This window comes from Phacochoerus africanus, chromosome 15, assembly GCF_016906955.1.
Source record: "Phacochoerus africanus isolate WHEZ1 chromosome 15, ROS_Pafr_v1, whole genome shotgun sequence".
In the NCBI taxonomy this organism is placed as follows: Eukaryota; Metazoa; Chordata; class Mammalia; order Artiodactyla; family Suidae; genus Phacochoerus; species Phacochoerus africanus.
This window is the reverse complement of record NC_062558.1, coordinates 139357263-139428791: the sequence shown is the minus strand read 5'-3', so window position 1 is coordinate 139428791 and position 71529 is coordinate 139357263. Positions and strand designations below refer to the sequence as shown.

The window sequence follows — 71529 nt, the reverse complement described above, 5'->3', positions numbered from 1 at the left end:
ACAGTGGCGAGAATGCACTTAATGCCGCGGGATGGCACACTTAAACATGGTTAACACAGGAGTTCCCGTCGTGGCTCAGTGTCTAACAAACCTGACCAGGAACCATGAGGACGCGGGTTCGACCCCTGGCCTTGCTCATTGGCTCGTGTGGCTGTGGTGGAGGTCGGCAGCTACAGCTGATTGGACCGCTCGTCTGGGAAGCTCCCTGAGCCGCAGGTGCAGCCCTAAAAAGACAAAAGACCAAAAAAAAGTGGTTAAAATGTTTTAAACAATTAAATGTCATGTTATATATATTTCACCATAATTTTTGCAAAAGAAAAAGAAAACACAGGTGAGGAGAAGGAGAAGCAGAGGAAGATGAGGGGCAACAGGAGGCCAGAGAAGCCACGGAGTCGGGGTAGGGGCGGGGAGGTGAACGGGAGCGAGCTCAGCAGCGGGGGCTCGAAGGGACCCCAAAGGCGCCCCAGGAGAAGGGCGGTGCTGGACCCCAGGGGCACAAGGGCGCTCGAGGCCAGGCGGGAGCGCCCCGCTCCGCCAAGCCCACCCCAGGGCGGCAGGGGCTACAGGACACTCATCCGGGCGGCGTCTCGGTCCCCGCCCTCCACCAGCACAAAACAGCTGCAGAGGAGGCGCCTGCCTGTGCCCACCCCTGGCACCCGCGCCCAGCTCCCCAGCACACAGGGGATGGACCCGCCTACGACCACAGGTTCTTTTTGCATTACACCTTTTAAAACCTGCATTTTTATTATGGAAAATTTTAAAACACAGAAGAAAATTGAAGGTATTCGTAACCCTGCCACCCAGAACCGACCGCTCTCACGATCTGGCACAGGACACACATCTTCGGACTGAAGGAAGCGGCAGTGTCACCTCAAATAGGCTGCTTCACACACTGATGCACTGATTCCTTCGAATCCAAGGCACTTAAGACACATGGGGGGGAGAGGGACACTGGCACCCCCCCACCCCCCCCACCCCGGCCCAAAGCCGGGGGCAAAGCGCCCCCACCCTCCTCCGCAGCACCAAGAACACGGGACACGGTCTCGACCCCAGAGCCGGGGCGCAGCGCCAGAGGTCCGCACACACAACCGCAGCCACCTGACCCGCCTGCTAGCGGCATCCTCCCTCCCGCGCCTGCTCCACACCCTGCATCCTGTGGGCTCCTGGCAAGCTCAGTCCTTTACCTAAAAGGTGTGAAAACGCCCAGCCCTGCTCACCCCGTAACGTCCTTCTCCTGTGAAGGCGCATCATGCATTTGGGAAAATTCGGTAACATTTTCTGCTGTTCATTATCTTATAGCCGTTGCATTTTTAGGTCCAGCCAGAGACTCAAACTGGGCGAAGGAAAATTCTTCCTCCCGTACAAGACAGACAGACACACATACACACCCAGAGTCACACACAGTCTCACACACACACATCCCTGAGGACTCCGCACACGTGCGCAGACACACGTTCAGGTATGTGGTGTTTATTTTCTCATCTTCAACCAAAATAAGACTGACTTTATCTACTCTTTTAATGCCTTTAAAAATGTTATCAGGGAGTTCTCTGCTGGCCTAGCGGGTTGAGGCTCCTGTGTGCTCACCCTGTGGCTCTGGTTGCTGCTGTGCGGCGGAGGTTCAATCCCTGGCCCAGGGATTCCCACATACTGCCTGTGCAGCAAAAAAAAGAAACTAAAAATACAAAAAAAAAGAGAGAGAGCGAGCGAGAGCGAGAGAACCTGAAATAAACGTTTTAACTCATTTAAAAAAAATGTTATCAATATGACAATATTTCCCCACATGATGAACCCTTGGATTTGGACGTTGCATTTAATGGCTGTGCGACATGCCACCATACGGCTCGACCATACCTCCTCTGAGCTGGCGGCTGCCTGCCTGCCTGCCTGCCCTCGGTGCCGTGAGCAGCCACAGCCCGCTCCGCGCGGAGGACGAGCTCGGGCAGGGGCGAGCACGTGCTGGCAGATGAGCTCTCTCTTCCAGAAAAGCCACCCGTTCACACTCCACCATGGGGTGTGACGACATCTGGAAGGAAATCGACTCCGACTCGATTCCGTTTGCGAAACAAACACGCAGGAAACAAGGGCACCATCGGGCAACTCAGATGGGACGTGACAACGCAAGGCCTTCGGGGAGTCTAAGCCCGTCTGCCCCAAAGCTGAGCGGCTTGTGCTGAAAACACAGGGCCACGTTCAGGGTAGATGCCCTGCCCCAGACCAGGGAACCAAGCTTCCAGGGAGGCGTCTCCCCACCTGCAGAGACACCCCCAGCCCAGCCCAGGCCACGCCAGAGAGGATGCTCAGGGCGCAGCCCCTCCCAAGCCCCTTGGGCCCACCGAGGAGGGGGTCTGCACAGAGCTGCGGTGTGCAGAGCAGGCCACGTGGTCAGCCCTCAGGGGCACATCAAAGCCCCCACCCTGGCTGCTCCTGCTGATGTTCACAGCATTGATTTTGTGTCAGAAGTTAGCGGGATCCTGTTTTAATTGGTGATCTTGCAGTGACCCTGGACTGAATTATTCATGACCGCCACGTCTCCACTGTCTGCTCCAGCCCCTGCAGGGCAGTGAGCATCCTGTGGGCCCTGCCTCGGAGGACCAGGAGCCTGGCAGGACCCAGGAGGCGGGGGAGGCAGGCGTAAACCTGGGGGTCTTAGCCCCGTCCTGTCCATCCTAAAAGGGAGTCCTGAGGTCCTCCTTGGGGCCCCCACAGCTGAATCTGTGAGCGTGGGGGATGCTCAGGGCCGGCCCTGCACAGCCCCTTTGTGGCTGCCACCGCCTGACGTGAGTGCCATCACCGGGCCTCTGGCACCAGAGCCCCAGGGTGTGTGTCTAAATGCTCGCCCAGGCCCCACCCGACACCAGGCCTGGGCAGTGGTTCCAGGGTGGGGCCCAGAACCTACATTTTCAACACACGCTCGGGGCGGGGGGCGGCAGGTGACCGCGGAGTTGGGGCTGTGTCATCGCTCAGAGAGGGGGAAGCTGCTGAGGCCCCAGATGCTTCTCTTTTCCTTTCTTCCTCTTTTTTAAACTCAGCTGTGGCCAAAAGACATCCGGGTTTCATGGATCTACAGACACAGGGGCCAGTGGCGACAGCACTGTTACCTGCCAGATGCCCGGGCCCCCAGAGCCTCTGGGAATGGGCCTGGAGGTGGGCATTTTTCAGCTATTCCATGATTCGGATGCTTGGCCCGTTTGGAAACTGGGTTTAGAAGGAAAGCGTGTGGCGATACAAATTCATAAGACACGGCTCCCGGGAGCCAGCCTAGCACATCCAGGCCCTGAGACCGCCAACGCGGCCACGGCCTCATCTCAGGATCCACAGGGCAAGGCCGACCCCCTGAGAACCGCCACCTCCCGTCGGGCAGAACCGGGTCTGAACGGCACCACTGCCTTCCAATCCTTCTGGGCCCACCCAGGAAAAGGACCCACCTCGAAGGTGACCATCCAGGGCCTGCTCACCTGCTTCTCGCCCCCATCACAGGAAAACCCCCAACAGGACGTTCCCTCTGCAGCTCCCCGGGGGCAACAGCTGTTCTCAGAGGGACCAGACACCGAGTTGGGGCCCGTCCCTGGACCCCCGAGGACCCTGCGGAGCAGGCACTCCAGGAGCTCTGCCCGGCGCTTAGAGTGTGAAGCAAAAAGACCCCGACAAATAGGTCCTCGTGGTTTTTCTTTTTTAATCCTCATGGTATTCCTTCCCCCTGGGGTCAATCCAGGATTCTCCAGGGTACACAGACCTACAAACTTAGGAGGGACCCCAACAGCACCGCGGATTCCCACCTGCCGTTCAGGGCAACAACTGTCCCTACGAGGGTCCGAGGGCTGGGAGGCGGCCTCCATATGCACATGTCAGCATGGCGGGGCTGCGAGCGGGCTCCTGGGGGACCCCCGGGGCTCCTCTTGGCCATCACCCCTCACTTGTACTCTCACCACCATGTCCATGATGGGGGGGGGGGGGTTCCTCCCAAACTTAGGCTGTCACTTGATGCCCAGGGTCAGAGGGCAGCTCTTGACTGTTTAGTTCCCTCTCCTGCCACTAACCTCGAGCCCCCCTTCCCGAGAGTCATCACCCCTCGTGGCACCAACGAAGTCCCACCCAGGGAAGGACGCCCCCCACCCCTGCCCCTGCTGCATCCCCCGACGCTGGGACGGTGCCAGCTGCCCCAGCAGGACTGGCCCGTGTTAATCCATCAGCAAATATTTACGGTACGTTCTTAAGTAGGTGTCCTTAATTTCGCCAATTAAGTTCCCAGCTGCCACGGTAATGGGCAATGCAAAAGCCTAGAGTAATAAAAGCCATGAGACTCACGAGCGCCCTGAAACCCCAAGTGGGCCCCTGAACCGCTGGGGTCAGGAGTCATTCTGACGTCTGTTTACTCCGAAGTACAGTGTGTTCTCACAGCGTCTCCCGAGGCAAAGAAACATGAGCAAAAGTACACAGATGGGACTTCCTCAAACTTAAAGCTCTCGCACAGCGAAGGAGACCATCAACAAAACGAAAAGACAACCCACAGGATGGGAGAAAATACATGCAAACCATGTAACTAATAAAGGGTTACTATCCAAGATACACAAGCAGCTCATACGGCTCAATATCCAAAAAAAAAAAGGTCCGAAGACCTAAACAAATGTTTCTCCAAAGAAGACATACGGAGGGTCAACAGGCACATGAAAAAATGCTCAGCATCCCTGATTAGTAGAGAAATGCAAATCAAAACCACAATGAGGTCCCACCTCACAACTGTCAGAATGGCCATCATTCCTAAGTCCACAAATAACAAGTGCTGGAGGGGGTGTGGAGAAAAGGGAACCCTCCTGCACTGTTGGTGGGAATGTAAGCTGGTACCACCACTATGGAGAGCAGAATGCAGGTACCTTACAAAACTAAATATAGAACTACCATAGGATCCAGCAATTCTACTCCTGGACCTACATCCAAAAAAGACAAACACTCTAATTTGTAAAGACACATGCACCCCAGTGTTCATTGCAGCACTATTTACAAGAGCCAAGACACAGAAGCAACTGTCCATCAACAGATGAGTGGATAAAGAAGATGTGGTATACATATACAAAGGAATTTTTTTTTTGTCTTTTTTACGGAAGTTCCCAGGCTAGGGGTTGAATCAGAGCTGCAGCTGCCAGTCTACACCGCAGCCACAGCAACAGGGGATCGAAGCTGCATCTTCGACCTACACCACAGCTCATGGCAATGCCAGATTCCTTAACTCGCTGAGTGAGGCCAGAGATCAAACCCATATCTCACGGTTACTAGTTGGGTTTGTTACCACTGAGCCACAACGGGAACTCCTACAATGGAATATTAATCAGCCATAAAAAAGAATGAAATAATACCATTTGCAGCAACATGGATGGACCACACTAAGTAAGCCAGACACAGACAAATATCATACATCACTTATATGTGGAATCTAAATAATGATACAAATGAACTTATCTGTGAAACAAATAGAAACACAGAAAACAAACTCTGAGTTACCAAAGAGAAGGGGAAGAAGAGGGACAAATTAGGAATATGGGATTAAAAGATACAAAACTATTACACATAAAATAGATGAGCAACCGGAACAAGGAACTATATTCAATATCTTATAATGACCTATAATGGAAAATAATCTGAAAAAAATATACATACATATAAAAACTGTGCCACTTTGCTGTCCACCTGAAACCAACACAATATTGTCAATCAACTGTACTTGAAGTTTTTCTTAAAAAGTTCAGTGTTTTGCTGGGTCCTGCCGTGTGGGGACAGTGACCATGAGCGCTGCGCTGTCACTGAATCGGAGATCCCAGGGGGGCCACGGGAGGCGCGAGGCCCTGGGCAGGAGGGGAGGTGCCAGGTCACCGTCGGCCACAGCGGGCTTGGACCAGGGCCCACGGAAACACTTCGTTTGCCCCAATAGGAGCATTCATCATATCTGCATCCTGTTTTTCTTTATGCCAGTGGAGTCATAAAACATAATTTCCATATGTTTTTCTGGAGGAAGGGCCCACAAAGGCCCGGGGATGCCCTAATGCAGCCTCGCAGAAGCAAGGCGGGGAGGGGGCTGGGAATGGGGTGGGGGTGGGGACGAGCATCCCCCGACCAGGCGCTCCCGAGAGAGGCGGGGGCGCAGGGCGAAGGGAGCCGCTCCGGGGTGGGGTGGGGGGTGAGAACCGTCAGAGCAGCCTCCACGGGACCTCCAGGCACCTCGCTCTCACCAGGCATGGCCCCCACCCCACCCTCCTGCCATCAGACCCCCACGCTGGGTCAGCAGCCAGCAGCCCCCAGGAGCCACAGAAAAGCCCCTTCAGCTCCGCCACGTGCAGAAAGTAAAGGGAGGAAACTGGCCACGTGGAAGCTTTGTGGGCACCCCCCCCCCCAAGGGCAATGCAGAGTCCAGCCCAGCCCATCGGGGACCCCACCAGGCCGAGCTCTGGAAGGCCGGCCCGCCACCTCCGCCTCCACCTCGCCCAGGGGAAGGCTGTCAAATCTGATGCCCAAGGACCCCAAGGACCCCGCAGCCACAAGGACGTCCTGTCCCCGCCCACCGACCCTCTCTCTCCAACGCCTCCTCCCGCCTCCCTGGGCCGGGGCAGGACACCCCCTTGGCATGAATCCCTGCGTTTTCACGATCAGCCCAAGGGCCCTTCCCAGCCTGAGAAAGCCCACCCTACCCCATCGTCATCCTTCGACCATGAGACCACTGGGAGAAGCAGGTGTGCACGCGGCCCACAGTGTCATGTGCCTCTCGGGTGCTGCAGAGATGACACTCGGCCTCAAAATGTGGCTGCGTCCCAACCCCCAACACCTGTGAGTTCAACCTTATTTGGAAACCCTTTTTGCAGGTGTATAAGCTGAGGACCACGGGACAGACCATCCTGGATTATCCTGGTGGGCCCCAAATCCAATGACGAGTGTCTTTTTTTTTTCCAGTGGCACCCGAGGCGCATGGAAGTTGCCAGGGATTCCATGTTGATCCTTTAACCCACTGCAGCTACGACACCGCTGGATCCTTTAACCCACTGTGCCAGGCCAGGGAGTGAACCCGCACCTCCACGGGACCTGAGCTGCTGCAATTGGATTCTTAACCCACTGCACCACAGAGGGAACGCTGACAAGTGTCCTTTGAAGAGACAGAAGAGGAGACAACGCAGGAAACAGCCTTGTGAAGACAGGCGGAGACGGGAGGCGAGGCCACAAACCAAGGAAAACCTGGAGCTGCCAGATGCAGAAAAGGAAAGGGTGTCCCCCAAGCCTCTGGGGGGGACCGTGGCCCCGCCGGCCCCTTGATCTCAGGCTCCTGGCCTCCGGACGGAGGGAGAATGAACTCCTGGTGTCTTAAGCCGCCCAGTCTGTGGTCATTTGTTAGCAGCCCCAGGAGAGTGACATGGTTGACAGCGAGCAGTGTGGCCAGCGGGGAGGCAAACAGCAGCTGCTCTGGGCCTGCCTGACAGCGCACCCGGGATGAGAACTACACAGAAGGAGAAAGAGCTGGAAACCTGTTTCCAGTGCGCCACCAACTCTGGAGGAGCCCTCGAGCAGGCCTGGGCAAAGAAGGAGTCCTGGGCACAGAGGGACCCGGCACTCAGACTGCAACCTAGCAGGACCCGCTAGGGCCCTCCTGTCCTCTGCCTGCCGTCTGTCTGTAGAAAACATGCAGCCTCCTGGGCCCTCCCGGAGTGCCAAAGAATCAGCTTAAGCAGAGGGGTGAGAAAATGCAGAAACAAAGGAAAGCAGTCATCAAGACAAAATAACAGGCGAGCCATTCAACTAAGTCAACGACCTTTGCTTCCTCCTCAAAGGCTGCAGGGGTGAGGCTGCCCTGAGCCTCGTCCTGTGAGCTGCTCTGCAGACACTGTAACCCCTTCACCCCAGGGTGGGAGACATTAATGGCACACTGCCCACCAGCACAAAGACCCCAGATCAGGTGGAGCTGGAAGGTGCATGAACGCTGACTCCCAGTGACCTCGCCACCAGCCAATGAGAGGTGGCCACGAGCTGACTGCACAACCCACAAAACCCCTCTCTCACCTTGTCTTTAAAAACCCTTCCCTTGGAGTTCCCGTTGTGGCGCAGTGGTTAACGAATCCGACTAGGAACCATGAGGTTGCGGGTTCGGTCCCTGCCCTTGCTCAGTGGGTTAACGATCCGGAGCTGCCGTGAGCTGTGGTGTAGGTCGCAGACGCGGCTCGGATCCCGCGTTGCTGTGGCTCTGGCGTAGGCCGGTGGCTACAGCTCCGATTCAACCCCTAGCCTGGGAACCTCCATATGCCGCGGGAGCGGCCCAAGAAATAGCAACAACAACAACAACAACAACAACAAAAGACAAAAAAAAAAACAAAAAAAAACCCTTCCCTGAAAGCTGTGGCGGTGCTTTGAGTCTTTTCAGCACCAGCTGCCTGGACTCCTTGCTGGGCGCCTGCAGTAAAGCAGCAAAGGCTGCCCTTTCCTCCCCCAGAGCCCGGGGTCAGAAGATTGGCTTTACTGCACTTGGGTGAGTGGACCTGAGTTTGGTTTGGTTATGAGACCCCTGTGGGTAAAATGCCAGAGCCTCTTCTCAAGGCTGACACCGAATATTCTGAATCATTTATGCCAAGTAAGGGTTTCCACATCCAAAGGCAAGGCTGTTACAGGCACCCAGTCACAGAGCAGCAAGCACTTAAAACAACCTGAAATCACAAAATATGCGTGGAGTTTTCTGGAAGCCAGACCAAGGGGAGGAGGGGCAGGGGTCAGACTGCACAAGGATCCTGCCCTCTGTGACGCCCCCTGCTGGCCAGAGTCCACAGGGCATTTCAACGTCAGCGACGGCCGGGCAGCACCTCCACCTGGAACCCTCTCTGCAAAACACACAGTCTTCTGTGACTCCAGTGGGTTTCAAGCTCTATTACCTTTTCACAGCCACAAATATCTATTTTTTTAAACTGTGAACGATTTCCAACAACAGCAATGATGAAATATACATGAACATTATCGTCCACGGCTTTTTAGCTAGAAAAATTTCCACATAGTTAGAATAACTGCTTCAAAGGGTTGTATGGCTGGGAGCCCTCTGATTAGGTTATAACACAAGAGGAACAGCATTTGCATAAAGCGCAAATCTGATCACTACGTCTGGACCAGGAAAAGCATGACATTAATCAACAAAGAAAGGAAACATCTGGGCCCTAGACACCTCCCTGAAGCCACAAAAATGTCCACAAAATGAGGAGACAGCATTGCTGTGCCAAGACCCGGCCTGAGCCCCGGGCCTGCCCTGGCCAGGGGTACGGATGCCCCCTGCCTCCCGGGGGACAATTGTGAGAGCCACCCAAGCCCCAGGGCTCCCTGTGGGCTTGTCTGTGGCCTCTCACGTGGCTGCATTGGCATAGCTCCTCCCTCTTCTCCATCTTCCCATGCAGCCTTATAGGCATTGCTGAGAGCCCCTGAGATAAAGGCCCTACACAAGCCCTCACCTCAGAGTCCACTCCCCCTGGGACCAGTCCTGGTTCATACCTCCTGTCCCCATTTCAAGGATTCCGTTCCCTCCTCAGTCTCCACGAGAATTCGGAACCCTCCCGCCTTCAAGTTGTCTTCAGACTCCGCTGTTATTTCTACTTCCCCAGGTGGGCAGTCTCCCGTGTGCTATCTCCTGGCCACTTCTTGAATCTCTTCTGTGGTTCATCATTTTCTTTGCATCTTGTACCATGGACATTTTCCCTTTTTTTTTTTTTTTTTGCCTTTTTAGGGCCATGCCTGAGGCATATGGAGGTTCTCAGGCTAGGGGTCCAATCAGAGCTGCAGCTGCCAGCCTACACCACAGCCACAGCAACGCAGGATCCGAGCTGTGTCTGTGACCTATGGCAGAGCTCACGTCAACACCGGATCCTTAATCCACTGAGCAAGGTCAGGGATCGAACCCGCATCCTCATGGACTAGCTGGATTCGCTTCTGCTGCACCACAACGGGAACTCCAACATTTTCCCTCTTATCTGATTTTGCAATTGCCTCAGCCCGGCCTGCAGGTTGTGCCGTTACAAGCAGACCTTACGGTAAGTGCTGGGCGTGTGAAAAGCCTGGGCCCTAGAATGCACTGCCCCAGCCTCTGCTCACCCCTGGGCCTTCTCTCCACTCCTGGGCCTGAGGGCTTCCCTCTTCCTTTTGAAATGACTTTTTTTTGTTTTTTTAATAGTTTACTTATCACGCACTTGAGTCGGGAGCTGAGAAGAGAGGAGTATGCATGGATCCACTCCTGCCCCATTCTGGCTCGGAAGTCCAGCCCGCTTCTTCAGCAGACAAATCTTCATGTTCAAAGGTCTTTCTGCATTTTGAGTCACATAGAAAAGGTATCGTTCTTCTTCTGCATGATGTCCTTCCAATCAGTGGTCTCTGATGGTGGTCCTAGATGCTAGTCCTGATGGTGGTCGCTGATGGTCCCTGATGCTGGTCCCTGACAATGGTCCTGACACTGGTCCCTGACTCTGGTCCCTGACGCTGGTCCCTGACAGTGGTCCCTGACAATGGTCCCTGATGCTGGTCCTGATGCTGGTCCTGATGCTGGTCCTGATGCTGGTCCTTGATGATGGTCCTTGATGCTGGTCCTTGATGATGGTCCTTGATGCTGGTCCTTGATGCTGGTCCTTGATGCTGGTCCTGATGCTGGTCCTTGATGATGGTCCTTGATGATGGTCCTTGATGCTGGTCCTGATGCTGGTCCCTGATGATGGTCCCTGATGCTGGTCCTGATGCTGGTCCTTGATGCTGGTCCTTGATGATGGTCCTTGATGATGGTCCTTGATGCTGGTCCCTGATGATGGTCCCTGATGCTGGTCCTGATGCTGGTCCCTGATGATGGTCCCTGATGCTGGTCCCTGTTGCTGGTCCCTGATGCTGGTCCCTGATGCTGGTCCCTGATGCTGGTCCTGATGCTGGTCCTGATGCTGGCCCTTGATGATGGTCCCTGATGATGGTCCTTGATGCTGGTCCCTGATGATGGTCCCTGATGCTGGTCCTGATGCTGGTCCCTGATGCTGGTCCTGATGATGGTCCCTGATGCTGGTCCTGATGATGGTCCTGATGCTGGTCCCTGATGACGGTCCTGATGCTGGTCCTTGATGATGGTCCCTGATGCTGGTCCCTGTTGCTGGTCCCTGTTGCTGGTCCCTGATGCTCGTCCCTGATGCTGGTCCTGATGCTGGTCCCTGTTGCTGGTCCCTGATGCTGGTCCCTGTTGCTGGTCCCTGATGCTGGTCCCTGATGCTGGTCCCTGATGATGGTCCTGATGCTGGTCCTTGATGATGGTCCTTGATACTGGTCCCTGATGCTGGTCCCTGTTGCTGGTCCCTGATGGTCCCTGATGATGGTCCTTGATGCTGGTCACCATGCTTTTTCAGACTGAACATCCCTGCTGCCTAAAATACAGTTTTGAAATTTTTTGCCTGCCCGAAAATCTTTCCCTGGATGCACTCCCATTTGTCAATAAATATTTAATTCTCTCAACATAATTTTCTTAATATAATTCTCACCATTTTGTTTTGCCATTGACAAGTCTATTTAGTCTCCTAATATCACTGCCAAGATTGTTCCAAGAGCAAAGAGCTATGGGCCCACAGCCCAGAACACCCTCTAGGACGCCCCTAACAGACGGCCAGCCTGCCCCCATTGGGGTATCCCAGAGAGGGAGCACTGACTCCCCAGGGCAGACAAGAACGTGTTGGTTTTTCTTTCATTGAATCCAAACCTTCCTCCAAATGAAAGATGAACTTACGGGGATGTCTGATGCGACATTCTTTCCAATTGAAAAGTGGGGAGTTGGGGGTGGGGAGGAAGCAGGCCAGACCCCTGCATGTCCATCAGGTAAGGGATTGGCCTACACCTAAGGGAGCTTATAGCATGGGAAAACCAAATCTGCAAATGCTGACCCTGTATGTCTCAGGACTCAAGCATGGCCAGGACAGGCTGCTACGCGTTAATATAATGAGCACAGAGGGAGTTCAATGACCTAAATCCATATGGAGGACCCATCTTTGTAAACACCCAGGAAAAAACATCTGGGCAGTTAACCTGCCCACAGCTGATAGTGGTCCCCCCTCCGGGGGGTGCAGGCAAAGCATCAAGCAGGTTTGCCGTTCGCTTTACAGCTAAATACTTTTACCCTGCTGGGTCTTCTAAGTGAGCATGCACTACTCCTGTAATTAATAAAGGAAAAGGGGACACATTCTCCAAAACCATGTGCAGATGAGTAAGAGCTCCAACGGCCCACACGAGCCCACACCTACTGAGCCTCAGAGCAGCCACCACCACCCCCTCCTGTAACACATGCAAAGGCAGAAGCACAGAGAGGTCAAGCAATTTGTGCAGGCCACACAGGAAGAGCAGTGCTGAGCCAGAACACACACCTGGTCCAACCCAGAGCCGCAGAGCCCACTCACACCCGCCCTGCCCTGCCGAGGGCTTCTGCAGCCTGAACTTGTGCAGAGGCTTCTGTCGAGTGTCCAGAGCAGCGGTCCTCCCTCGTGGATCCCATCCCCAGGCCCCAGCTGGCACACGTCTACCCTGGTCCTACAGGGCCTGAGGGCCGGGGCAACTGGGCCACGTCCACCTTTGCTCCCCAAACCACATGGTGCCCGACACTAGAAAACACTCAATAAACTCACATTCTAGAACATTCTAGGAGTTCCCGCTGTGGAGTAGTGGGTTAAGAACCCAATGGCAGTAGCTCACATCTCTGCAGAGGCTCGGGTTCGATCACCAGCTCAGCAGAGTGGGTTAAAGGATCCAACACAGGTCTCAGCTGCAGTTCGGATTTAATCTCTGGCCCAGGAACTTCCATACGTCTTGGTGCAGCCATAAAATAAATAAAATACAAACCAGAATGTTCTAAAATGCATCCCAAATGTATACACTCATATACATCCTACGTCAAGCCCAGTATTGAGACGTTCTGTCTATTAGTTATATGGCTTGGATAAACATTCTTAAATTCATCACGTGTCAGTTTTCTCATCTTTCAAATAAGAATAATACCTCACAGGGTTGTTCCAAGGATTAAATGAGAATTAAATGTATTAGACAGAGCACAGTGGTGGCTAGACAGAAGCACTTAAATATTCAACCTAAGTGTTCATGTATTTGTTACAGTTACACCTTTATTGCCTGGGTTGGGGTGTTAGGTGCCCACCTCGGCAGAAGCACTGCCATTTGGTGACAAATCAGGCCCCGAAACCCCACGTCCCCAAAACAGCCCTGGCGGCAGGAGCACAGGGCTGAGCTCGTGACCCATCTGTGCTGACCGCTACGCCACGACTTCTCTGTCCCAGTGATGTACCCTCTAGAAGCTTCCTCTTGCTGGTGAACATCTGCCAGATCTGCTCTGCCCACCCTATAGCAAGTCAAGGGTGCCCCTGCCTAGAAACCCTGGCTTCTGCCCGCCAGGCTCGGGACCCTCCGGGGGCCCTTCCTGACCGCCTCCCCTCGAAATTCCACATGCCCACCTGCAGCAAAGCACTTTCTCAGGTGAGCAGGGCTTCTGCAGAGAACATTCCTGGTGCCTTTTATAAATGCCGCATCTGGCTGGCTGAGTTAATTAACAGAAAGAAAATAGCGGCACAAGCAAAACAAGCTAAAGCCACTCACCATGGCAGCAGCAAGAGGAAAATAAAGCCCCTCAAAATTCTGGGTAAGACAGAGCCAGCCCGTTTATCAGCGTCTGATTAAACAGCCAGCTCCTTTGGAAAATAAAGTCCCATCATTCTCTCCTCAACTAGACCAATAAACTGTTACTGTAGTGCTTTTGGCTTACAAGTTCTCCTAATTCCTCACTCTCCACCCTTGAAACCAAATGTCTACACTGGGCAGCTTGACTAGGCAGAGACAGAGCTTTTAACTGCAGTGTCCTGGCCCCTTTCCACGAACCCCCCCCCCCCCAACCACCAGCCGGCCCCTGCCCACCTGCCCAACGCCCTCCTCTGTCCATGGTGCTGGAGGGGGCCTGATGGACGAGGACTGGGGGTGAGGCCCAGCTCCTGCGCTGACCAGCTGGGGACCAGAGGTGGCCCTGGACCGGGCGTCCCCAGCCGGGAGAGGAGAACAAACAAATACTCCGACACTTTGCTTTCTGACTGTTCCTGGGGCTCCTGTGTCCCTCAGGCTCAGGGAGGCCTGCGGTTGAAGGGGAACCGTTGAGGTCTCCTGCCCCTCTCCTTACCACTCTGAACCTGCTTCCCGCCTGCACAGCAGAGGCAGGGGTAGCATTCGGTTTTGCTGGGAGGGTGAGCACCTGTCCGGGGCTTGGCTCGGAGCCCCTCCCGCATCTGTGCAGCCCGAGGAGCAGACACTCATCTCAGGGGCGCAAGTGCAGAAGAGGCGTGTCCCCCGGGCAGACTCGAGCCACGTCCTGGGTGCAGCCCTACCCTTGGCTGTCGACGCAGAAAGATGGAGTAACTGGAAGATGACGTGCATGCTTCCTTAACGGCCACCGTCGAGGCATCTTTCCAACGTACGAAAACCCTAATGAAGACACATACTAGACGAACGGATGCAATCAGAAAAAGGGGCTTTTTGTTTCATCCAGTACAGCATCAGCTTTTTATTGCACAATTTATACCAGCTTCACATTTTCCAAGTCAAGGAACACAGAAGGAGGACCTCAGCACGCCAGAGTGTGTCCCACGTAATTATCTTTGGAGAAAAATGAGCACGAAAGTATGAGGTGAATCTCATGGCCTGTTGAGTAGTGAAAACCCACAGGAAACAGCAAAACGTCCGAAAGTGTGTGTTCATCACAAGAGCCTCTCCAAGTTGGCTTCATAAACCCTCTGTGACCTTCAGGACTCTGGCAAGGTCTCCTGGGCCAGCATTTTCGACGTGAACTCACAGTATTCAGGAATCTGTAGTGTTAGCGTCTCAGCAGGCTTTCCTAACATCGGCCACCGAGGTCAGGACAGGTAGCCAGGAGCACTGCACCCGAGGGCGGCTGGGGCAGGACCCGTGCATATGCCCAGTCAGGGGTCTGCAGGCACCCAGAATGTGTGCCCACGACCATGAGGGCGCCTCCTGCCCTGGCCGCTGTCCCCCACCTGATGCTTCCATGAATGAAGCCATGTTCAGAAGACCACCTGAACCCCAGGCCAAACCCAAACCCCTGCCGTTGGACAAAGCTCCTTTACGAGACGCCACCACTGAGACCAACCTGTAGGCCCCAGCCATCGAGACCAGGCGCTGCGACCCAAGCAGGGGTCTGCCCCGGCCTCCTGGTGAGCACCCACCAACCAGCGCTCAGACCACAGCGGGCATTTGGGGACCTGCCACTCAGAGCACTGGGCACTGGAAACAGGGCATCACGTGGAAGAGCCACCGAGTTATCAGCCTGCCCCTGCAAGCCCTGAGCCATCGGGTGGGACGTGGGGCGGGGGGAGAAGGGCAGAGGAGTAGGAGGAGCCGGAGAGGGCGGGCGGGCAGGGCTCTCCACGGCCGACACAACATCAGGGCTTAGAGGAGAAGAAGCACATCCAGCGGCTGACTATGCCTCGTGCAACTCCTGGAATAAGGGCGTTAGAATAATGGGCGGGAATTGCTTGGTTTCAGGAAGCCTCCGACGAGGCTGGGACCTCCTCCGGGGAGGCTGCAGGAAGATTCTTTCCTGTACTAAGAACCGACTGAGACCTGGGAACGAACGGTCGCGCTCTCTCACCTGGAAAGAGGTTAGTGGTGGAGACCCGGAGGAGCCAGGAGGAGGGTGGGTGCTCTTCCTACGACCAGCAAGGGCTGGCCGAGGCCGGCAGCAAAGTGGGACAGCTAATTTCCACACCCGAGGTTTGGGGGCTTGAGAAGGACTCGGGGCGAAGCTTCCCTCGCTCCTCAGGCCAGCCTCTGCCCCCCCACCGGCAGTGCTCATCCATCCTGGCCGACCCGGGACTTTCCTGGGTCACCGCCTGTGAGACACGGCCAAGCCCCCTGGGGGGCGACACTGGTGCCTCTCTCTTCGGCCACCAGGCATGGGATCCCCAGCGGAGAGGGACAGACTCGACGCCCCTCAACTGGACAGAGCGTTGGCAGAGGGCATCAGGCCTCTGAGAGCCAGAGATGGTTCTGCAAAGCCTCCAGCTCAGTGAGGCGGGCCCCCAGGGCCTTCCTGCCCTGACCTCGGGCGATGGAGGACGACTCCCAGGGAGGGCGGCTGACAGCGACCTCCCCGCAGCTGGGGCACAAACCAGAGCTGAGGTGCAGCTGGCATCTCCCATCCAGATGGCGCCGTGATGTCACCCACCAAGGAGAGGCCCTGTGGGGGGGCCGGAGGGCCCCCAGTCATCCTGCAGGCGTGAAGTGGGATGGACCAGCCGAGCTGGGACACACCGTCGCCCTCGTATTCGAGGACTAGAACAAAAACGCTGGTCTGATGCAAACCCGCTCAGGCCCCCCGCCCCCCGCCCTCATCCTCCGGCTTCCGTCTTGGTCAGTTGCTGACCCTGTGGTCCCCGTTCGCAGGGGCATCAAGAGGGGGAGGGACTTGCCCACACTCACAGCGTGCCAGCCGACCGGACGTGTGCACAGAAGCTGCGCTCGTCCCCACACACTGCGGCCTCACCTGAGCCCTGTGCCGGCCTAGCACACATGCTGACCGGTGTCCAGGTTTACCGGGGCCTCAAGGGCCCGAGCTAAGGAGAATTTATTTCTGATTTTGTAATTGTGGTAAGTTGCACAGAACCTAAGAGTCACCACGTTTAAGGGCACGGCTCAGATATTCAGGACACACGCAGGGCGGGGTAGCATCTCTGTAATGGGAAGAAGCTCTGTGTCCTGTGCTTTTGCTACAAGTTAATCACTGAGGGATGCTGCCATCAGCTTAAATTGCACAGAACGGAGGAGCCCTGCCTCCTGGAATGAGCCATAAGCTCAAACACCTTCCTTCAGCTCACAGGAAATGCCCACGCAGGCCCCCCTGTGAGTGGCCGCAGGAAAAGAAATTAACCCCTTGTCCCCTCCGGAGTCTGGGGAACCAGGACTTTGTTTTTTTGTCTTTTTAGGGCCGCACCCGCAGCATACGGAAGTTCCCAGGCTAGGGGTCGAATAGGAGATACAGCTGCCGGCCTACAACACGGCCACGGCAAACGCCAGATCCTTAACCCCCTGAGTGAGGCCAGGGATCGAACCTGCGTCCTCATGGATCCTAGTCATGTGCATTCACCACTGAGCCACGACAGGAACTCCAAGCAGGGTTTTTTGTTTTCTTCTGTTGGGTTTTTTTGGTTTGGTTTTTCGTTTGGGGCCACCCGAGGTCTACAGCATACTCAGGTCAGGGTTCAAATCTGAGCAGCAGTTGCACCAACGCCAGATCCTTTAACCCACTGTGCCGGGCCAGGGATCAAACCTGCATCCTGGAGCTGCAGAGATGCCGCCAATCCCGTTGCACCACAGCGGGAACTCCGGAACCAGGACTTTGTAAAGCGTAGTCCCCCTGCCCCTTTGGTATAAAAGCCTGAATCCTAACTCGGGGAAGACGGTTCTTTGGGACACTCTTCCCGCGTCCTCTCGGGCTGCTGGCCTTCTGGGGAAAGTCACTATTTCATGCCCCAACACCTCGTCTCTTGACCGGCCTGTTGAGCAGCTGGCAGCGTGAGCCCGACCTTGGTGACCACAGCACCTTCGACTCCAGAACTTCTCCATCCCGCAAACCTGAGACTCTGTCCCTGTGGAACACTCCACCCCCTCCCCCAGGCCCCAGCACCCACCGTCTGCTCTCTGTTTCTATGAATTTGACTTTTTTTTTTCTTGGTCTTTTTAAGGGGCACACCCGCGGCATATGGAGGTTCCCAGGCTCGGGGTCCAATCAGAGCTGTTGCTGCCGGCCTACACCACAGCCACAGCAACGTGGGATCCGAGCCGCATCTGTGACCTACACCGCAGCTCACGGCAACGCCCAATCCTTAACCCACTTATCGAGGCCAGGGGCCAAACCCGCAACCTCATGGCTCCTGGTCAGATTCGTTTCCTCCGAGCCACGACAGGGACTCCGAATTTGACTATTTTAGATACTTCATAGAAACAGAATCACCTAGTATTTATCCTCTTGGGACGGGCCTACTTCACTGAGCATGACTTCCTCGGGGGTCCTCCCTGTGGTGGCAGATGTCTGAACTTCCTTCCTGCTGACACTGGATAACACCCCACCCGCAGGCGGATGGGTTCAAGAACCAGAGAGCAGAGTCCTGAGCCTCCGAGGCGGCCTCGGGGCCAGAAGCATCTGACGGGAGAGGCCGGTCTGAAGGCTGAGCTGCAGGTCCCAGCGGCCGTGACCGTGACCTTTGGCTGGACTCTCCTCTTCCTGCTTCATCTCTTGCCCTGTCCTCGGAGCCACTGCACACATGGCCCCCAGAGCAGCTTTCAAACCAATAAAAGCAAATGGAGTTTCAGGTCACTCCTAACGAAGTTATGGGACTTCGGAAGTTCACTGGAAGAGGAAGTTAATTCTGAAAGACGGCTCGCCTCTCCGGCATCCTTTCCAGAGGATGTGGCGGCGCTGGGGCCCCGGCCCAGGCGGCACTACCCCTGTGCCCCGCTGGTGGGCTCCCACTGGCGGGCCCTCCTGCCCGCTGCCAGGGACCAGGACCTCCCCCCCGCGGATGCAGCGCCCGTCAGCAGGAGGCAGCGAGACACTCCAACCGAGGGGCCCTGGAGGAACGTGGGCGGCCCGGTGCGGGGAGGGCTCTTCACAGTTTATGTGGTTCCCATAAAGCACGACCCCGTGACCCCCGGGGCAGCGCTGAGCGTGCACCCCCTGCATAAAACATCCACATAAACAACCCGACTCTGAGCTACTCGACAGCTCGGAGCCCTACCCACCCAGCCACCGCCCAGCCCTGGGCGCATTCTTAGTGACAGCGGCTGAGGTCAGCACATGAGGCCTTGCTGCTCATCCGCGTGGAGGGAATGCTCTTGGCCTCGAGAGCACCCGAGCCTCCTGTGGACGGGCCTCGCCGCCTCCGTCCCGCTCCATCACGGCCGCGCTGAACCGGTGATTCTCCGGGAGCGCCGCCCGTGCCCGGGCTCCGGGTCCCGCCCAGCTCCGCCGCCAGCTCCTCTCCTCCCCTGCCCTCCATCCCCCATATGGTCCCCGCCATGCCCAAGCCCCTCTCCTCCGAGCGGCAGGCGCCCCGGCTGGCCCTGTGCACAGGTGGTCCCTTTCCTTCGGGCCAGCCCGGGCCACCGGGCAGCGAGTCTGACCGGGAAGGTGGGCCACACCTTCCTGGGACCCCTTCCCCTCGGCCAGAGGGGGTCTGGGGCTGTGTCCCCTGTCCGGCCAAAGTGCAGGGGGTCCCCAGGCACAGGAACGGGGTTTCCCCTAGCGAAGGTCACAGGGGCTTCTCCGCCCCCCTTCCTGCCTGGGGAATGACGGCCACAGCTCATGGCCTGGTCCCCAGGGATGCGGCGCGGCCCTCGCAGGCGGCAGTGTGGCTGCCCTCACGTCCCAGGCTGTGGACTCATCAGCCCTGGGATTCTGAGGGCCAAATGCCTCCTGTCCAGTGTATCACATGCTTCCCGCTCGACACCCTGGCAATCAGGGGAGCGGCTCCGTGCGGCCGCCCGAGTCTCCCCTGCAGACCGGGCCCTGGGCGGGCAGCCACCAGGGAGGAACGTGCTCTGTCCCGCCGGCACCTGCCCACACCCCTGCCTGCCCAGCACCCTCGGCACCAGCTCCCCTCGCCAGCCAGGTCCCTCCCTTCTGACAGCTCACCTGCAGGGTGGCACCTGCTCCTCCAGGCTGGGAGCCCCCCAAGGCTGGGACCACCCCCCCAGGCTGCTCCCTGTGAATGGCCGCCCCTGCCCCACCCACCAAAGCCCTCTGGCAGCCCCTCTCAGGGGACTGCACCCCTGGCCCCTCTTCCCTCCACCCTGTGGTGCTCACCTGGGAGGCCCCGCCCTGCCCCCACCTCGCTCCGCCTCCCCTCCAGCCTACACCTCCCCCACACCCCAGTGCCCAGCATGCTGCCGCCCTGCACATGACACCCCGGGCACTGGGCCCCGAGAGGCCCACATCACGTGGGGACCTCCACCACACCCTCCCTGCCAGCCCCATTTACAGATGAGCAAACCGAGGCAGGAGGCCGTCCGCGACAACCAGGGTGCCACAGGTAAAGCATCGCCGGCGCAGAGGTGAGGGGTGCGCAGGGCTGCCTTCGCCAGAGGGGACAGGGGCACAGACCCTAGAAACGGCACTGCTTGTCTCTTCTGTGAATCACGGGGACACTGGTTCAGAGGCAGGACAGTCCCCCCATCACTCCTGGGGCCCCCCTGCGGCTTTTGAGGCCCGGGTGTCCGGGGAAGGAGCCCCCAGGGCCTCGGCCCGCTGGGGTCATATCCCCACCTGCCCCAGGAGAGCCTCAGGTCCGGAGTCCAGCTGCTCCCACCTCCTTCCCCACCCCTCCTTGGGGTCCCACCTCCACCCCGGGATCCCAGGGGCTTCTCTCAGCTCCCCTGGCTGGAGAAGGGAAATTTCCTCCTCTCCCCCCCACCCCACCCTCCAACCACGGCCCTTCCTCCCCGCCCCATCCTTAAAGGCCACCTGAGCCCTGGAAGCGCAGACACCCCCCCCACCGCCCCCAGGCCTTTAAAGACAGACACCTGCTGAATGGGGCCTGGATACAGGAGAGCAGAACCGTCTTTAACAGCTCAGAACAGCCAGACGCGCTGAGATGCAAACGCCTTGAAAGCCGACATTCTGAGGCAGAAAGCAACTAAGACACGATTAGAGCAAAGGGCCCCTGGTTTCTCCTTTCCCGACACGGTAAGCCCTTCTGATGGTGCATGTGCCGTTTTTAAAGCTCCAATGGCTCCGTTCCAGGTGAAGGGTGGCCTGAGGAGCAGCGCACTTTACAAAACAAGCTGCAGCAAAGAAGCCACCAGAGCTCCGGAGGGCAAGCAGCCGTCCGAGCCAGGAAGGGCCAGCCAGGGCCACCCAGGCCACATGAGCCAAGACCCCACCTAAAACCCAGTGCTGGGGCAGTGTTGCCTCATTGTCATCTGGGTTTCCAGAAATCAGCAAGTGAAAGTTAAAGGATGCTGGGGGCAGGGGGGGGGCAGGCTTTCGCACTGACGTTTATGCAAAGAGCACAGGGACCTGGGACGCGTCGCTAGCTGGGAAGGACACGCACCTGATGCATCTTGGCTCTGTCTCAACCTGTGATGCATCATCTGCTTCAAAGTGGTGACACTGACCCGCCTTCTCAAGGTTGTGCAACCGGGACCTCGCTGGGAACCGCGAGGCTTTATGGGCGCTTGACACAGGCAGGTGCCTCTGGGAGAGACGCGGTTATAGGAAGTACCCAGGCGGCCCGGGGAGCGCCAGGGGGAGGATGAGACAGACAGCGTTTCTCGGAGATCCAAGGGCTGCTTCTAGTGAGAAAAGAACAAACTTCTACTGCCCCAAACTGTGGTCTGTTGTACATTTTCTAGCTGGAGGGCCCCACGCTAGCCTCCCCCCACCTCTCTCTGCTTGTCTCTCTCCCAGATACTAACTCTTCAACTGCAGCATGACAGCCACCTGCTGCTCTGTCCCTGCCAGTGACCCAGCTACAGGAGAGAGACCCAAGCACCACCTCACGTGACAACTCAGGCCTGCCTCCCTCCAGCACCTGGCTGCTTTCAGGAGGTGCCTCCAGGAGCGCCCCCGGGCCACGCTCGATCCTGGCTAGGATGCCTGCTTCAGAAGGGGAAGCAGAGGAGGAGGAGGAGTCCCAGGGGCTGGCGGAGCACAGGCGTGGAGGGGCAGAAGGGAACACAGGCAGGGTCCCAGACAGAGGCTGGTGGGTCCAGGAGAGGCGGAGGGAGGGAGAGAGGAAATGAGGGGAGAGGGAGAGATGGAGACAGAGGCTCCCAGGAAGCATCCATGGCACAGGCTGTGTGCAGGGGCTGGCCTGAGATGGCTGATAAGGTGGCTGTCCCTGTGTCTGGGGTCAGGACACATGTGGGAAGCGCCAGAGGAAGGGGCCGGCCGGAGAGGGTCCTGCGGGCGGGAGGAGGGGCCGAGGAGACCGGAGGGCGCCCCAGGCAGCCGGCAGGGGAGTCAGGAGCCGCAGCCGTGACCATCACCACGACCCTGTCCGGGGCTGAGCTGTGGGGGGTTGGGGTCAGCAGTGAGGGGAGTGACCTGCCTAGAAAAGATCCCACTGGCCGGGCTCGTGGGGGAAGGGAGGAGGCCGTGGCCCTATGGGGCAGCAGGGAGCCTTGCGGTAACCGGGCTGTCTGTGTCCTGACAGTGGAGGGGAGTACCTGAGTTTACACGTGTGGTAAAGCTGCACGGAACACACAAGCTCACACACACACACACACGCACACACACGCACACATGCACACACGGGGCACACAGACCGGCACGATCTGATGGAAGTCAGTGGATGCTGCTGTCGCTGTCAACGTGCTGGCTGTGACCCCGCCGGACGCTCCCTTGGCGACCAGCCAGGACGCCTCCGTTATCCCCAGTGCAGGGGGACCGACTCATCTCAAGATCGGTGTCAAAGTCCCGCTGGAGAGCACGCGGGTCAGAAGCTAGGAGGAGACTGGAGCCCTTGAGGGCTGAGCAGATGGGTCCGTGGGTGCACGGGAGCCCGCTAGGGGTCAGGGGCTGGAAAAGGGGGCAGCCTGGAGAAGCCAGGACGAGACAGCTGTGGGGTCCTGGAAGGAAAGAGAGAGGGACCAGCTGGCCCAGGCGCTCATCATGCTGGTTCTGGGCTGAACTTCCCCCACAGCAGAGGTTCAGACGGAAATGAACCAAACTTATAACTTTGACAGGTCATTTGAGTTTGGGAACAAGGCTAGTTTGCCAAAATGGTTCTTCCCTCTTTAATTAAAATCCTTTATTAACTGCCAACCTAACACCTTCCCCCAAGACAGACGAGATAATGAGCCCACATCCTTCAGCCCAGGCGGGCAGCCGTCCAAGCAGGGCCTTGGGCACAGGAGCAGCCCCGCCTCCACACATACACACACACGCCTCCCGGGCTGTAGTGGCCCAGATCCGGGCAGGGGTGCCGGGCAGGGGTTCCACGCCGGGGCCAGTCACGGGTCTGACAAAGATCCCTGGACAACCGGCCATGGGTGCCCTCCAGCCCAGGGCTTTGCTGAACAGCACTGCCCCCCACGCGTTGCTCTGTGGGCCAGGGCAGAGCCGTGTCTGTGCCCAGTGGGGGCATCTGAGGGGGTACGCTGGCCTGCTGCATCCCAGACCTGTTCTCAGTCTGTGTCCACTGAGCAAGGACCCCAAGTATGGCAGGTTCTAGATGCCAAGGGACGTTGGGCCTGTGCCCCAGGAGCCCTGGTTGTGACCACGGGTGGGGAGGAGGGGCAGGGACAGCCATCTCTGCCAAGGGGGCACCGTGGGGACAGTGACTGTCCACCAGCCTGGCTCAGGCCCTGGACAACAGCCCTAAGCTCATCTTGTTTTCACTTCATTTGAAACATTCTCGACAGACAAGATTAAGGACATGCATGGGCCACAGCTCCACCCCGGGACTTCAACCAGACTTCCTCCCACTCCTGAAGCAGATACCCATGAGTCCACATGAGGCCACACCGATATAAGAAGTTACTGCAAAAACAAGGAAAAATAAATGGGAAAGAGAGACAAACCTCCCCAAACCCCCAGGGAGAAGACTTCCAGAGGCTTATGAGACGGGCCGGGCAGAATGACCAGCTCCCAAAGAGGACAGCACGGGGTGGGGGGAGGGTGACCTGCAGTGGAGGCACCTGACCGCCCTCGACCAGGTGAGCAAGGTCAGCCTCGGCAGCGCGAGGCCACGTTGAGCATGTCGCCCCCAACTAACCCCTCGACGGACAGAACAAAACCTCAGATGGTCCCAAGGGAGACACGGCTTACAAATGCCTGACCACGGAGCGCCCATTGTGGTGCAGGGGTAATGAACCCAACTACCATCCAGGAGGACATGGGTTCGATCCCTGGACTCACTCAGTGGGTCAAGGATCCAATGCCGCCGTGAGCTGTGGTGTAGGTCACAGATGCGGCTCGGATCTGTCTGGTGTCAAGCCGGCAGCTGCAGCTCTGATTTGACCCCTAGCCGGGGAACTTCCATAGGCCACGGGTGCGGCCCTGAAAAGACAAAATAAACCCAAAAATGCCAGCACCCTTCAAACTGCTGACTTGACAAAAACCAAGGAGCGTCTGAGAAACTGCCCCAGCCCAGAGGCGCCTCTGGGACGTGACCATGAAGTGTCACGAAGGTCCCGAATGGGACACGAGGACGTTAGGGAGAGGACATGAGGTAAAAACCAAGGAAAAATGAAGGCAGTACAGACTGTAGCGAGTAACACATCAGCATTGGTTGTGAATTCCAGCACATCAGGCCACGGAGGTGAGTCAGTGGCAAGAGGAAGCAGGTGCAGGGGGATATGCGAACCCTCTGGGCTTCGGGCCCACTTTTTCTGTAAATCTAAAACGAGTCTAGAAAATCAAGTCTATTAATTAAAAAACACTAACCTCCAGTTGTCCCCAGGGCCCCCCCAAGGTCCCTCAGCTCCCGCCTTTGAGGACACCTAACATTTACTGGCGCTAAAAAGGAGGAGGGGACGCAGACCCGAGGCCTGTGTCTGCCGACACCCTGGACGGCCCCACCCTGCGTCCTGAGGAACCAGGCACTGTCACCTCGGCGCACGTGGCCGCAGCGCGGGGACACCAGTGAGGTGCTCAGGGAGGGCGGGGCTCGACTCCCACCCTGGAGTCCTCAGGATAAACCCGGTGGGCTGCCCAGAGGTGGGACGAAGGCGCTGGCTGGTGCTCCCCGCTGGCAGCCGGGACCAGGAGGGGTGGCAGGTCTCCCGGCGGAACCCAAAGCCCTGGGCAGGGCGGTGATGCGGGGACCCCTGGGAGCGCGGGGCTGGGGGGGAGGTCCCCCAAGGCCCCCGGCAGGGCGGAGAACCCTTGCTGCCCAGACCACAGCGGCCGCCGAGAGCCGGATCACCGAGGGCCCTCGAAAGGCTGTCCGGCCGGGGGGAAGCCGTGGGAGTGGGGGGCGCTCGGAGCCGGGTTCTGGGACCCAGCCCCGCTCCCCAGGCACCGCGGCCGCCGTGTCCTGTGCTGGAAAACGAGGGCCAGGCCCGGGTCCAGGGCGGAACGTAACACAAGCAACGCCCAGGCCGGTTAGGTAAGCGCCAGGCGGCACTGGAACAGGTGCGCCGGACGCTCTCTTGGAAGTTTCCTGCCACGGCTTCTGCTTTGAAGGAGCGCGCGGGGGGGGGGGGGGGGGTGGACCATCCCCCTCCGCGCACGCGCACACGTATCTGCTCCCGCGCGCTCCTCGGTCCTCGCGCGCCCCCTGGCGCCCGGCGGCCGCCCCTGCAGGCGGCGCGGGCCAGCCCCGAGCGCGGTGAGCAGCGCCCTCGCGTGGACACCCGCCGTCTCTACCCGCACCGGAGGTCCACGGCCAGGTGCGAGCGAGAGCACCTGTCTGCGCCGCGTTGCATGCGATGGAACTGAGGCTTGAGAGGTGCTGAAGGACCCCTTTCCGTTTATAACAGTCTGCGCCTTAGCCTGGTCCCTCCGAGGCCATCCCCGGCCTCTGCCAGGCCTTAGGCACTGGAAAGCCCAGCGTCACGCTGGGCCCTGGGCATCGCCTGCTGTCACCCACTAGGGCTGGAGGCAGAGGAGAAGGCCCCTGTAGACACGCCCCCCCCGACGGCGGCACGCAGGGGACAGGGCGTGCGACCCGCTCCGACGTGCCGCATCTGCGCGCTTTCCTCCCGCAGTGCGGCCCCCGCCCAGCTCGGAGGCTGCGCGTCTCCCGGGACGAGGAGACCTCCGAGCCCAGAGCAGATGCGCCCAGGCCAGCCCCTCGGGAAAGCGGGCACCGGGACTTACCTCTTCAGAAGGAGGTGGTGCCCAGATCCGACCTCTCCAGAAGTCGGGTGCACCGGGGTCGTCCCCTCCGGAAAGTTTTGGCGCGCAGGAGCCGAGCCCTCCAGGAAGGGCGCGTCCGGAGGCTGCGCAGCCCCTCCCCGCTCGTGCTCGGCGCCCTCCTGCCCCCAGGGCGCACGCCTGCTCCCGGGGCGGCGGTGGCGGGGCCTGCAGACCCAGCCCCCACGTCGGGGTTGGGGCGCCCGCCCCGTGCACCCAGACCCTTGAGGATGGGGAGAGAGGGGCCGGCCGAGCGGGGCCGTCAGCCGCGACCCTGAACAGCGCTGCACGGGCGATTTCTTGATTCAAATGCGGCTGCCATGCTGAGAGGACAGCACACAGTGTTTTGCTCACTTGATTCAGAACCTCACTGTTTGCACAGAGGATGGGAGGCTTCCTCCGTGACCGTCGGCCTGCTCCCCAGTCTACCCCTGGGTGACAGCGCCCACCCAAGACCCCGGGGCTGGAAATGGGCTCGCCCTAGCAGAGAGGCTGCCCTGCTGAGGGTACCCGCTTAGCCAGCAACGGTAGCCCAAACCCAGCCCGAATACAGCCCTTGCTAAGAATGACCATTCGCAGCGTCCAGCAGGTGCAGGGATCAGGAGCCTGGTTTGAGCCTTGGCTCAACCACTCTCTCAGGTGACTGGCAAATTTCTGAACCTGTTTCCCTCACGACAAAAGAAAACAAACAAACAAACAAACAAAAAAACACCACCAGTGACACCTACTGCGCTGAGTCCTTGGCAGTTTTCACAAAACAGGCACTGTGCTTCCAGCAGAGCCTGGCCTTCAGCAGAGAGGGCAGGTCAGGTGAGGTCGGCTCCCCCCACCTTCCCATGGAAGCAGAGGAAGCTGCCCCCTCCCCCACACCTGCACCAGCCCTCTACCCTCTGGTGCCCTCTGACCACCAGGGGGGACTTGAATGGCCTCCCTCCAAGTCATGGGGTCAGGAGCTGATTCCGTATCTATAGGACAAGGTCTGGAGCCAGGTGACCCACGGCCAAACCCCAGCTCCACCTGGTACCGTGTGACCTGGTTGCTTAACCGCTCTGTGCCTCAGTTTCCCCATCCCTAAAATGGGGTTGAGAACGCCCACCTCATTGTTGTGAAGACTGAGTGATGCACTGTGGCAAATATAGAGGAAGCACAGGTCATCCGCACCAGTGGGCAGGTGCTAAGGCACGAATGCACGCAGACCAGGGGCTCAGAGGACGCTGACCACGCTGAGGGTACCGCATGCAGGTCTCCCTAGTGAACGTTTGCTCAAAGAGAAGACTCGCGAGCAGGACTGCGGTGACACCAAGTGGTCCTTCCACAGAAGCTTTAGGAGAGAACCCGGGTCAGGACCTGACCTCCCCCATCAGGCCCCCTGGGCCCCCCACAGACCAGGCCCCCACTCAGAGGAAACCCAGGCTGTTCAAGGCTCCGCTGTCTCCTTGAAATTCTCCATCGTTGTATCTTTGGGCTCGTGTTTGGTAAGTGAAGTCCAGCAGCACAAGAGTGTGCACATGCGCGGTAAAAGCCCGTGACGTGTGCGTCCACCTGTGTCCCCGGCCACTCCCTGGGCACAGAGCACATTCCGCCTACGACCCAGCAGCAGGGAGCCCGCAGCCCAGAGGCCACGCTTTCCTTTCAAATCACAACTTGCTTCAGACACAGAAAGAAGGTAACAGCGTTCTGGGAGCCACACATGACCAGGAGCCATCTGTCCCTCTGCCCGTTAGCCTCCTGCTGGCCTCATGCTGGTTACGCACACTGAAGGGTCAGGAGGCAAAAAGTCCCATCCCACCCCCTCGCCTCATGCATAAGCTGATGGCAGGGTCAATGTCCACAGGTCAGGAAGGGGAATAAAAGGCTTCGTTTTGTGCCCCTTCCCAACGTTCTAGTGACCAGGCACACATGCACACACGAGCTATGAAAACTGTGTGACCGCAGGCCCTCCGTGTGCAAGTTACAGGCCCTCACAGCTGCACTTAAAGCTGTCGCCGCACGATGCAAAGCCAAGTGGACTCGTGCCCGTCACTTCCATTTATGACTTTCCGTTACCTAGAACATCAAACAGCCACGTTCTAAAACCATGGCATAGAGCACGTGGAAGCAGCAGCTTCAAGTTGCAGCACCTCTGAGGGCCCTTTTTCCTGCTCTTTGAACAGGGGCTGCGTTTTTATCTCGCACTGGGCGCAGCCCTCAGGCCTCACCCGGGAACGCAGGCACCCCTTCCCAGGAGGGGCGTGCCCCTGGGCAGGAGTGTGCAAAGCAGACACACCTAGGGAACGAAGCCTGACCTGGAAAGCCCACCGCCATCCTCACGGGCCACACCCTGCCCAGAACCAATGACTCGGGGCTGAGACCCTCAGGACACACGAAGGCCCAGTGCCCTGGACGGTTCCAAGCCCAGCCAGGGCTCACTGCTGACCCAGAAACAGCTTGGGCCTCCTCCCTGCCTGCACCAGATGCCCGGGAACCTTCCTCCAGAGGGAGAGGAGGGGCTCTCTGAGGGCCTCCAAGCCCCTGCGTCTCACCACGTGCCCCTTCTACACCAGACACAGAGCAATAGCATAAAAACTATTTTAAATCCTATGACAATGCCAAGCTTCTCCTCTTCCCGAGGACTTCCACGCCCAGGTCGAAGGCTGGGCTGGACCTGTGTGCAGCACTGGCTCCTGGAAACACAAACCCTAACCCTAGGCCATGAGGCAGGCATCCCCCAGGCGACCCCAAACAAGGTCAGGCGGGCTCTCCCCCAAGGGATGCCTGTGGGAAACTTGTCACCTACATAAACGGGCTGTTTTAGGAGATTAAATAGGTTAAATATTACGTCTACAAATGATAACCGTTTAGAGGGTGGGGGAGCACGGAGCTCTCTTCGGTGCTGAGTGCCGAGTCCCGGTACTTCCTTCTTAAAAAGCCACGAAAGTCCTGACCAGGATGTAAAAATCCTGTCATTTCAGAAACCTGAGACCCCTAGGGGTGCTCCAGCTGCAGCTGTGTCCCCGAGACGCCCAACCCAGGGCTGGAGTGCGTCCTTCTGGGTCCAAACCCCCAGCTGCCAGCCCTGGGCCCTGCAAGATGGCTTCATGCACCAGAACCTTAGAGGGTGCTGTGGCCTCAGACACTGGCGTGTGGCAAGCCCGGGCACAGGCCCAGCACACACTCTCCCAGGTGGTCCCCGTCTGCCCCTGAAGCCGACTCAACTCCTGTCTCCCAGATCTGAACGTTTGTAAATATGGGACACGGCGCTCTGAAAAAGCCCCTCGGACTCTGAAACCAGAATCCCAACTCATTATAAAGCCCTGCCTTTGAAATTACCCATTTGGTGACTGAGTCAGCAAGTTAGTAATCCAGTGCTAGAACTCATTATCTGAAATGCAGTATAGAAAAATGATCTTCTCTGCAAAGAACCAAATTACTTTAGTAAAAAAAAGAACTTTGCATTTTGTTGGCACCAAGTACCTATGGTCAAGTTTAAGAAAACTGATTTTAATTAAAGATTAAATCAGAAGTCATGTTTCGTATTTCAGGGAGTTCCCACTGTGGCTCAGCTGTAATCAATCAGACTAGTACCCCTGAGGACACGGGTTTGATCCCTGGCCTCACTCAGCGGCTTAAGGATCCGGCGTTGCCGTTGCCGTGAGCTGTGATGCAGGCCGCAGACGCGGTTGGGATCCCACATTGCTGTGGCTGTGGTGTAGGCCAGCAGCTGCAGCTCTGATTCAACCTCTAGCCTGGAAACTTCCCTATGCCGCGGGTGCGGCCCTAAAAAGACACACACACACACAAAATTCTCTTAAATCAAAAAAGAAATTATGCTCCATATTTTATTCTTAAGCTTCTGACCTGATTGTGGAGTGGGCCTTATTTCAGTAATTCCTCCCAATGAGGCAGGTCATGATCTACCTGCGCCAAGTGCTTCAAATGTATTACAGCTGCTTCAGAGGTCAATTAAACTTCTCCGAATACCTGGAATGCAGTTTCCTTTTTTTAAAAGCATTAACGAGATTTTCTAATTCTAAAAATATGCATACTATTTTTAAAAATTAGTCTAGTTCGAACTCATCAGTAGTATTTTTTAAAGTCTAAAAATGGAAAATCATTTTTTTTCCTCCTTCTTGAGCAAGTTGATGATCAGTCGAGATAAACAGGCCTGCAGTTCCTGAGAGAGGCCAAGAGCAGCACAGCTGCTCCACCGGGCTCAGCTGTCCCACGCAATGGCGCAAGCCAGCACAGGGCAAGGCCAGCCCTGGCCACCATCCTCAGCCCTTATCTTCACAAAGGCCTTTACATTATTGCAGCAAATCTCAACGCCTTTTACCTGCTAGGCCTTCACATCAGCCCCTGGCCTACAAGGTAACAGGCCATGAAGAGCTGGTGGCTGGGCCGGGGGCAGGGTGACGCCCTCCCCAGTGCCCAGGAGTGAGAGACTCCAGCCGGAGCCAGAGCCAGGAGTCTCATCACAGGCACAAAGGCCATTTAACCCCACACAAATGCGTTGGGCGGCCTCAGGCTCGGGGGTCATCTGATGCAGGCGGAAATCCTGGCCCAGCCCTGCAGCTGTGCCCCTGAGCTAACAGGTTATTCATCTGTCGGGGCTCCTCACCTGAATTCCTAACTCCTTTCATGGGTTTTATTTTTCCTCCCATTCTGGTGACAAAGCAAAATCAGAGTTTTTAAAAAAAGAAGTCCATTCTTGCAAGCTCCTTCCCCAGGTGGGTGAATCCCCAAGAACCCTCGCCTCGCCTCGCCTCGCCGGCTGGATACGGAGTCCAGAGGGCTGCCCTCCAGTCCCACGAGCAGCGGCTTCCTGGGAAGGCAGTCTAGATGGTGGACGTTTGACTCCCAAGGGTAACAGGAAAGTCCCGATGGCACCAACACCTCACACGCCACCTGCCCCAGTCTGCTCCCACCACAGCTGGGACCTGGGCAACAACCGAGTGACAGCCTGTCAGCCTCCCTGCCGGGAACGACTCTTATCTCTAGGATTTGTGGATCCGAGACAGGATGACAATTCTGACAAAACGGTACAACGGCAGGCCCGATCGTCAGAAAGCGTGACTGGGGATGAACTGTGGAATGTGCAGCTCCGCTGGGCACTCGAGTCACCTGCTTGCTCCTAAAATACACCCAAGAAAACCAGTGAGGAGCGGCTCTCGGTCTACAGCAGGTCTCAGCCTTCCCAATGTGTGGTGCAGACACCTGTAAAACAGAAACACGCCCGCCTGTCACTTGGTGTACCTGGAGCCAACAGAGCCAAAACTGACAGCATTCAGGAGGACAAACTCGTGTTCAACACGGGCACAGCGTCCCGAAGACGCTCAACATTCAACTCAGTGCAAACCATCAGGCCCAGCCCAGGACGACACCATGAGGTGTCCGTCATGCAACAGTCACCCGGGCGAAGGGGAGGCTGGGCTAAGATGCTCGGAGCGTCCTACATCACCAGAGCAACGCCTGTGGCCTGAACGGTGGTCCCCAAACTGAAGATGGGCATCTTTGTTAAAAGTTACACATTTTAGACCAAAAAAAAAAAAGGAGTTCCCGTCGTGGCGCAGTGGTTAATGAATCCGAAAGAACCATGAGGTTGCGGGTTCGGTCCCTGCCCTTGCTCAGTGGGTTAACGATCCGGCGCTGCCGTGAGCTGTGGTGTAGGTTGCAGACGCGGCTCGGATCCCGCGTTGCTGTGGCTCTGGCGTAGGCTGGTGGCTACAGCTCCGATTCGACCCCTAGCCTGGGAACCTCCATATGCCGCGGGAGCGGCCCAAAGAAATAGCAAAAAAAAAAAAGTTACACATTTTATCTGAATAGGCAAGCGGGGAAAAAGCTGGCAAAGATCCTGTTGCTTAGGATGAGGTGAGACGTAGGAAGAAACTAGAGGACAGGCAGCACGGCTGGAGCAGAAACCCTGAAAGCAGTGTGCACGTGATTTCGATCTGGGATAAAGGACACAGGAAAATGAGGGACCCCTCCATGAGTCACGCACATTCCCAAAGCCCATGGCTTAATAAAACTTCAAAACGTCACTTCCCTCTGCATTTTTTCTCCCTCTTAGGACCACACCTGCAGCATATGGAGGTTCCCAGGCTAGAGGCTGAATCAGAGCAGCAGCCGCCGGCCTACACCACAGCCAGAGCAACAGGGGATCCCAGCCGCGTCTGCAACCTACACCACAGCTCACAGCAACACCGGAGCTTTAACCCACTGAGCGAAGCCAGGAATCAAATCCGCATCCTCATGGATACTGGTTGGGTTAGTTTCTGCTGAGTCACAACGGGAACCCTCCATCTGCATTTTAAAAGTGTTGCTTATAGTACTTTCATTTTAAATGGAAAAAGTAGTTCACAGACAAATGCCCAAAAGAGCCCCATCTGATGACCCACAGAGGCAAGAAACCCCACCACGAAGGATGTCCTCTTGGCAGGAGGCAAGGCCACATCCGCCTTTACGACCCTGTGCAGGCGCTCTCGCCACACCACACCCCCTCCCCCCCGCCCCCAGCGCCCAGGTGTCTCCTCTCCACAACCAGACAGACAGCTGGCACTTCCTGACGTTTCTCTTCCCACATTGCTGGCTTTTGTACCCCCTTCCTCACACCACCAGATCATTCCGTGAAGACTTAACCACCCAGATCAACAGGCAGAAAGATTTAATGAAGATACATGTGCCTCGGGTACGAAAAAAGTCTAAGAACCATGGTGGTGAATCCAGCCGTGCACAACAGAGGCCTCAAGGAGCAACTACTTTTTCCCCATGTTAGACTCAGGATCAAAAATACTGTTGAAATTTTCATGGAATTCTGAAGTCTCGACATACTCAAGGGCTAAATCAATACCTTCGATACAACGGTTAAAACGAGTGGTCTGCTCAGCACAGCATGACCTCATTTCCCTGCTCTCTGCCAGGCCACCCCCTCTTCTGCAGTCATGAGACCTTGCTGTGACACAGCCACTGAGAAACCACCTTCCTCAGAAACTTGCGGGCCCCACGCTGGGGGGCTTTCCCAGCTGGGCCCTAAACGCGCACCCAGCCCACGCTGCCGCTGCCGCTGCCATCTCCCCGGCCCCCGGCTCAGACGCGCAACAGAAAGCGCTCTGCAGCTGCATTTCCAGCTGTAAAGAGACCTTCGGCCAGTGAGGGGAGCCGTTGGCTTGGCCTATAAGTTGCTGAAATGCTGCTGAGGATCAGACGCTGCCAAGGTTCTCCACGCTCCAAAGCCGGTCTATTTCGTACCTGCTCCAAGATGCCCACGCAGGATGAAAAAGAAATGAAACGTGGGTTGATTACAGTAACTGTACGCCTAACATCACGGGAGAGACGCTACACAATTATGTTCAATTGAACTGAAGATGTTTATTGCCTTCTCATTTGGGTGGAAAACACGTCGCGTCCGCTCACTTAGCGCAGCCTCGAGAAATACATCAGCATAACCGGGGATAAGCATCTCCTACTCCTCGGCCACCTCAGGGACTGGTCACTCAGCGGAGTGACGGCCTCCTGCAGTAGCTGGGCACCAAGTCCCCCACTGGTTAGTTTTCTCCTTTCAGGATAGGCAGCAGCTCACCGTTTTCTTTTAGTTCCTAAAAATAAAAAAGGAAACAATAATACCATGCATATGAATACATCAACAATGCAAACATCTAAACACTGACAGGTGGCGTCTGTACCAGAGAACCAAAAGAAGCACCTCATTGGATCAAAACTCCACTCCACGAACCCACTCAACCTAAGAATCAAGCCACAAAAGCTGAGCACACTATCACATTACCAAAGTAAAGTTAAAACGGGGAGTTCCTGTTGCACACACAAAAAAAAAAAAAAAAAAAAAGGGAGTTCCCGTCGTGGTTCAGTGGTTAACAAATACAACTAAGAACCATGAGGTTGCAGGTTCAATCCCTGGCCTCGCTCAGTGGGTTAGGGATCCGGCATTGCCATGAGCTGTGGTGTAGGTCGCAAACGTGGCTCGGATCCCGAGTTGCTGTGGCTGTGGTGTAGGCCAGAGGCTACAGCTCCAATTCGACCCCTAGTCTGGGAACCTCCACGCATCGTGGGAGTGGTCCTAGAAAAGGCAAAAAGACAAAAAAAAAAAAAGGTGGAGTTCCCATTGTGGAGGAGTGGGAAATGAATCTGACGAGTATCCATGAGGACACAGGTTCGATCCCTGGCCTCACTCATTGGGTTAAGGATCCAGCGTGGCTGTGGCTGTGGCTATGGCTGTGGCTATGGCTATGGCTATAGCATAGGTCAGCAGCTGCAGCTCCAATCAGACCCCTGGCCTGGGAACCTTCGTGTCACAGACGTAGCCTTAAAAAGACAAAAAAAAAATGTTAAAAGGTGTTCTAAAACCAACAGTTTTGGGAGTCCCCATCGCGGCTCAGCGGAAACAAATGTGTCTATATCCACGAGGATGTGGGTTCGATCCCTGGCCCTGCTCAGTGGGTTAAGGATCTGCGTTGCCATGGGCTGTGGTGTAGGTCACAGACGCGGCTCGGATCCCATGCTGCTGTGCTGTGGTGTAGGCCAGCAGCTGCAGCTCTGATTCGACCCCTAGCCTGGGAACTTCCATATGCCCCAGGTGCTGCCCTAAAAAGCAAAAATAAAACCAACAGGTTTTTTTAGCATTAGCAAACAAAACAATTAGAGTGAAACAATGAAGCCTATCTTAAAAGCGCAATAAAGAGGGAAAAAGAACTTTGGAGCGACTGAAAATTGGAGTACTGTGATATTACAGACCCCTCAGATACCACATAAACGGGCTTCACTATTTCAACCCGGCCTGGAAAAGCCACAGTATCATCATGTAAATGCAAGGACCAGAAACTATCAAAAAGATAAAGTAATGCAGCAAGTTTTTGTGCCCATTTTTCAGATCTAAAATTTGGAACATATTGAAATGAAACATGTTCTAAATTTTGGAGCAAGTTGAAACCTGATGACGTAAGATCAGTAAGACTTGGCAGTTTAAGATAAACAGTTAATTTGATAGAACATTTCGAGTGATTCCAATCAATAAAACCACTGAAATCCACTGGTACTGCTCTCTGGACTAACCCCAAACAGGCCCACCCCCGTCACCCACACAGGGAGTACGGTCTGGGGATCCCCTATCCACTTAACGAGCAGACATCCGGCTGCACTGAAAGGCCAAGCAGGACTCCCCTGAGCACACGGCTGGGCGGCAGCGGGCCTGCAGCGTGGTAGGTGGACCAGACAGCCCCTCAGGTGGAATCCGGACCCGGCGGCCTGCTGGCTGTGAGCAGGCAGACAGCTCCCGCACTTTCTGTGTCTCTTCACCTGCTGGGGGGACACGCGGTGGCCTATGTAAAGCACCAGAGCAGCCTGCCCGCCCGGCACCACACAGGTCCTTCGGAGACGGCTGTGACCGTGAGCCAGCGGGTTAAACGGCACCCGCTCTAAATATCCTGACTCTCTTCAAGGGTCTGAGCCCATGCATTCCGCGGTGGTGACCTGTCACTCTCCAGGGTGACCTGAACTCGCTGTGTACATATTACTTAGTAGGTATTTCTCTCAGAACATCAGACAGGCTGAGTCACTGAGTCACTCATTTATTTAATCACCCATTCAACCAAAAGCGCACCCCCTGCTCCTGCTGCGAGCACCAGGATTAAGGCGCCTGCACACAGCGGAGGTTTTAAGGGACCTGAGGATGAAGAGCCGCACACTCTGCAACAGACCAGAGCTGGCCGCACAGCCGCTGCTCCCAGGCCCCTTCTCCAAGGCCTAGGGCAACAAGAGCGCAGATTTCCAAGTGGCCACGTCCTCAGCAGGTGAACACAAACAGCCATATAACACCCTGTTTGTACCCAAAAAGAAGCTGCCCGTGCAGCTCAGCCTTAGAATTAAATGAGATTTACTGACTATCTTTCCAAGAGTTACCAGTCACTGAGGTACAGGCTACAAAACATTCAGATGAGAACAGGCACCAGAGTATTTAGGGTTTGAAGACTGCTGGTGTCTTACAAAAGTTAAAAATATATATAAGGAGTTCCCCTCATGGCTCGGCAGTTGGCGAGCTCGACTAGCATCCATGAGGACACGGGTTTGATCCCCAGCCTTGCTCAGTGGGTTAAGGATCCAGTGTTGCTGTGAGCTGTGGTGTAGGTTGCAGACGTGGCTCAGATCCCATGTTGCTATGGCTCTGGCCGGTGGCTACAGTTCCGACTGGACCCTTAGCCTGAGAACCTCCATATGCCTCGGGTGCCACCCTAAAGGACAAAAAGACCAAATATACACACACACACACACACATATATACATACATATATATGTGTGTGTATATATACATATATATATATATAAAACATCACAAATGCAGATCTATTTTTGTTGCTTCAGAGTTATTCAAAAGCTACTTGGTGAAACTTTTTTTTCCTCCAGGAACAAGAGTTTATTAGGGAAAATGCCTCACTGGTTTGCTCAAGAAGTGTGACGTCAAATCTGAAACCTGGCAGGAGACAAGACTTGCACGATGAAATGGAAACCACGGGGTCAGCGGTCCAAGGCGCAGCCCTATGCTTAGGAAGCCTGAGGCCCGCCGGCTGACGTCGCTCAGCGCTGGCCCAGGCGGTACAACGGCATGAGCCAAACGCTTTATCCTCAAAGACAGCTAAAGGCAGCAGCACTGCTCACTACTTGCTTTCCACTTAAAAAGTCGGAGATCCGACCTCAGAGAAAGTTTTCCAGTGGGCCAGGCCAAGGGCCTGGGCCCCGGAAGCTCCCCCACACCCACCGCCGTGGAGGCTGGCGCTTCCAGAGCAGAGCCTGGCCTTCCTGCCCAGCCCTCTCCTGCGCCCAGCCCCCGCCACCTCCTTCCACACCATGATGCCCAGGGTGGGCCTGGGGCCGGGGGCGGGGCTGGAGGCTATGACAGCGGCAGCTGGCCCTGCGGCTCTGGGATAGCCAGAGAGCATCGGGGCACACAGCTGCTAGCAGGTGGGGGTGCCCTAAGTTCTGGACTTCAAATTCTGTAAGAAAAGTCAGGCCCATTTAAAATTCAGTTATGATGTATTTAAAGAAAACCAGAGAAGGAAATGAATCATCACAGAAACGGTGCTTACAGTCTGACAGAGGCCCCAGTTTTCTAGCACCTGAGAACCAAAGCGGGGACTCGGAGATGACCTCCTGCAACCTTGCATGTTTCTTTTAGGAAATTGAGGTCCGTGGCCTCAGGTCTCAGGGGCACGGCCAGCAGGGCGAGGTCTGCAGCGGGTCTCAGGCCCCCAGGCCTCTGCCTGGTGTCCCTTACTCCATCAAATGAGGACATGTTAGGCAAAATAAAATGACACCAGAAAACAGCACAATCACGATAAATAAACTTAAAAGGAGGAGAACTTCAGGAGCAAGAGCAAAACAAACATTTCTGGCTGGAATAATCTATAAATGATTAACAGCTAAGAGGGGCCTTGAAGGGTAGAGAAAGCATAGTTTAAAATGGAATGTATGGAGTTCCCATCGTGGCTCAGTGGAAACAATCTGACTGGTATCCATGATGACACAGGTTCGATTCCCGGCCTTGCTCAGTGGGTTATGGATCCGGTGTTGCCATGAGCTGTGGTGTAGGTTGCAGACGTGGCTCAGATCCCGTGTGGCTGTGGCAGTGGCTGTGGTGTAGGCTGGCGGCTAGACCTCCGACTGGACCCCTAACCTGGGAACCTCCATATGCCGCAGGTGCGGCCCTGAAAGGACCAGAAAAGAATGGAAGGTGCAAGGGAACAGGAGGCAGAGGGTGAAGGAAGGCTGAGGCGCGTTAGGACTTGGCACAGCTCTGAGCCTGGCCACACCCCGAGCTGCTCTGAGTGCCGAGTTACCCTTGGGACCGGGGCCGGCAGCGACCCCGCGCTGGACGAGGTTCTGAAAGGACCAGCCTGCAGGAAAGGCCGCGCAGTAAGGCAGCTGACCGGGCCGGTTCGGGGGAGGTGAGGGCAGGCCAGGGTACGTCAGCCGCAGAGACGGTGGCGCAGGTCCAGAAGTGATTAGACACGAGGCTAGACAAGAACGAGGCCACGGAAGGGACCATTTCAAACACGCCCGAGTTTTCAGCTCTCCGGAATGGCAGGGGAACTCCACCCTTACCTTAACAATATCCAGGCCTCCAACCAGCTCCCCTTTCACATACAGCTGAGGGTACGTCGGCCAGTTGGAGTAGGTTTTCAATCCCTGCCGGACCTACGGAAACAACAGGAACGCTGAGACCTGCCTCTCGGGCCCTAAAGCTAAGACGCAGGACGAAACTAAAACACAGAACTTACTTCCTCATCCTCCAGTATGTCGAACGTCTCGTAGTCGACACTGCAAAAAGGAAAAGCATCTTAACGAGAAAAGAAAGAGTTTTACACAATCACAAAACCTATTTGATGTTTCAAAATTAGTGCAGAAAAGTAATACTATTTTGTTGCTAACAAAATGTCCTGTGCAAAACTGGAGGTGATTTTACTTCTTAATCCGTCAGGTACCACAGAGTAAGTCATCTCAAGATACACATTTATCTGGAGTTTTCTCTGGACAACATCAGGTTAGAGAGGGGTCAGCAAATGTCTTCTAATGGCTGAGGAGTAAACATTTGGGCTCTGCAGGCCACACAGTCTCGGCTGTGAAGCAGAGAAGCAGCCAGACAAGGCAGTGATGAATGGGCCTGTGTCTCAATAAAACTTTATTTACATAAGGAGGCAACCAAATGCAGTTTGCCCACCCTGGGCTGGATTCTCACTCACCTCTTACACAGGCTCCATGTCCAGCCCTCTTGGGCCTGCTGCTCCCTAACCTACTGCCAGCTGTTTAGGGAGCACTGGCTGGGCTGGGGGTTGACCAACAAGAGCGGCTCCACTGCTAACCATCTCTGCCCTATGGAGATGAGCTCGCCGCACAGAAATAAACTTCTTGCAGAACACACATGCCATGTCTAACATGCATAAAGCCGGTGGGGGAGTTCCATGTGTGGCACAGCAGAAACAAACCCAACCAGTATCTATGAGGATGCAGGTTCGATCCCCAACCTCGCTCAGTGGGTCGGGGATCCGGCATTGCCATGAGCTATGGTGTTGGAGACAGATGTTGGCTGGGATCCTGTGTGGCTGTGGTGTAGGCCAGAGCTGTAGCTCCAATTTGACCCCTAGCCTGGGAACTTCCACATGCTGCAGGTGTGGCCCTAAAAAAGCAAAACCAGGGAAAGCATTGTGGTGCATATACACCAGTTGTATAAAGGAATAAAAATTCAACCACATCTTCTGAGAATGAGTATGACTGGATCCCCGCCGGGAGGCTGTGAGCATAGGCACAGTTCCAAAACCTGACCAAAGAAAATGCCACATGTAAGGAGCCAAATTTCGTTTTCCGTAAAATCAAAACCACCTTCATGAGGAAAGCCTGTTTACTTAGTAAACAAGTTCCCAAGAAAACAGTCAAAAATAAATAACTTGACAGGATAAATCAGCAAGTACCAAAAAAGGAATGTTTGAAAGAACAAAAAAGATTAAAAAAAAAAAAGGAAAGGCCCCCACAAGGTAAGTCTCCCTTGGAGTTGATTAAGGAGCAAATACCCAGGCCCACAGTGTCTGGTAAAAATAGGAGCTTCTGGGACGATCCATCCGCGAGCTAAGGAGTCCTGGGCCTGGGTGTGCAGAGTCCCAGAGGCCAGCGCGCCTCCTACAAGCTCACGACAAAGGTGCCTTTCAACCTCAATCCACCCTGGGTACCCAGGCCCTCAGGGCACACATGTTTTGGCGTGGGAAGGAAGAGACAAGGGCAAGAATGCAGGAAAGGAAGAGAGCACCAGGCGCCTCCTCCGCGTTCCAGTGGCTCCCAGCAAGACCCAGCAGTGGAGTTCAAAGGCCCTGGGAGGCATTTAGCAGGTCTGGAGCTGGAAGGGTATATTCTCTTCCAGAGAAGGCCCTCTGCTCCAGGGTAACTGGTACCTCCAACCCAACGGGGATCAGACAGACGAGGGACAGAAAGCAAAGTTATGGAGACTTTCCGTCAAATACGTCAGCTATGACGGGCCCAGACTTGTCCCATCCAGGCCTCGGGACCCAAGGGGACACGCTGGTGCTAGGGAGAGGTGGCCTAAGGGGGACTCACTGGGTGCTGTGGCAGAGGGAAGACAGAGAAAGGGGTGTAAAAAATGACCCAAATCAAGCCGGGCTCTCCTACATTCTGGGTCACAGTGAAGACGGGGCTGGGGCCAGAGGGCCAGAGCCGCTAGGCTCTCTTGTGCAGTGATGGTGCCGCCATCATTTGGAGAGAGCTGTGCTTCTCCTCTTGTTCCTGAAGCTGTATTTGAACCTGTGCTGCTCCACCCGGCCCAAGAATGCCCCAGCATTTCCACCATCACTTTCCCTGTCCCTGCGCAGGGCTGCCAGTCAACCTAAAGCCACAATTAGAACCCTTAACAATGGAGAAGCAGTTGAGAGAAGTAATAAAGAAGAAAAAATCAGCTAAATCATTTGACAACCCCGTAGAACATGTGCTAAATATCTCTAAAGAAGTGGTTTTGTTTTTAACCACAAAAATCAACTGCAATTCCCTTACTTGGTAGCCGCATCAAAAGCCTGAGTGCTGCAATTGAATCTACCCTGCCTCTCAGATCCAGACAATGGCCTTTACATGCATCCTGCTGGCTTCATGAACTATTTGGAAACTAGATTTTTTTTTTGTCTTTTTGCTAGAATATTTTTTAAAGAAAATTAAAAACCTATAATATACTTTCCCTAAAATATCTTCATGTATGGTAAGAACTCAGTTACTGAGAAAGGAGACAGTTATTTCAATTGTTGCCAAAGTACTTCCTTTATGTTACCAGTAAGGTGACACTGGCCAGAAAATTCTACTGTGGTCTAAGTTAAAGCATTCACAAAACATTATAGCAAAAATAAATACAAATATGTAAACAGATATAACAACTGAAAAGCATCAGTGGCAGAACTGAAAAGTTAGAATTTCTTAAACATACCATTTGGAAACAAGGTTTACTTACCCAGTACTATTTAGAATTTCCAGGATTTGTCTGCTGAAACCACACTTGGCTTCCTAAATTTACAAAAAAGACACATTTCAGGATGTACCGCCTTTTCCGCCCAGCCCCAGGGCGTGGTGGTATCTAATGCTCTGTCAGGGAACTGCACCTGCAGAAGGCAGCCACCACCACACAGCCAGCCTCTCAGGCCTCTCCACACCCAGAGCCACCGGCCGACGAGACCCACATCTTCAAGATGGGCCATCCAAACACGGGCCGGATGCACAGCCCTAGGCTGACCTGGCTCGTGAGCCCCTTCTCTACGTCCCTCATGACCACAATGCCATCTTTCTGTGACCAGTAGGGTCTTTGTTTTCCTACTTCTACTTGCACTTCTTAAATTTTTCTTTCTTTTTTTTTTTTTGTCTTTTTAGGACCGCTCCTGCAGCACATGGAGGTTCCCAGGCTAGGGGGTCTAATCGGACCTCTAGCCACTGGCCTACGCCAGAGCCACAACAATACCAGATCCGAGCCGAGTCTGCAACGTACACCACAGGTCTCGGCAACGCCGGATCCTTAACCCACTGAGCGAGGCCAGGGATCGAACCCACAACCTCATGGTTCCTAGTTGGATTTGTTTCCTCTGCGCCACAACGGGAACTCCAAATTTATCATTACATTACAGAGTACCAAACTTTTTTGAGGTTATGGAAAATCTTGGCTTTGTTTATGTGGGTTTTTTTTTTTTCTTTTCATGCCAAATCCCAACAATCCTGTAGAAAAGATTTGGCGCCACATAAACATCTCAGGAGCACCAATCATTCTGTTCCTAAAATCGAAGAATGCTTCCTGCACTCTCAGGAAAAGAAAAAATTTTGAGAATAAAAATCTGCTTTAAATAATCATCAAGATGAAAAAAAAAAAAAAAAAAAGCCTGGGAATTAACTCCTTCTACTTTGTTTTAATAAATGCAGCAAACCAGTCAGACTCCAGGTCCTCATCCGGGGAATCCCAGCATGCCGACATTTCTATTACCACCTCCTAGGCATCCCTCTCACTGTCACCATTCCATTAACTGCCTGGCTCAGTCAGCTGTACTTGGCTCTAGTGACGTTCACACAGGTCACGCATGGCCCTGAGTCGCGCCGTCACCCCACAAGAGGGAGTGACGCTCTTGGGGGCCGGTGGCCCACCGGACACAGCCCGCTCAGCAGGTGAGGCCGATTGACGTCACCGCAGTTTATGCCTGCATGGGCCTCGCCTTCCTCCTCTCCGGAAAAGGCCGGCTCTGCCCAGCCCCACCCACCTCAAGGACTGGTTGAGAATAACATCGAGGTAGCAGAGACCGCTCTCTGGAGAGTCACCATTCGAATGCAATTACAAAGGATAAATAGTTTTGCTCAAACTATGGGTAGTGGTGATTTATCAAACCTGATATTCAAAACGATGCACAAGCAACATAACTTGCATCAATCAAAGCTAGAAGACCTATCGCATTACAAACAAAAACTGCCAAACTGTTCACCCAATAAGTTCTGAGCAGCCAAGATGCACCCCGATTTCTTTCCCATGTGGACACTCCTAAAGGAAGGCCCAGAGCTGCGAAGCCCCTGGAGCTCGGGACGCGCAGAGCCAAACGGCACGCTCCAGGAGCCACGGCAGCTAACAGAGCCAGGCCCCTATCAACCGTGCTGACCACGTCAGCTGACAAAGTCTGGCAGCAGAAAGAAATGCACCCCACTGAGATGTTGATGATAAAGTCAAGCAAAATGTAGATTACTTTGTTTGATCTCCATAAGCACCAATTAAGGCCTGGATAACTTCCTGATAGCACTACAGCTTCATTAGCTAAAGCCTGGAAAAAAAGATGTAAGTGTCCCCTTGTTGCAGATGTTAACATCAAAAGAAATTACAAATAAAACCATTTTTGAGTTCTTTACCTGTTTGTTTCCCTTCATAAAGAGCATCACAGAAGCTTTATTTGTCAGTACTTTGAGCCTAAAGAGAGAAAATTGATATAAAATGGCTCAGCTCAATTATTAAACCCCACTTTCGCTCCGCTTGGTGAGTAACAGGCAGATCTGAGGGACGGCAGGAGGAGAGTTCACAGCTTTGAGGGGAATTAAACAAGCAAATGCACTGACATGTTCCTTCATTCCACCATCTCCCTGAGCCACTGTAAAACACAACATGGCTTTTTAAGGCAACGGATGTGCCTTCGAGTTGCCATTTAAGCCCATCCACTCACAGAACTAAAAAAATAATAATAACCGGCTCAATAAGGACTTGTTTCATAAGGGACCTACAGACGGAGCCCACCCAGAAAGTCCCTTCCCGGCCTGAGGCTGCACGGCTCCACCCTCTGGGTGCCCAAAAGGCCTCGCCTGGACTCGAACCCCAACCGACACCAGCTGCTAAAATCAAACGCTCTCATCTTCACTTTGCATCTGCTGTTTGAAACCTCAGGGTCTAACCTGCTGTCAGGAATGCTGCCTGTATAGCGCCTAGAGTCCCGTAGGAACCTCAGGCACAGTCCGTGTCAGGACACGGGCCGCTGGAAGGCCTCTACGGCACCGTGTTCGCCTCCCTCCGCGTGCTCAAAACCTCCTCCAGGAACGAAGGTCTCGCAGAGGAGACGCACAGACCATGCACAAAGCGAGGTCACTGCACTTTCATAGGGTACCATCAGCTGGTGCTCAGAAAGCTCCCCAACGCCCACCTGGATCCAGGGAACCAGAGTGGTCCCTCTGTCCCACCCACAGAGATGTCGCCAAGCCCTGCATGCTCCAGGGCCCTTTAAATTATTACTCAAAATGGACTGCATTTTACTTTCTCTATAATTCTAGCCCATTATCGTCTGGTGGCTGAAACCACAGGAGACACGGACGCAGCACATCAGGAGAAGAGAGAGGTCTGAGGAAGACGGGGACTTAACAACAGCAAGAGAAAACACACTGAAGCAGATACAAGACTCTCTGGAAAGGAAGCTGGAAAAGGCAGAGCAGTCTTCTGAGGCCGCACGGCCTGCGTGAGCCACCAGGCAACCCAGCAAAATCCAACTGAGGACAGCAAAGCATCCTACAGCAGGGACCAGGAAGTCACTTCTTATCGAGAAGCCAGTCAAGGGTGTAATCACTGCGAAAACAGGGTGCTTCCAGGTCAGCTCGACATATACACAAACTGTTTATGAAGATCACTTTATTAATCAAAACAGGTCAACGAGGTGTAGCGTATGAAACACTGGGAAGTTCTCAAAATGTTAAATGACAAGAAAACTACAAGACACACCCAAGTCTTACCTTACAAACTCAAGCCCCAACTAGGAATGGCTGATATGCTACCAGACTCCAAAATAAATCGCTTTTTAACCCTCTACATTAATTAGTATTTTTTTAAAATAAAATCCTAACTTCCTAGAGGCCAAAGTCCAAAATTTCCGGGAGATAAAATCCCTAAGTGATCTTATGGCTCCACGTTCTCCTTGACCTCTAAGTTACCAGGGCTCTTAGAAAGGCAGTGAGAAGCCCCAGGGCTGACACGGGATCTCCAGGCACAGCAAGTGCTTTCCGCACTCAGCACTGTTCACACTGCTCTACCAGGACAGTGACAGCGACGGGCATCAGGCCTCCCCATGAGCAAACGCCAGCGAGCAAGCAGGCTAGCTTCACACCACGAGCAGGAACCTGCACACCAAAACAACTGGATGCCAGGTCCGAAACACACAGGGAACTAAAATTTGGTCGTTCCATGATGACAATGACATTTCTATAAAAATAAAGAATATTCTCCACATAATCACTAAATTTCCTCAGGACAAATTAGACCTACCAAGTTTGCATGACTAGTTTGCAAACAACACAATTATGACCTCAGGGTACAAAAGCAAATCTTGATTTTTATATAGAAAGAGCAATGCAAAAACTGAAAAATTTTAAATATTTTTAAAATAATAAACAGCAGGCAGAAACTCTTCAAACACTCACCTTTCCTCTAATTTGGGAGCTTTGGGGCAAATTGTATCTAGTTCTTTAGATGCTTCTAGCTCCTAAAATAAACGTATATGTAAGTTGAGTTTAAGAGAACATTTATTAAACCATAAATCTCCTTAGTGATACCATAAAACAGAATATTAGTGAATCACCTCATCAGAACTACTCTGTATTTATTTCAGATTCATATTCATAAATGTACATTTAAAAATTTATACTTTAGATGTATTATACCACTTATGAATGTATGCTTAAACACGAAAATTCTTTATAAGGTATAGATTTTTCGATTCTAACCTTGATTATATCAAGTCCTCCTATGAGCTCTCCAGAAACATAGAGCTGGGGGTAGGTGGGCCAATTGGAATAGGTTTTGAGGCCTTGGCGAACTTCTTCATCTGAGAAGATATCAAAACTGCTAAACTGGATATTATGTTTGTTAAGAATTTCCACCATCTGCTTGCTGAAACCTGCACACAGAAAAAGACAACAAAGGACTGAGTTTCTCTCTCTCACACACAGTTTTAAATTACTTTGGAGCACATATTATCTACTGAACACAACAGGTGTCTGTCTCTGTGTTACCAATGATTTAATTAGCATGCTGAATAGGATATAAAAAGGAAACAAATTGCAGGAACCCCTTCTTTGACCTTGAACCACATCCCATGTTCAGGTAAGGCTTAACTTTTTAACACACCTGTAGGTTTTTCTTCTTAAGTGTGTGTTTATTTATCAAAATTCCTCTTCAATATTAGGTACATTTTTTGTCGTAGGAGAAACAGGACTGACCAAAGGAAGAGACCTGAATCCCAGCCCGGGTTCCGTCACCAAGGAGAAGCACACTTAAGCCCGGGCCGGCTGCCTCCCACCACCCCTGGCCCCCCCACTCTTGCATCCATCCGAGGACTGGCCTGGAGGCCCAGGACAGCCCCTCCCAGCTCTGCTCTTCTGCGGATCTATGAGGATCCACGCAAGGTGGAGGACAACACTCTACACTGGCTACGGTAACTACCACGTGACCATCCTCAGAAACCTAATTCCGTTGAATTTCTACTGCCCTTTAACTACCTGCTATGTCTCCATTTCAGTGGCTGTCAATCTTTATCATCCCTAAGTAGAATAAATTAAAAATCAAGAAGAAGTGTGTTCTCTTTTAGTCTAAAATAGGGTAACAGACTAAATTTCAAAGCTACCTTCTCTGTTGTTATGTATGAACTGTCAACTGACTGGCAGTATTCTTTCTCATCTGGTGTCATAACTTGACAACATCTTTTTTAAAACTATTTACATTCCCCGAAGTACACAACGTGACTTTTCCTAACTGCCCGGTGGTGGCAATCTTCGCTTCCACGATTTTACTACCCTTCTGCGACACGTTTTGCTCTGCACGGCTTCGCCATCACTTTCTTCCTATGTGACATTAGCACTGAGGAACAAGACTGCGCATGCCAGCCTTGCATAACCTATTAGTCTTGTCTTTCTTTTTAGAAGCTAATTCTACCCGATTATTTTTCAACACATTGTACTCGGCTGCTTCACACGCCGTCATTCTTCTTTTCAAACCCAGCCATAATCCACTAGAAAATAACCTATTCTTCAGATTCAAAATTCCTCTAAGATTTAAGACGGCATCTGCAGCTATTTTTAAATAAAATCAAATCACAAAATTCAGTAAAAAATGAACTGTACAAATAGGCAGCCTGGTGTCATGCAAAAGCACTTTTACCATTAAAACATGGATCTATTACTGAGCGCCAGACGTTTTCAGATCTGCTGTTCACTGAGATGAGGCACCAGTATTTATTTGTGTAGCGTATAAGTTGCTTTTCCTACAACTGAAGTGTTAAGTTCATGTACAGCCTGAAGTAAAACACTGATTCTGAAATTTTTTCATTCTTCTGGGAGTTCATTAGTAAACAGCTAACGGCTGATTGCTGATGGTTATTCTGTTGCCAATATATTAACTCATTTCTACTGTAACTGGCTGAGAAATGCTTTATTTTAGCTTTAGGCAATTACATGCAGACTAGAAAGATTGACTGGTAGTGTTTCATTTTTAAGGGTTAAAGTAGCAGACTGGAAATGTTATGCTTAAGGATAGAATGGTGGGAAGGCTTTATTCTAACAGCAAAACAGTTACACACATTTTTTTTTAAGAAAAATGCACACATGCAATAAAAATATTTAAAAGTAGAAAAACCATGCTGAACTGTCACAGAACCGCCATTTCTATCCACAGTCATTTTGACTCACGACAGGAGCCATGACTAAGGAGCCTAACTGCCACGTGTCCTCACTATCTAACAGCAAGGCAGCCTGAAAGAACCCTTCAGAACCTGCAATGTTTTTGTGTCTGATTCAAAAAGTAAAACCCAGTTAGAGGACTCTCTGCAGGAGAAATTTCTGCAGCGTGGTCAAGTACCTTCTGCCTTGTTAAAAGCTTTGTGAACGGAACTAGATACAAGAATTCCCAAATAACTTAATTAACTTGCAAGGATTTAACACTCTGTTTAAAAAGATGTACATCTCAGCGCTTCCTGAAAATTGTCCTGTAACACGAGAGGCCTCTCTCTCCTATCCTCCTGAGGAGCACGGAGTGAGGAGAATCTGATTCTTTGACGGCAGAGACCCTGTCAACATGTAAGACTCAAAACACCCTGTGAGACTCTGTCGGAAGAGCCTGCAGTAAAGGGTAAGAAGACAGATGTGCACTGTGCAGGGCCAGGCCAAGTCCAAGGAGACTCCGGGGCAGACCCTGAAATAGCTTTCAAGGTCTCCTTGATATGAAATTTAAATGTTATTCACTTGGAGTTCCTGTCGTGGCGCAGAAGAAACGAATCCCACTAGGAACCACGAGGTTGTGGGTTCGATTCCTGACCTTGCTCAGTGGGTTAAAGATCTGGCATTGCCATGAGCTGTGGTGTAGGTCGCAGACGCAGCTTGGATTTGGTGTGGCTGTGGTTGTGGTGTAGGCTGGCAGCTGTAGCTCCAATTAGACCCCTAGTCTGGGAACCTCCATGTGAAGCAGTTGCAGCCCTAAAAAGCAAAAAAAAAAGTTATTCATTCATGTTTTTCTGATTAACAGAAAGCAAGGCAGGGCCTGCTAATCCGAAATCAAGCGTAGCTCCACTCCACAAAGAGAGCCCAAAGGGACTAACGCGCATGACTAATAGTAGTGCTTTCAGACTGCCAGCCACCAGGGTTCACAGGAGCTGGTGGCCATTCTCTATAAAGGAGGCTGGCCTATGCCTCATCTCTACTGCACCATCAGAAAAGCAAAAACAACTCTCCACTAAACAGGCTCAGAAAGGAAGAGGATGAAAGTCGAGCTGTGCTCCTATAAGAGAAGAGTTTAAAGATAAAAGAAGTCTGTGCTGCAGTTCGCCAGAAAAGGGCAAACAGAATCAGAGCAGAGTCAACGAAGGAAGCAGCAGGGCCCAGTCACAATGAAAAACTCTTCCATTCAATCCTTAAGCAGCTTTTTAAAGAATACCAACACTCTAATAAAACGATCTATTTACTATATGCAGTAGAAAAACATGTTGTAACAGAAACCAAAATACTGGGAAACAAAAAAGCCCATTAAAATGTAGTTACAGGTGTTCGTTCCTGTCATGGTTCAGCGGAAACAAATCTGACTAGCATCCATGAGGATACAGGTTCGATCCCTGGCCTTGCTCAGTGGGTTAAGGATCTGGTGTTGCCGTCGTGAGCTGTGGTGTAAATGGCAGAGGCAGCTCGGATCCCGCATTGCTGTGGCTCTGGTGTACGCCAGCAGCTGTAGCTCCAATTAGACCCTCAGCCTGGGAACTTCCATATTCTACAGGTTCCGCCCTAAAAATACAAAAAAAAAAAAAAGGAGTTATACACATTATAGAGAATAAAGTATTTGTAAAGAATGAAACTGTTTATCATACATACCTAAAAATCTTTAATTCCCTAATTCTTACCTAAATGTCCATAATACAGCGTTTTCCATATTGTTCTGAAATGTTTCAAACTTTTTTTATTCTACCTTGTTATCTGTACAGTCTACTAAAAGTCACTCAAATAGTTAACATAAAACTGGCAAGAAATACATCATAAATGCAGTCTAATGAAGTAAAAGGCAAGCAGAAAAATTATTTCTAAGTATAACTCTACTTTATTTGAATAATCACAGAACCTCTGAACTGAAAAGGAGCTCCAAGACTGGCTCCAATCCCCAAAACCACCAAGGAAGAACTCAAGGCACAGGAAGGCAACCGACTTGCACCTCAAGTTACAAAGGCAGGTGTCACCTGCCGTGCCATCTAGTCTCACAAGGCTTTGCAATGTGTCACCTCCCCTCCAGCGCCTCAGTAGGCCTTCCCCAAGCTCCAGTCTTCGCCACGTGCCAATCGCCTTAAGCTGTCCCTCGGAAAAGACGAAGAGAAGATGATGCTCTGTTGGTGGTTCTGTGGGTTCACAACGTGTGACCTGCCACCCGGGCTCGGCCACACCACAGAGCCAGTCCTACGGCACTGCAGACGTGAGCGAAGGGCTGAATAAAACCCATAGGCTGGGGAGCTCCTATTGTGGCTCAGCAGTAATGAATCCAACGAGCACCCATGAAGATGTGGGTTCCATCCCGGGCCTCGCTCAATGGGTTAAGGATCCGGCGTTGCCACGAGCTGTGGTGTAGGTCACAGCTGCAGCTCGGATCTGGCATTGCTGCGGCTGTGGCATAGGGTGGCAGGTATAGCTCCAAATTGACCCCTGGCCTGGGAACTTCCACATGGCCCCGGGTGTGGCCCTAAAAAGCAAAAGTTCTTGTTATTAAGTTACCACCTAAAGTACCAGAAATGAGCTTCATGCCTGATGGGAGAAAGTGAACTAGTTGCTACACCCATTAAAAACAAACTAGCGAAACAGAGACTATTTGTGCTATCTTTGGTTAACCAGACTAGGTTAGCCTTCCAATGAATAAAGAGCAAGCATCTGACATGTAAATACTGATATATTTCCTTGATGCGAAGATTTTCAAGCAGAACTGAGGGATAAAGTTACCATTTCTCTAAGTGGAATTCATCATAAAACTTCATTTTTAAAACCGAACTTTTTCATGATTTAATATGCAATTTGCTAACTATATAGGGAAGAATTTACAATTAAATGTTATTGGAAGCTTGGCTATTTTTACAAAGTCACACTGGCCATGCAGTAATCATACCAATGACACACTCAATTTTACTGCCGCCTATCTTAATAAATTCCCTCCTGTGTAGTTGAAACAAATAATCTTGGATTCTCAACAGCATCATCAAAAAGCATTACATGCTCAATTATGCAGCATAATAATGTTGTATGAGGCACAGTAAAAAGAAAACAACATAAACCCAATACCAGAGGGGTCAAATAACTTGGAAACTTACTTAAGGACAAAATTACAAGCATACATGTGGTAAGACAGTAAGAGTGACGATAAGCCACAGAATGAGGAATCGTTAAACTATGAGCAGCTGTAAACTGGAAACGACAGGAACGGGTGAATGACACAGTCATCAGACGTTGAGACCACAGGGAAGGCGAAAGGACACCGGGTCGACACAGGAGCGCTACCACAGTTCTGTCAATTTCTTTTTCTTTTTCTTTTTCTTTTTTCTTGGCTAAATCCTTGGCATGTGGAAGTTCCCAGGCCAGGGATCAAATATGAGCCACAACTGTGATCTACTCCGCAACTGCAGCAATGCCAGATGCTTAACCCACTACACCAGGCCAGGGACTGAACTCGCTCGCACCTTCGAGGCGACCCAAGCCACTGTAGTCGGGTCCTTTACCACTGCACTACAGCAGGAGTCCACAATTCTGTAAATTGCTGAATCCAGACTATGTGAATAAAATGAGGCTGTCAAGAAAGAGAAGATGAGCGTTGAGAACAAAATTAAGTGAACAGGCCGAAAGCCCTTGAATGGAGACAGCAGGATGATAGCTGGACCCTAATCCCAGCTCTGCCGCTGGGCAACCCGTGCAGCAGGCCCGGGCGTGACACGCCTTCCACAGGCCTTAAGTACACAACAAAGATCTTGAAGTAGATGATTTCCAGGATGCCTTCTGGTGCCAGCATTCTCTAATAGTGCAGATGAGTTCTCACCACCTAACTGCAGACCCCACCGGGAATTACAACCTTTCCAGTCTTCCAAGGGTGTCTGAAAACAGCACAGCTGGCAAAGAGCACAATGGCCTCAACCGCACCCGCCCTGGCGCAGCCCTCGCTTGCTATGGAAGCCTAAAAGCAGCCTCTTACCGCAGCGCGGCTCCTGGGGTGTTCCCTTCATGAACAGCATGCAGGGGGCAGCGTGGGTCAGCTTCTTCAGGCGAAGGCTGAGGTCTTCTTTCAGGTGCTCGCTACCGCCAGATGGGAAAGAGCTGCTGGACGCATGTCGCTGAACCTTTCTGGTCAGCTCTGGGGCATGTGCACCATCTAACCGGTCAATGCTCTGAGAATTCTGCAGGTAAAAAGTCATTTTAAAACGTGTGCATATTTCTTCACTCTCTCTATTGTTTAGGCTCCAAAATTACGACAAGCACAAATCCACAGTTATGGACAATTTTTAAAGAGGGCAACACTATCGCTGGAAGAATTTTTTTTAATACCTGATTACAAGTCACCTGCTACAGACATCAATTTCAGAAATAAATAACCGTCTTTTTTCTCTCTTTCAGGAACATACTAGGAAAGCATCACTGTATCTCAAACTCAAACCAGATCAGAGTCTAACCTAAAACAGAAAGGATCCCCCCACCCTCACTGGGATCAATCTATTATTAAGTATAAATGAGGTATTTGGGGAACTATGGTAACACTCAGGGGTGCCCTGAAGCACAGATTTGCACCCGCTTCCTAAAAGAGTCATTAATCAAAACAGAACCAGCCAGATGTTTCATTATGTCCAGGCACATGCCCTCAACAACCAACTTCAGAGCCAACTCGGGGACCATTGCGGGTTTACAGCCACATATCTGGACTTCTCTCCAGTTCTGGCTGCTGGACCCCCCCCCCGCCGCCCCAGTCCGTGTCCCTTTTCCAGGACCCCCAGGGCAAGCCAACAGTGAGAGTACAAGAAGAAAGGGCAAAACCGGGAGCAACCAAATGCCTAGTACTCAGGGACCAGGGAGAGGGTAAAGAAGGAAGCCGGCCCCGCGGCCCCCGCAGACCCACTCTCCTCTGCCGTCTTCATCCTTACCTTGAAAAACAGAAAGGTGGGTACAGAACTAATTCCGTATTTTTCAGATACTTCAGGAACCGCTTCAGCCTCCAACTTTAAAATAAAATAATTTAAGCATGATTATAAAAAGGTCCTTTTTCACTACTTCCATATGTACATCAGTTTCCCGCCACTACCCCTTCAAGTAGTTGATGTTGTTTATGACAAAAGGTTATGACACATTTACATTTAAATGAGACTCACTGGGCTGGCATGTCATCCACTGAGTCTGTGGTGTCAAAACAGGTTCAGAGGTTTTTATTTTGTTGCACATTTCAAAAGATGCCTGGAGGCTGTGAATAAAATTTTTGGTGCACTAGTGACCTAGTAAATTTTCAATCCTATGCAGCTACTACTATATTGAAATCCATAAATCACTGACCCCAGTTATGTCATGATTACAGTGCTTATTTTCTGCCCACAGCAATTCTTGCTGTTTGCTCTATTGACTAATTTCAAGAGGCAGTACATCATGACTGACAGGTGCAGCCTTCTGCAAATTATGAAGCAAAAAGGAGTATTTCTTCAATAAACTATTGATGTCTGATAAATTTTACTTTTAACTCCTGCAAGGCTGCTGGGTTACTGCTGCTGGGTTTGTTCATACACTTCAATGCGGCTTAAATAAGAGGACCACACTCTCTTTGAGAATTTCCTAGAAACCCTCCAACAAGATACGATGTGGCATCTGATAACATGGATTTAAACATGTTTAGTAACACACTTTCTCAATAATTAGAACACAATTACTGCAAGCCTTCTCTGTAGGAATTTATATACAGTGTACTTTGAGTAAAACCAAGATATATTGTATCCTTCCCTCACAGGACTGTCAATGTAATATAAACTTTTAAAAACCAATAAAAATCTGTATTCACATTATACCTGTAGGAAATAAAATTTATTGATAAATTATATTGTTAAGAGTTTTTAAAATATAAACAGTGTATTTTTCCAAGACTGAAAGATTTCCACTGGGCTTGAGGCACTATTTTAATCCATCACTTGAACCAATCCACTGCTTCTATCCACATGAATGATGATGACCAAGTAGGAGGCAATCATTTGTCTCTGGTTTCTATCTTCCAGCTCATATATTCTCAGGTACTCTCTTACCACCTTCATTCTTTTTTCTTTAGAACACCCTTTTAAAACAATATTTTAAGTTTTCATTTCTTAGTGTATTTATGTGATTTTTTTTTTTTTTTTGCTTTTTAGGGCCACACATGTGACATATAGAAATTCTCAGGCAAGGGGTTGAATCGCAGCTGCGGCTGCAGGCCTACCCCACAGCCATAGCAACTTGGAATCAGAGCCGAGTCTGCAGCCTACACCACAGCTCATGGCAACGCTGGATCCTTAACCCACTGAGCAAGGCCAGGGATTGAACCAGCATCCTCATGGATACTAGTCAGGTTCGTTAACCACTGGAGCCACAAAGGGAACTCCCTTATTTGAGATTTTATATACATTTTAAAATCAATGCCAACTGTCCGATAAAACTGAAAAAAAGAACAAAGGCAAGGTAAAACATTTGGAGACAGTTATTTAGCAGACTCTTTCTAAAGTCTGAGAAATGTCTGTACCGTAGTCTTTCCTAGATTCCGCACTGAGACCAAAGAAGAGCAGCAAGGGGACGACAAAGCCAGTACTTGTCTGTCTGTCCTTCAGCTAACATCTAGCGAGGGCCCACCGCACACCCAGCACTGGCCAAGCGCAGTGAAAATCGCCACCTCCAGCACTCCTGGGTTCTAACGGAGAGGTGGTACAAACCAAAAACACAGGCGAGACCAAGTAGAGACAAGATAACAGCATCTTAAACCTGAACAAAACAAGCAGCATCCTGGCTCATAAAAACAAATTCTCATTCGCTTTTAAACACTGATTTCTTCTCCTGTTCTGCAAGTTTCCAGCAGGGTCCTTCACTGACACCTCTTCTGCTGAAGCCAAGAGGATCACTACGCGTGCACCTCCCCTCAAATGAGCTCCCAGAAGACGGGACCTTAATAAGACAAATGGTGGCACGTCAACACTCCCGAGCCAGGGCCAGGAGCACCATGACAGCGAAGCCTTTCCCCAGAACATCAAGGGCATCTGAAGTCCAAAAACCTTCGCAGCATTAAAACTTCTTGGAAGTATTTCCGTTGGATTAAAACATGACAGTTTTGACAATGAAAGAAGAAGATAAATGTGTAAATAGTAAAAGATGATCTGCATTCATAGGAGACCAAAGACGGCCAGTAAGAACTATCCTCCCTGGAGGCCCACACTGCACCACACGCGCTCTACGTGACAGGCCTGTGTCGTGACAGGCCTTTACGTAAGAGTGCCTAGACTGGTCACACCTGGAGAGCACGGGGCATGTCATGCTTTACATCCAAGGGCAATCTCAGCTTCACAAGGGGCTAGGGAAAGGGGTCACTTGTCCAGACACAGCTAATAGGCAGCCGAGCTGAGAAACAACTACAAAGCCCGTGCTTTTCTCACTAACGCCATGGTTAACTTTTTCTACTACAGCAACCAACAAGGAAAATTGAATTTCAAAGACAGGACTTGTATGACTTCAGGACCAAACAAACAGGAACCTTTTCAGCATGGAATCCCAGTCAGAACGCCTCTGGGGGGCCACGTGCTTCCTACCCATGAATCTCAAACTTGGACCCTTCCCACGCAGGGGTGCTGCTCTGGGTCTGTGGCAAGCGGGTGAGAAGGGCCGGAAGGTGTTACTGCAGCAAGATGAATACAGTAGAAGGGAATTCTCTAGCAACTCCTTCGATTTCCCAGGGGTCACCAGAGACCGCCATGATAATAATGGCTAGCAGCTATGATGCATCGGGGGCCAGACATCCTTCCAGGTGCGTTTATATACTGAATTCATTTAATCCTCTCAACGATAGATGCTGTCATTACCCAGTCCTAAGGAAGAGACTGGGACTTAAAGAGGCGGGAACTTGGTCAAGATCACGACCCTGCTGAGGGGTGGAGCGAGGCCGTCCAGCTCCAGAGGAGTCCCGCTCTACTCTGCACGGCCCTGCTGCTATCTCACCAAATTCAACGGCTACCCCGTTTTCCTCATTTTCCTGACCTTTCATGTCCTTCAGTAAGTGTGCTCATACCCGCCTTCTCCGATACCCTTCCCCTGGCTTTCCATGTTCCCTTTCCCCTAATTCTCAGCCTGAGGGTCAGGCTTCTTCCTTTGTGCTGACCTACACGAACCAACTACATGGCTGCACGTTCCAGGACTGGGTTCACCCCAGCACCCAAGTTCCACCCAGGCCAGGCCTCTCCTCTCACCTCCAAGCCACACACTTAACATCTGCTCTCAGACCCCTACTGCGCATCCCCCACGACACCTGTTCCTCACCCGAGCATCTCTATGTCATCTAACCCACCCCTGCTCAAATCAAAGAGGAGACAGCCTTGAACAATCTATTTCCTTCACCCTCCCCATCCAATCCATGGCTCCTGGGACCCTCCTCCAAAATATAAGCCCACCCAGACCATGACATTTCAACATTACCCTCACTGGTGTCTGAGGCATCTCTCACCTGGCCTAATGAAACTGCCTGCCAACTGGAATACCTGCTTCTAGGCTGTACTTCCACTCCCTTCAAACCATTCTCCACACAGCAGGCAGAGTAATCAATCGACTTGGCAATCTGACTGTCACTTCCACTGCACTTGGATTAAAACCAAAACCTGGCCGCTGCCCACAGGCCACCTGGCCCTTGACTACCTCTGCAAGGTCATGTCAGAGCCTTTCTCTCACTACCCTCCAGACCCACTGGCCTGCTGCTGCTCCTCTGAAATCTGCACTTGCTCATCCTCTGCCTAAAAGCTCTCCCCAGTTCTTCCACTGACTGTCACCTTTTCATTTTCTAACTCACTTACCAGATACATTTTCAGTCCAACCTAAGGTACCCACCTCCCCAACCCCCACTTTTCAGAGCCTAACTACACATTTCCTCTGCAAAACTTAATACCATCTGAAATTACCTCAGTAATACGTTACCTAATTATTGTCTATACCCTACTGTTCCATATTCCCAGCGACTAGCAAAATGTGTGGCACATAATTAAGTGTTCAATAAATAAATTTTAACAGAGTATCAAACAAACAGTGGTCACTATGCCTAAGGCAAAAAGTGGAATGGCACTGAGGCTCCAATGTAAAGGCAAGAATGATTAAACCCAAAATCCCAGTGTAAATCAACTATGAAACACCTGACATTACAGAACATTCTGTTATACCCCATAGAGGCTTCTTTCTATTCGGTAACGTAATACAACAGGAAAAAATTTTTAAATCAAATTCTTTGTCAAACAGTCAAATATAAATTTCAAAGTAGTATTTAAATTGACATTTCTGATAACTTTTTTTAAAAGTTTGACAAATTTAGCCCAGTAACAGCTAATAAACTATTTAATAAACTATGTTAATTGTATTTTTTAAAAGCTCTCTAAGTGTATTACATTTTTATTACATTTTTAAATTTTTTTAATTAAATTATGGTTGATTTAGTAATTGCAGATTTTTTTTTTTTGGTCTTTTTGTCTTTTAGGGCCACACACCTGTGGCATATGGAGGTTCCCAGGCTAGGGGTCCAATCGGAACTGTAGCCGCCAGCCTACACCAGAGCCACAGCAATGCGGGATCTGAGCTGCACCTGCAACCTAGACCATAGCTCACAGCAATGCTGGATCCTTAACCCACTGAGCAAGGCCAGGGATCCAACCCGAGTCCTCATGGATGCTAGTCGGGTTCACTAACCACTGAGCCTCGACAGGAACTCTCTAATTGTGGTATTTTTTTTATTATTATTATTATCAAGACAGTACAGTGCAAAACTAAGATATTTTTAAGATTTAACAATTCTACTATAATTATCTGAGACTTTTTTTTAGAGGGGGGGCCTGCACCTGCAGCATGTGGAAGTTCCCAGGCCGGGGTTCAAATCAAAGCTACAGCTGCCAGCCACAACCACACCAGTTCCAAGCTTCATCTGTGACCTACACTGCAGCTTGCATCAACACCAGATCCTTAACCCACTGAGCAAAGCCAAGAATCGAACCTGCATCCTCATAGACACTATGTCGGATTCTTAACTAGCTAAGCCACAGCAGGAACTCCCTGAGAGATGTTTTTAGTGTTCCTAAAAATGGAATCCTATGCTCTCTAAGATGCCAAACTGATTAACATTCTCTGACACAAAAAACCAAATTCAGGTAGTTGATATCTAGTTATACTACTAATTGGTACCTTTCTGGAGGTTGCCCTCCACTATCTGCTTACGCATACTAACTGTACAGACATTTGGAATTAAATGTGTAAGACACAGAAATTATCTCTACTAACTGCACAGCCCTTTAGAAATTAAACAGTGTGAGCTTCGTCTTTAAGATGGATGCACATTTAAGAATAAGTCAGACTATAAAGATTCCTACTTTGTAAAGGATCAAAAAATACAAATTTAAGTATGTAATTCCTTCTGTACCCTTGATTTCATATCTGAAGTTACAATGGGAATAATTCAAGTACATCAGCTGCCATACAAACAAAATTAACAGTCAGTGAAATCTAATAGCATAAAATCTCACCAGCCAGGCAGCTGGTAGGTCTGACTGAGAATTTTTGTACCAAAGTGCATCATGAGGTGAAATGAGCACCATGAACTAGCAGGATCAAAACACTAAACGGGAGCGGGGCTGGTGGTGGAGGGAGAGCCACTTGCACGAAGGAAGCCGTAACACAGAAGAAAGAACATCCAGCATGGTAAAGGTCCCACCTCAGGCATCCCATCACCTGGTCGAGAAGCCGAGAGAACGGGAAGGAAACAACAGCAGATGGAACTACCAGATACTCTCTAACAGTCCGACCACGGCGCAGACTACGTTCAGAGAGAAACCAAAAAAGCAAACAGTGCGACACAGAAATACCTCACACAAGATTCGATTTAAGTCATCACGAGTATACCTAAATACAATATTTATTTAAAAAATAAAAATAAGATCAAATGTAAAATTTTTGAAAATGACAAATTGCCACACCTATAAAAAATGCACCTGAAGTCCCACTGTGGTTCAGCAAGTTAAGAACCTGACTAGTATCCTTGAGGATGCAGGTTTGATCCCTGGCCTCACTCAGCAGGTTAAGGATCTGGCGTTGCCATGAGCTGTGGTGTATGTTGCAGATGTGACTTGGATTCTGCATGGCTGTGGTGTAGGCTGGTAGCTCCAATTCAACCCCTAACCTGAGAACTTCCATATGCCACAGGCGCAGCCCTAGAAAAAAAAAGCATTTGATTTGGACCATGAATATGACTAGTGGTACCTAATTTCATTACCCAATAATACTATTCTTCCTCCTTCCCACCCCCAGACACTGTATCTACAGACCAAATAATCTGATTTAATAATAAACGTTATTCCCGTTTTAGTCAAAGATAAAATGCTAAAAAAAACTGACTACAGAATTTGAAAAACAAAGGCACTTGACATTTCAATTAGCTAATTTTATACTGAATAGAAGTAAGGTTTTATGAGACTTTTAGCCACAGAAATAACTCATGTATCTCCTCCGAGCCCTGGGAGGTATGAGAACGTCAGAGTGGGACACACGTCAGGACCAGGCTAGATATGACGGCCGAGGCAGGTGAGCAGAGCAGCATGTGGCCTAGGCACGGCCCCAGGTCGGAGCCTGGGCGTACTTCACCACCACCTCATCAGTCCAGGAAATGAGATCCAGAAGCCGTAAGTGGGAAAACCAACCCTGCCTTTCCGCAGCCTATTCCAGTGAGCACAGACTACTGGGACCCAAAAATGTCTGCTAGCTTTTCTCAGGTATTATTTTACCATCTTCTACAAAACAAGGAATTGCTGATGATTACAAAACTATTCAAAACATAGTGCTAAGATCACCTATACAATTATTCTGTAAATACAAATCACAGAATGAACTAATCTCTATATTTCACAAGTCAAAAATGCTGAGTGCAGTGTTTAAAAAAAGAGTTCCTCCTGCGGCTCTACAGGTTAAGGACCCGATGTTGTCTCTGTGAGGATGCACGTTCCATCCCTGGCCTCGGTCAGTGAAGGATCTGGTGTGGCTGTGGATGTGGCATAGGTCACAGCTGCAGGTCTGATTTGATCCCTGGCCTGGGAACTTCCATATGCCACCATAAAAAGTAAAAACAAACAAACAAACAACACACTCACCAAGAAATCAAATTAGAAGAAATAGAGGGTAATAGAACATAAATTCTATACCCTAGAAGTTTCAAAACGCTCTAAGAAAGCTGGGGGTTGGGGGGGCTTGCTTTTCTTTCATTTTAGGGTGGCACATACAGCATATGGAAGCTCCTGGGCTGGGGGTGGAATATGAGCTGCAGCCACCAGCCTACACCACAGCCACAGGAATGCCGGATCTGAGCTGCAACTACGACCTACACTACAGCTTATGGCAATGCCAGACCCTAACCCACTGGGCAAGGCCAGGGACTGAACCCGCATTCTCACGCACACTATGTCAGGTTCTTAACATAAAACTGAGCGAGCCACAACAGGAACTCCAGAAAGATGTTTGTTCGTTTGTTTGTTTGTTTTTTGGTTGGTTGGTTGGTTTGTCTTTTTAGGGCCGTACCCGTGGCATATGGAGGTTCCCAGGCTAGGGGTCAAATTGGAGCTGTAGCTGCTGGCCCACAATACAGCCACAGCCATGCCAGATCCAGGCTGTATCTGCAACCTACGCCACAGCTCATGGCAAAGCCAGACCCTTAACCCACTGAGCGAGGCCAGGGATTGAACTGAGTCAGATTTGTTTCCAATGAGCCACGAAGGAACCCCAGAAAGCTGTTTTTAAATAAACCACACGCCTCTCTTACTGAGAAGTGCCAACTATCTCTCAACTATTTTCTCACTCACATATTTTACCTTTCATCAGCTCTCTACTGTTCAGCGCTGTAGCCTTTAAAATTACCTACCTTTCAAATTCCACACACATTGTCTTTTGCCCTCAAGGATGTCTGATGGAAGAAAAACTGTGCCATGGAATAAATTTCCAGAAAGTGATGATACCTGGACAAATTACCCACTCCGTGACTGGCAGGTGCAGTCGGGTTCCGGTATCCCCAACAGATAAGGGCTTCCCAACCCTTGGCTTGCTGAGACACTTTAGCACTTGAACAACTTAAAACCTCACTGCCAAGTTTGGTACCAATGTGAGAAGAAATTCTATAGTCACTTTAAATAAATCATTCGAATGGCAGCTAAGAACAATGTGTTACCTAAACCAGTAACATGATACACATAAAAGCAGACCTACAACAATTGCCATCATCTTGATTAATCTTATGATTGAAATGTTTAATCATTCATCTCACTTGTAATCATTATCTTTTATCACTGACCAAACATGCAGTTTTAATGTCCCCTTCTATTATTTATACTGGACATTTCAGGATTACAGTCTAAGGTTACATTACACATTTCATTGGAATTTTAAATAAGTCCTTAAATTTTAAAAAGCTAACTATTATATTCATACTTGCTCTATCTGCATAAAGAAACACTAGAAGGATTCATACAAAATTAATACAAGCAGTTACTTATGAGATAGGACGAAGGGGCTGACAGGGGAAGGCGTGGGGTGAGCCTTCTCAACATACATCTTTTCACAGTTTTGATTTTTGAACCATCTAAGTGCAATACCTATTCAAAGCACACTTACCTACACAGAAACTGCCTGAAAAGTATAACACCTACCACGTAAAGGAATCAATATGTCAGAATTCTGAGTTTTCAGTTCACATAAAAAGCAGCACCCCGACAAATGCAGTTGCCATCATTGTTAACCCCACATCCAGGTATACTTGCCAACACATCCTCTGAGCTCACAAACTCTGGTTTTAAAAAATAAGACTTTGGGTTTTTTGTCTGTTTTTTTTTTTTTTTTTTTTCAAAAAAAAACAAAAAACCTAAGAATTCAGCTTGTGAATACAGAGTATGCCTCCCTTCGCAAAAATTCATTTCTAAGATAATCAACTGGTATCGTGGGGCACAGTTGCCTAAACCATACCAAGTCTTGACTGACAACATTAAATGTGCTAGACCTAGTGAGCTCGTCTGGTCTCCGCACTCTCCTGGTGCGTGCCTCCCCAAGAAAGGTCCCAGGAACACAGAGCATGGGAGACGGAGTGAAAACAGCAGCCAGGGAGAGACTGGCTCCCTTCTTCCTCTGCTTCCTGAGCAGGTGGAAGGGGCTCAGTTTCCCCTGTGGGCCTGCAGGGCTGCCCACTCCCTTAGCTCCCAGCAGCCTTTGCACACCCTCTCCTGAATCACTTTCCACACCACACCTAGCTTTTCAGTGAAGTGAGGCTAATTAACATTTTTACTAGATTAAAACCACAATGAATGAAGCAGGCTGCTTTTGCTCATGTCAACAGCCTCCCACTGCCTGTCCTGTCCTCCCACCCAAGCCTGCGTTAGGGAAAGTCAGTCAGTACTTGAGAAACGCAAAAATATTTCAAGCTTTTTAAGAATAATCTACTGCGAGAGCAGATCCCAACACCGACTATGAATGAGGACGCCCACACCACGCCTTGCTTATGTTAATTAATAAAAGGTGGTCTAACGCATAAATCGGAATTAAGTTCATCAAGGATATGACACTGAAAATACCGTACCTTCACAAAGGAAACTTGCGGGTGCTCCTTGGCTAACTCGGCCATCACGTCGTTCATCTGAGCACACTGTGGGGCCCATGGTGCCCAGAAATGGACCACCAGCAGGGACCTGTAAACCCATAAAGTGCAGCTTTTAAAAATCACGGCAGCTTTAGAAATTAGCAAATACTGAACAGATTAAGTTCTTTTGCAAAGAAACCTTTACAAGAACTGCCTGAATTGTTTTCGTACTGCCAGAAATACATACAGTTTCATTCTGCTGTATTAAATACAGACTGAACTGTAACAACTTGCAAGGTCTGGAGAACCTTTTGGATGAATTTTCAGGTTAATGATTTTTATTGAGCCAATACATAGCTCATACGATGTGGTTGTGAATATTCACTCACCTCACCTACAAGCCATGTGTAAATCAACGATATTTCGAGACAGGAAAGACAGAAACTAGAGCTCTGTAGCCAAAGCACAATGCTCGTGAAAAATGACTGTATGTGCATCACTCCTACTAATGGCAGTATTTACTTGTTAAACATGGCGCTGTGACGAAGTGACCCCAGGAACAGGAAATAAAATGCTGCGAGTAAAGGGACACAACCAGAAAACAGGGGGAACATGGAACTGCTTTTTATGGACATACTCTTTTATATCAAGCTACAAAAGATTTTCTAAACACTGTTAGTATGAACAGACAGAAGAGTGGATTAGTAAATTGTTGATGAAATTCTTAGGGATCTCAGTATATGTCTATCAACTATTTTCATACAAAAATTATCTTAGCAAAGATATCCGTAAGTCTATCCTCGTACCCAACTGAAAAACCCTTCAGTTTACAGAATTCTACATTCAAATATAAACCCCCTCAACACCCCCCCCCCAAAAAATTCTGAAAACTCAGGAAGAAAACACATTAAAAAATAGGTCACATGGAGAAAGGAAACAAAGACAACTACTCTTGGGCAAGGCAAGGAGACACGAACTGTACAAGCAGTAAAGGTGAGAGGAGCCTGCCCCGCAGCTGGGGAGGAGGGAAGCCGAGGGAGGCCCGGGACCTTCAGAGGGAGGAGGGACAGGATCCGGGGCCCTGGAGATGTGGTCTAAATTCCAGTGCCTCCAAGCTTCTGGCTGGGTGACTGACAGTTAGTGGTGGCACCAGCCACGAACCACAGTGCAGAAGCTGCCAAGCTAAGAGGAAAGGAAGTCTAGTGGGCTACTGGTGACGGCCTGGAGCTAAGACGTCCATGCTTGATGTGCAGATTTGCAAATTAAGAAACGGACACCAGCTCATCCATGCAGGAGGACCAAAGAAGCCAGGACAGAGCCTCTGGGGTTCATCAACAGTCCATTAGGGCAGATGGAGAAAAAGAGCCCTGGTGGTAGACCAGAGACAGATCTAAGAGGTACAGAGCAAGGTTCCTGGGTCTCACAGAAGAAGGAAGGAGACGACCTTCAAATACAGCAGGAAGGAGTTCCCATCATGGTGCAGCGGAAATGAATCCAACTAGGAACCATGAGGTTGCGAGTTCTATCCCCGGCCTTGTTCAGTGGGTTAAGGATCTGGCGTTGCCGTGAACTTTGGTGTTGGTCGCAGAAGCGGCTCGGATCCCACGTTGATGGGGCTGTGGTGTAGGCTGGCAGATGTAGCTCCAATTAGACCCCTGGAAACCTCCATATGCTGCAGTACAGCCCTAAAAAGACCAAAAAAAAAAAAAAAAGACAAATACAGCAGGAAGGGCAACAGCAACAGTGAGGGGAGTTCCAGTGGATGACAGAAGCAGCGCGTGCGTGATGGGACTGAGGATGAGGAAGTAGAGGCTGCTAGAAACCTACTCTTTAAGAGATTTGCCTATAAACAGAGAGAGATCAAGGATCAAGGGATGGGCTTTTTTCAATACAAGGAAATTTTCATAGTTTATTTTGTGAGGGGACAAACCAGTGGAGAAGGAGGCGCTAAACACACAAGAGACAGCTAACGAGTCAGGGTCTGAGGTGGCAGGAGAGAGGAATCTTCAGCGGAGAAGCATTTGCCTTGAGAAGAGCAAAGCAGTCAAGAATGGGTAAAGCTACAAGAAAACGTGTACTGTTGTCGGAGGAACAAGTAGAGGGAAGATGCTTCTGGAAGTGCAGTTTTCCCAAGTAGGAAGCAAGGTCCCTCGCTGAAACGAAGGAAGATGGAGGACAGGAGTCACAGGGAGAACTGCGGAAGACGGGAGAGCTGTCCAGGGCCACAAGAGGAAAGCAGGAGGCTCCACACGGAGATCCACACAAGGGGGGAAGGACACGTGGTGGGTTCTACCTCCAGCGGGTGTGCAGGTGGCTAGAGGCGCCAGGGCATACTTCCCCATCACTGCTCTCTCCTCCCCTGGGGCACACAGCTCCCCCCCACCCCAACTCTGTATTCTTCTCTGCAGCTGAGTTCTGGAAGCAGGTCAAGAGTGGTCTGCCCAGCCCCTCAAAGAGCTTCTGCAGAGGATGCAGGGGAGGCTCGGAGGCCGAAGGGATAGTGAGAAGGAAAGCAGGCCCAAGAAAGGACTGTACAAGAATGTTCACAGAAGCCAGGGACATAACAGCCAAAACCTGCAAGTAACCCAAATGTCTGCAAATTGGAGAAACTGTTGCCTATTCATACAATGGCACACCTTTCAGCAATAAAAAAGGAACCAACTACAGATGCATGGAACAACATGAGTGAATTCCAAAAACACACTGAGCAAAACAAGACAGGCATAAAACACCAGCTTTGTGACTCCATTTACATAAAGTCTAAGAGGCAACACTAATCTATGGCGACACAAAGCAAATTATCGGAAAAACCATAGAGAACATTCTGGGGCTCTATATCCTGGTAACGAACGATGGTTACACCATTTGTGTTTAAACAAATGTCAAAATTCATCACACCTAACAATGAGAGCTGTGCATTTTATTACAGTTTTTAGTGAGTTCTTTTTTTTTTTTTTAAGGGCCGAATCCATGGCATATGATGGTTCCCAAGCTAAGGGTCAAATCAGAGCTGTAGCCGCTGGCCTATACCACAACCACAGCAATGCCAGATCTGAACCGAGTCTATGACCTACACCACAGCTCACGGCAATGCCGATCTTTAACCCACTGAGCGAGGCCAGGAATCAAACCTGCAACCTCATGATTCCCAGTCAGATTCATTCACCACTGAGCCCCAATGGGAACTCCCAGAAATTTCTTACATGCTTTCAAGTATCCTATACACGAAATTAAAGGGACAAAGATTCATGTATATGAATACTTTCCCAGTACTTCACATTGCAAATAACTGTAAAAATCTATTGTTCAAAAATAGAGATGTTTAAATGATCATATAGTAACTTATTATAAAGCTGTTAAAAATCATATTTCAAAGATTTTAAATGACGTGGGAAAATGCTCACAATATGAGTACCTTGTTTAAAAATTAAAATAGGTTTTTGATTTTTTTTTTTTTTGTCTCTTTAGGGCGGCACCTGCAGCATATTGAAGTTCCCAGGCTAGGGGTCAAATGAGAGCTACAGCTGCCAGCCTACACCAGAGCCACAGCAACATGGAATCCAAGCCACATCTTCGACCCACACCACAGCTCACGGCATCGCCAGATCATTAACCCACTGAACAAGGCCAGGGATCAAACCCACGTCCTTGTGGATACTAGTCAGATTCCTTACCTCTGAGTCACAATGCGAACTCCTAAAGCAGGTTACCAAAGTTTTTAACAGTATGAGCCCATGTATGCAAAAAAGAAAAAAGAACATGTACATAACTTAAATTCCATGACTACTAATGCGGCTTTGAAGAGTAAATTAACTTCCACATCTGCAAAAGAGCAATAACTAACTCCCTGGGATGGTGAGAACATCAAATAAAAATACATAAGCACCCTGAAAACATTAAAGAATCATACTAATGTTATTAATAATCCACAGTATTTTCATGTTTATTTACCACTTTCCATAAGTATGCAATGCCTATCATAAGGACATAAACCTGGAACAAATATAAAAGCTATTATCCTCTCTTGGATTATATGTTAACAGTATCCTCTCCATCTCTGTGGACAGCCCAAGACACAGGGTACATTATTCAAGGAAACCTTTCGAGAAAGGTAAGGTTCAAATCCTAACTAATGTGATTTTAAACAACTGTAATGAACCTGGGTTCTCCTCAGTAAGATAATTAGTGCTCAATAAATGGTCATTTCTCTATTAATACAGGTGTTCTGCTCCTAGTTACCCTCTGCAGATAACACCAGCTACCACTTACTAAAATCATATAGTGCCAGACTCTGTTAAATATTTTACAAACAGGCAAAACCTTAATTACTCTGCAAATGGGTATTAATGGCCCCCTTGTATAGACCAGCTGAGGTTTCAATAACATATAAACACCTGATTAGATAACTTAATCCAAAAAATGTTTCAATTCACATGAAACTGTAAAATTGAGAAGTGATGATGTGTAGACTTCAACGACTACATTAACAAGTACTATTTAATCGTGTGTGTGCGCGCGCGCGCACGCGCTTTTTAGGGCTGCCCTGGGGGCATATGGAAGTTCCCCGGCTGGGGGTGGAATTGAGCCGCAGGCCTAGGCCACAGGTCACACAATGCTAGATCCTTAACTAAGCAAGGCCAGGGATCGAACCTGAATCCTCCTGGATCCTAGTCAGGTTCATTAACCGCTGAGCCACAAAGGGAACTCCTATTTAATCTTCTTAAATGCTTCCATTTTCACAAAAAGTAACAGATTTGCTCCTTCCTCAGATGCCAAGCATAACTTCCCAGTTAAACTAATCACCATGGAAAAGGTGGTTTTCTGGATTATTTCAAGTATAGGCCAGTGGCAAGAAGACACCCAAATGGTATGAACATTTAAACTTTCACTGACTGCGATGGTTTAAGGACTTCAATGTTTGAAAGAAGCAACATAAAAACAAAAATGTGAAACACACAAGAAACAAAGCAGCCTTCCGGGTGAAAGTAAGTTGACCATTTATATAGGACAGGTCCACACAAGCCCTGCTCCTGCCAAGAGGCAGCCCCCGGGGTACTGCACAACCGGGCTGCTGTAACATGTGGCCAGTGCAGGATGGGCCACCTTTCACCAAGGAGCCAATGTCACTCCTTTCGCATCGCCCCCCCCCCCACACACACACTTTGTCTTTTTTAACAATTTCCCAGATAAAATCGAAATGACCAAAGAGCTGTTGGGGTTAGCACTTTTAACTTCACCACCTCGAGGCTTGGCCAACCCCAAGTTAGACAGGAGCTCCGGCCTTTCCGGTTTCCAACAAAGGCCACTCCCACCTCCCTGCACCCCGCTCCGCGCCGCTCTCCCGGGTGCTCCCTGACTCTGCCTCGGGACTGCATCTGCGTTGCTGGCCTGGGAGGTGCACGCGGGCCCTGACTCCGGACTGGAAAGCCCAAGGGCTGACCCTGCCAGGGGACACGGCGGGTTCGTGCCTCTCACCCCGAGGTGGCCGGGGGCCTAGCCCCTCTCACCGTGGAGGAACCGAGGCCTGGTTCCGAAACTGGCGCGGGGTTAGGCTGGCAAAGGGGCAAGTGGGGGCCTGGCTCCCCGACGAGGCGCCGGCGCCCCTCCGTCCCCACCCGCGACGCCCCGAGGCGGCCCGGCCCCCACGGCTCTACAGGGGGAGGTGGGCTGACCGCCGCGGAGGCCCGTGCGCGCCCATCCGCCGAGACCCGCCTCCGACCCCGGCACGGCCGCCGCACCCCCGCGGGCCTCCTGCCGGCGTCTCCCCAAGGGCAAGAGGCACGCGGGCCAAACCAGAACGGACGGCGGCCGAGCCCGGTCCGGAACCAGGAGACCCTCGGCTCCGGCCGCGGGTCAGCCTCCCAAAGGGACGGCGCCCGGTGGCCGAGGTCCGAGCGCTCGGGAAGGAGGCCGGCCCACCGACCACGCGCGGCCTCCCTCGCCGCCCGCCCGACGCGACGGCCGAGGGCCGGGGTCTCCCGCCCCCCGTCCCGCCCGGGGCTGGGTCGCCGCGCCGCCGCCGCCGCGCCGGGGCCGCCGGGCCGGGCCGTTTGCGGGCCTCCGGGCGCCGGGGGCCGGGGGTCTGCGGCCCGACCCCGCTCTCCTTCGGGACCGGGAGGCTGTGGGGTCCGGGGCCGCGCCCAGGCCGGGCCGCCCGCTGCCGCCCGCGTCCCCTCCCCCAGGCCGCCTCCCCCACCCCGCCGCCCGCCGCCCGCCGCCCGCCGCCCGCCGTCCGGCTTACTTGGCTCTGAGGCGCAGCAGCTCCTCAAACTGCCCGGCGGAGCCGACCTCCACCACAGCCGCCGCCGCCTCGGCCGCCCCCGCCGCCATGCTGCCGCCGCCAGACCCGAGCAATCGAGCGCGGGCGGCCGCTGGGGGCGGGGCCTCGCGGCGCGCACGGAAGCCCCGCCCTCCGGCTCGCCCCGCCCCCGGCCCGCGTGGGCGCCCGGAGAAGGTGAAACCCGGGGCGGCGGACTCCGGGCTCCAGACCCCAGCGGCCCGGCGCTGTCAGGAATCTTGCCCTCCAGGCGTCTGACCGCCAGAGTTCTTGGATGTGAGGGCTCCTGATTCCCAGGGCTCTGTATGTTCCTTGCTGCTCCTGCTGCAACTGGGAGAAGGGGGCTTGTGTGTGTGTGTGTGTGTGTGTGTGTGTGTTTTGCAGCTGGGAGAAGGGGGGGTGTGTGGGGGGGTGTATTTCACAAGCTGAAATTTTAATCTAAAATTAAATTACATAAAGGTGGGGACGGAGTAGGAGGCCAAAGAAAGGGAGGCTGTGGCGCCTCCGAGCCTCGACACTGACAAGGAGCTTCGAACCCAGTCCCAAAGTACCCGAACCCGCGCCAGCGCGTGCCCGGTCACCTAAGCCCCCAGCAGTGCCACTCCTGAGCGCTGCCAGTGGGCAGGCCCATCGCCCATTGTGACCACCAGCCGCACGGCCTGAGCAGGCTCATCACCTAGGGCACCATGGGCCCAGCTCACTCAGGCCTCCGGGGTCCCCATGCCCTCTAACCTCGGGGCCTTCTCTGGCTCCCCTTGGCAACTCCTGATGTTGACACTCCAGGGAGTGTGCCCTCCCCACCTTTCCACCTCCCCTCCTCATGCCCCCCACAAGCTCTGTGGCCTGGGTAACCCTGTCCACGGCCCTAGTATCCTCAACTGATGGCTGAGAGCTCTCCTCTGCCTCCAGAGCCCCGCATCCGTTTGCCCTGGAGAGAGAGTGGGCATCTCTTTTTAAGCTGTGGCCAAGCCACCCCTGGCCTTCTCTCCAAAGCGCCCCTCCTCCTCCTCCAGTAGCTCCCATCTCAAGGGTCATCACTTCCACTCTGACACGTGGAACTCCTCCTGCGGTCCTCAGGCTTTGGCCTAAGGGCAGGACCCAAGCAGCCTCCCCTCCTTGTTCAGGGCACCTGTGCGGCCTCTACCACTGCACACGTCACTGCTTTAGAACTGCAACTATGGAGTTCCTGTGATGGCTCAGCAGGCCCCACGGTTGTCTCTGTGAGGATTCGGGTTCCATTCCTGGCCCCTTTGGTTAAGGATCACGCTTACTGGAAGATGGCAGATGCACCAGGAATCCGGTGTTGCCGTGGCTATAGTGTAGGCAGGCAGCTGCAGCACCGATTTCACCCCTAACCTGGGAACTTCCAGGTGCAGCAGATGCAGCCCTAAAAAGCAAAGTAAGGAGGGAGGAGGAGGAGCAGAAGCAGAATTATTCTTCTCTGGTGGTGAAACACGTTAAACAGCTTGGGTCGCTGCTGTGGTACAAGTTCCATCCCTGGCCCCGGGGAACTTCCATATGCGGTGGAAACCACCAAACAAAAAAATCCAGCAAGAGGGTGGCGAGGAACGACCTGACCGATGGTAGATACACAAACCTTAGTGTGGTCACAACTGCATAGAACGAAATACAAAGAGGACCGCAAAACAGGGACAACGGATGAAAGATGGACGGATTGTATGGACATGAGCATCCTAATTGTGACACTGTCCTGCAGTGTTTCAAGATGTTCTCTTTGGGGGAAAGTGAACACAGACTCTCTCTGTTATTTCTTATGACTGCATGAGACACTACAGTTATTTTAAAATAAAAAGGTGGGGTTTTTTTTTCAAATAAAATCTACAGATTACTGTGAAAATGCAACAGGAGGGGAGAAAACAGCACGTTGCAAAACAGGGTGTATCCTCGGACGACCATTTTTAAACAGGATTATATGTAAATGAAACGTATAACTGGATAGCTGAATGTAGCCTAGAAACAGGTCTTCGGAAGGATGTGTCCCAAACTATGAGGAGAGTTGCTCCCAAAACATGAAAATTGGGGAGTTTTAAAGGGAGATTTTCACTTTTTACATGATCCACTTCCTCCTGCCATTTGCATTTTTTGGAAGAACATGGACTGGCTTTGTAATTTTAAAATAATGAAACCGATACACCAGGGAAATGTGCCATAGTGAATCTTTTTTCCAAAGCAAGAATTATCCCTCTAATGGGACTGTTTTAAAAACGCCTGATTTTTTCCCTTTAAATGGAACTTGCTGAAATCAGGATACACCTGCTACAGAGCACACTCCCTACCTTAAAAAAGAATCCTGGGAAAACTCTCAGGTAACTTTTCCAAGTCCACCTCCTGCCCTTTCTGCAGTCATCACTACTGATACCAACAGGCCTAACGTTCAGCAGGTGCATCTCTGAGCTTTAAAATGCTCTGATTCTGGAGTTCCCGTCGTGGCGCAGTGGTTAACGAATCCGACTAGGAACCATGAGGTTGCGGGTTCGGTCCCTGCCCTTGCTCAGTGGGTTAACGATCCGGCGTTGCCGTGAGCTGTGGTGTAGGTTGCAGACACGGCTCAGATCCCGAGTTGCTGTGGCTCTGGTGTAGGCCGGTGGCTACGGCTCCGATTAGACCCCTAGCCTGGGAACCTCCATATGCTGCGGGAGCGGCCCAAGAAATAGCAACAGCAACAACAACAACAAAAGACAAAAAGACAAAAACAAAAAAAAACAAAAAAAATAATAAAAAAATAAAATGCTCTGATTCTGCAGCAAAAGCTATGCCACTCAGTCCTGAGCCCAGCCACATTTGGGGGACAGGCTGTCACACCTGAGCTACAGGTATGGAGGGTACACACCGCTATAGAGAGCTATTCAGCCCTCCAGAGCCCTCACAGTCACGGGTCTGCATTTATCATTCAGTGCTCCCTCCAGCTCATGATGCAGAAACCTAACTGCCTGCCCCACTTCACAGCTAAGGAAATGGCCCATGGATTTCCCGTCGTGGCTCAGTTGTTAACGAATTCGACTAGAAACCATGAGGTTGTGGGTTCGATCCCTGGCCTCGCTCAGTGGGTTAAGGATCCTGCATTGCCATAACCTGTGGTGTAGGTCACAGACGCAGCTTGGATCCCGTGTTACCGTGGCTGTGGTGTAGGACAAAAAGACAAAAAAAAAAAAAAGAAAGAAAGAAAGAAAAAAAAAAGAAAGCAAGCAAAGGAAATGGCCCAGACCCACAGCAGGGAGGGGACAGGGCCAGGACTCAGTCGCTGCCTCCACTGTAAGGCCTCAAGCTCTTCTCTTGCCACCAACCCAGACCCCGCTCCCACCTCTTCCCGCCCAGGGCTGCTCAGTCTCTGGGGAGCGCAGGCCTCTGCTTCCCTGAGCAAGTCCAGACTCAGCAGAAAAACCTCATCTTTATCAGGTGGCACTTAGATCACGAAGCAAACTACTGGGGCTGACTATAGCCTCTGTCCCTAGTGTGATGAGCCCCAGACACTGCCATTCAGTGGGATGA

The 71529-nt window shown here is 51.8% G+C and overlaps 1 protein-coding gene across 1 annotated transcript; it reads right to left on the bottom strand.

Moving 5' to 3' along the window:
• Window positions 1–33209: 33209 nt before the first annotated feature.
• GLRX3 (glutaredoxin 3) lies at window positions 33210–68106 on the bottom strand. Its single transcript, XM_047760372.1, has 11 exons — window positions 67984–68106; window positions 61743–61851; window positions 52042–52116; window positions 51102–51303; window positions 45131–45303; window positions 44828–44889; window positions 42785–42842; window positions 40866–40918; window positions 38146–38185; window positions 37970–38062; window positions 33210–33456 (listed from the first exon to the last, which is right to left on the bottom strand). The coding sequence occupies exons 1-11, from the start codon at window positions 68070–68072 to the stop codon at window positions 33406–33408; spliced, it is 1005 nt and encodes a 334-aa protein (XP_047616328.1). The 5' UTR covers window positions 68073–68106; the 3' UTR covers window positions 33210–33405.
• Window positions 68107–71529: the final 3423 nt, after the last annotated feature.

Bases quoted from the DNA above. Each gene is read 5' to 3' on its own strand.
- GLRX3 (XM_047760372.1), bottom strand. From the start codon at position 68,072: ATGGCGGCGGGGGCGGCCGAGGCGGCGGCGGCTGTGGTGGAGGTCGGC. The intron at 51,304-52,041 runs GTAAGGATGAAG...TTTTACCTGCAG, and splicing joins CCACCTTTCTGTTTTTCAAG to AATTCTCAGAGCATTGACCG. The intron at 38,063-38,145 runs GTAAGTTCTGTG...TTGTTTCCGTAG, and splicing joins ACATACTGGAGGATGAGGAA to GTCCGGCAGGGATTGAAAAC.